The sequence below is a fragment of the Miscanthus floridulus genome, chromosome 6 (genome assembly GCF_019320115.1).
Source record: "Miscanthus floridulus cultivar M001 chromosome 6, ASM1932011v1, whole genome shotgun sequence".
NCBI classification, from domain to species: Eukaryota; Viridiplantae; Streptophyta; class Magnoliopsida; order Poales; family Poaceae; genus Miscanthus; species Miscanthus floridulus.
The window spans coordinates 99,955,857-100,016,804 of record NC_089585.1 but is presented as its reverse complement, the minus strand read 5'-3'; the positions used below and the strand labels follow the sequence as shown (position 1 = coordinate 100,016,804).

Sequence of the window (60,948 nt, the reverse complement as noted above, 5' to 3'; positions counted from 1 at the left end):
ACCACTTTGCCGAGTGTCAGGAGAAGACACTCGGCAAAGGGTTAACGGCGGCTGCCGGCCGTTAACGGCGGCGGCCCTTTGCCGAGTGTTCTGATTTGCCGAGTGCCCGACACTCGACAAATAGTCCATTTGCCGAGTGTTGTTGTTTGCTGAGTGCGCGGCACTCGGCAAACCAACTCTTTGCCGAGTGCCAATTATTTGCCGAGTGCTTTCTCTCTGGCACTCGGCAAATAGCCTCTTTGCTGAGTGCCCGATAAAAATCACTTGATAAAGTATGTGACATTCGACAAAGAAACCGTCTCTGGTAGTGTAGCACCGGGATGCCGTGTCGATGTGGTACTCTCGGGTCGCCAGGTCGCCGCGGACGGTGTTGGCAAAGAGGGCCGCAGCATGCTGTCGATGAGGGCAGCGGTGTGCCATCGACAAGCCGATGCAGAACAACAATGAGTCGTCAACGATGAAGGCCGGCACGAGCGACGATGACGAGAATGATTGCGACGACAAGTCGACGATGTGTGATGACAATGATTGCCGCTGCGAATAATCATGAAAGCGCAAGTAGATATACAGATATGCACATGCAGTATAATACTTAACTGGAAGAAAAAATAAGACAGCTTTTGATGTTGCAACTTGGCGTATTGGCCTTGCATCTTCCATACGTGTGCATGCATGTGGACATGCAAGCCCAGATACGCTGATTATTTTAGCTTGCATGGCCGATTGACTCTGTTGAGGCTTTGATGGTGGCCATACGACACGTAGATGGATTTCTTCTGGCTTCGCTGTGAGACTCGAGATCGCATCTGGCACTAGCTGCCGCGGTTTTCGCCAGGTGCTTCTTGTCTTGGAGTTGAGGCCGGGGATCGAAACCATCAGCCCGAGTCCGGTGAGGGGGTCCGATCTTGACGAGACCTCAGGTAGCTTCCGTACGTGAGACGCCAAGGATGTGGATGTCGCCGCCGCCGCTTTGACCAGAGCCTTCGGGTGTTGGTGTTTTGAGAGCAAAAATGGTATGATCGATCTTCGCGCGAGATGTTCCTACCTGGCGCGTCTCTATCGGTATTTTTTATCGTCAGATATTTAGTTTTTGGAGAACCACATTTGGTGCAAAGATTAATCATAGTAGAGACACGAGATTTATACTGGCTCGGACTCTCGAGAAGCAAGTAAAAGTCGTACGTCCAGTTGCTACTCTTGTATTACTTATATTCGGCGAGATTGTTGTTACAATATAGCTATGCCTATGAAAGAGTCGATATTGGATCTGAGATTCGATGATTACAACATGGGGTATTGCTAACTATTTATATCTGGGATCAACTTGCCCCCCAAGCTAAGTAGTCGTGCCCTAGTTGGAGTCTTGGCGTAATTCGGAGATATCCTTCCTCGAATAGGGTCGTCACGCCTGGTCGGGTCTCTTCTGATCCAGAGTCGGTGTTCAGCAAATCCTGTAGTCGGGATACCCGGGGTATGGCATCGACACTTACGATAAAAGCTTTTTCCTTTCTCTTTGAATGGAACAGCTAAACGTTGGTACAAGCTAACCATAGGGAGTAGACAAGGAGATTGGGAAGCTTTGTGTTCTAGCTTTTGCTTGCATTTTTTCCCATCTCTAAAGTAGTCAGCCTTTGTTCAAAGGTTCTAACTTTTAAACAAAAAGAACAAGAATCTCTAGGCATGGCATGGGATCGTTTTAATGCTTTTATTAATGCTGGCCCTGACCTTGCCATTCAGGACCCCATTTTTCTTCAACACTTTTATATGGGTCTTGATAGGAAAACCTCGAAGTATCTTGATACAGTTTCAAGAGGATCGTTCTTGCATGTCTCCGCTAATTCAGGGAGAAGCATTCTTACTAAAAATCCTAGAGAACACCCCTGAAGAAGTTACAAGAAGCCACTAGAGGAGGAATACCAGATAGCTGAACCAGAACTTTTGTCGAACCCATCACAAACTTCAGCTGTCCTAAATTCCGAACCACCGGAAAAGGAGGAAACTCCAATTTCGGATTTCATGCTTGAATTCGAGGATAAACTTTTTGATGAATACGGAAATACCTCGAATCACCATACTATGAGGAGACCCCAGAAGCCTAGAAAATCATCATCTCATGAAGAAATCGTAGACCCTTCTAAGGAACATTTCCTTAAAAAGACTACGAAAGAGCTAGTGTCTATTATAAGCAATGAGTGGTTAGAAGAATCAGAGCTTTCCTCTAATGTGATTCGTCTAGATTCACCTTCTATATCCATTCATTGCCAAATTAACAAAACTCCTTTCGATGCTCTTTATAATCCATTTGTGGGTGTTAATATCATGTCTGCATCTTTTACTCATGATTTATTGAAATACATGCAATTAACCCCAACAACAAAATTATTGAAAAGTCTTTCAGGACACATTCTCCTAAGTTTGGGAATTCTGTATGTCCTCCCTATCCAGGTACAAGGAACCATGGTTCATTTGAGCTTTTATATCTATGATATCATAGAGTTCGACCTGTTGATAGGACAATCAATTGAAAGACTTATTCAGGAAGGACAAACAGGAAAGTTGAAAATTAGTCTCGAAAAAAACTTTAAACTTTCTATACCCATTACTCATTCTCTAAATGCTGAGACTGAGCCGATTCCTGAGAAAGACCCAATGGAAGAGGTTAAGGTTGCATCTCTTGATGACTTGATCGAACCCAACTTTGAAGATGATGCCCAGTTCTTCATCGAAGAAGAAGACAAAAATCCTACAGAGCCTAAACCTCTAGATGAATTACTAGAACCACCTAAGACTACCATTGAGCTTAAACCCCTGCCTTCTGGTCTTAGGTATGCTTTTCTCAATAATGATCAGGATTCTCCTGTGATCATAAGTGATAAACTTTCTCAGGAAGAAACCCTCTGTTTGCTAATTGCCTTAGAAAAGCATCGTTTTGCTTTTGGCTACTCGCTCCAAGACCTTAAGGGAATTAGTCCTGCTCTTTATACCCATCGCATCCCTATAGATCCTGACCCTATACCTTCTAGGGAGCCACAGCCTAATGTTAACAATACGATGAGAGAGGTTGTTAAAAAAGAGGTTTTAAAACTCCTGCACGCTGGGATCATCTACCCCGTTCCATACAGTGAGTGGGTAAGCCCTGTACAGGTTGTGTCTAAAAAGGAAGGCATGACTATTGTTAAAAAGAATGAATTAATCCCCCAAAGAACCGTGACTGGATGGCGGATGTGCATTGACTACCGAAAACATAACAAGGCAACAAAGAAAGATTATTTTATGTTGCCCTTCATTGATGAAATGTTGGAGCGACTGGCAAATCACTCTTTCTTCTGCTTCCTTGATGGGTATTCAGGTTATCACCAGATACCGATCCATCCAGATGACCAAAGCAAAACCACCTTTACATGTCCATATGGAACGTATGCTTATCGTAGAATGTATTTTGGACTATATAATGCTCCAGCTTCTTTTCAAAGATGCATGATGTCTATATTTTTTGATATGATTGAAGAAATCACGGAAGTTTTCATGGATGATTTTTCTGTTTATGAAAAAACTTTCGATGATTGTCTTGAAAATTTAGACAAGTTTTTGCAAAGATGTGAAGAAAAGCACTTAGTCCTTAATTGAAAAAAAATATCATTTCATGGTTAGAGAAGGCATAGTGCTTGGACACTTGGTGTCCGAATGAGGGATTAAGGTAGATAGAGCTAAAATTGAAGTAAATGAACAGGTACCTCCTCCCGTAAATATCAGAGGGATCCATAGTTTTCTTGGTCATGCGGGGTTTTACCACTGCTTTATAAAAGATTTTTCACATATTGCTAGACCATTAACAAATCTTTTGGCCAAGGATGTTCCCTTTAAATTTGATGATACATGTTTAAAATCTTTTAAAATTCTTAAGAAAGCACTCATCTCTGCACCAATCATCCAACCCCCTGATTGGTCGCTACCTTATGAAATTATGTGTGATGCAAGTGATTATGCTGTGGGGGTAGTTTTGGGACAAACAAAAGATAAGAAGCATCATGCAATTGCTTGTGCTAGCAAAACTCTGACAGGATCTCAACTTAATTATGCAACAACTGAAAAAAAACTCCTAGCTATTGTTCTTGCTAATGATAAATTTAGATCTTACTTAGTAGGAGCTAAGGTGATTACTTACACTGATCATGCTGCTTTAAAATACCTACTCACTAAGAAAGATGCTAAACCATGACTTATAAGATGGATTTTGCTACTTCAAGAATTTGACTTAGAAATAAAAGATAAAAAGAGAGTAGAAAATTCTGTTGTCGATCATTTGTCCAGAATGCAGTTCGAAAATCCACAGGAATTGCCCATCAACGATTCGCTTTGAGATGACATGCTCTTGATGATCACAAAATCTGACCCCTGGTAGGCGAATATTGTTAATTTTATGGTTGCAGGTTATGTACCACCAGGGAAAAACAAAAGGAAGCTCATCTATGAAAGTCGTCTCCACATATGGGATGAGCCATACCTCTTCAGAGTCTGCTCTGATGGCCTACTCAGAAGGTGTGTTCTGGCAGAAGAAGGCATCAAGATCATAGAAAAATGCCACTCATCACCATATGAAGGGCATTATGGTGCATTCCGCACTCATTCGAAGATCTGGCAAAGTAGATTCTTTTGGCCAACCATGTATGAAAACACAAGGGACTTCGTCCAGAGGTGTGGATCATGTTAGAGGCATGAAAACATCAATGCAAGAGATACCATGCCACTCACCAACAACCTCCAGATCGATCTCTTCGATGTTTGGGGAATCGACTACATGGGACTATTTCCAAAGTCAAAGAACTATGAGTACATCTTGGTGGCAGTTGACTATGTCTCCAAGTGGGTTGAAGCCATGCCATGTAGATCTACTGATGCAAAGAACTCCAAGAAAATATTTGAAGAGACAATATTTCCACGATTCAGAGTTCTGAGAATGGTAATTAGTGATGGAGGCACTCACTTCACTAACAAGAACTTTCACAAGTACTTGTTAAGACATGAGATCCATCACAACATCGCTACTCCATATCACCCTCAAACAAGTGACCAAGCAGAAATATCAAACAAACAAATCAAGAATATTCTGCAGAAGACGGTCAATGAGATGGGGACTGTATGGAAGGATAGACTACCCGATGCACTATGGGCTTACAGAACAGCCTATAAAACACCACTTGGAATGTCACCGTATCAACTCATCTACGGAAAGACCTGTCATCTACCTATTGAGCTAGAATTCAATGCTCACTAGGCCATCAAACGATGGAACATGGACTTTGAAGCTGCAGAAACTAGGAGAAAGATGCAACTCTCTGAGCTCGATGATTGGCGTGAAAAAGCATATCACAACGCCAAGATATACAAAGAGAGAACAAAGAGATGACACGATAAGAGGATCAAGAAAAAGGAGTTCACCCTAGGAGATAAGGTATTACTTTTTAATTTCAGGATAAAATTATTCGGGCACGGAAAGCTTTGGACCAAATGGGAAGGACCATTCAAGGTTATAAGCACTTCGTCGCATGGAGCGGTAACACTTCAAAATGATGAAGGTATGTTATTCAAGGTAAATGGTCATTGTCTCAAGATCTTTCTAGAACCTAAAAAACTACCTAAGAATTTGGATGTGGTAGATTTTATTATTTTACCATAGATTTACACATCTGCCCTCCACCTTAAGATTCGTAATGCGGTAATATATTTTTTGGGATTAGATAAACATTAGAAACCATCGTACAAAAAATCTCCATGAGGTAATGACATGTGGGGCCGACCGGCTCCACCTATAGGCCGGTAGACCCACCTGTCTGTCACCCCACCATTGCTCGATTGTTTTGCGAACCTTTCACAGATTTCTCGCGAGAATATCCAATTTTCTGAGCCATACAGTTTTTCCTCATTACGAGATCTCTAATAGATAGATCTTGACCCATGCTGCAAGTTTTCTCCCCCTATATTAACAAGCCCCTGCCTGCCTCCATAGCCATTCCAACAAAGCCTTCCATCTCCAGCAGCACCAAGCTCTCCTCCTCTCAAGTTCCAATGGCCGGTAGAGAGATTGTCCCCTATGGAGTTGAAGAAGCCATACACCTAAGCATCATCCTACCGTGAGAAGTAGCTCTTGTTCCCTCCAACCAATCCTACTTCACCCAAGCCATCTATCGTCCAGTGATCGCTCCACTACCGCCGCGTCTACTTCTTCAAGACAAGCCACGCCAGCCGAAGGCACCGAAGATCAAGGTCCCAAAGGAGATCAACCTCCTTCCTCCAAGGGCGAATGAGACACTGACCGGGGTGAAGACCAACAAGTTTGGAGACATCACATGCGCCAAATACAAGTCGGTCACGCCTTGCTTGACCATATATGGTGTTCGTGCTGCTCCTGAGCAAGTCAAGGTCGTGTCGCCGAAGGACAAGAAGAAGAGGGCGCCACCTTCTACCCTAGAGAATGAGGAGAAATGTCAATGGCCAACTATTGCTATGCTGCAAGATAAGATCAAGACCCTCACCGAGTATACCCATGCTCGGCAGCATAGGATCGATAAAGAGCACATCCATCGTAGGAACCTAGAATATGAGCTTACAATGTTAAGCCGCTACGTTGTCAATTAGGACAAGTTTAAGAATTAAGAGTTAGGTTGTTGAACAATAGGGCACAAAATTAGGTCGAATGTTTAGGTCATTTGCTTAGCTCAGTTGTTAGGTCAATTGAAGTTTGTGCTAGCTAGTTGAAAGTTTGTGTTTAGGTTGGATTGTGTAATAAAGTGCCTTATCAATGGAATATTGTTATTACTACCTGCTCTCTATTTCTTTTGTATATGTGTTTGTCTCCACCTGTTGTGCATAAAGGTAAACATGAAACAAGTGTGGGGGAAGCACACCGCGACAACGAAATGAGTTCCGACCATGAAAATCATGAAATTAAGAAAGCAATGGACCAAATACCACGCTCACCAAAGTTGGACCAAAACAGGCCCGAGAGTGGGCCGCCCGGCCTCCTACATGGGTCGGCTAGCCCAGCCTAGTACCACCTCGCCTCGCGCTTCGTCCACAACCAGGTTTGAGTCCCGTATGATCTATTTTCACATGTTTTGCTTTCTGTTTCGAATCGAATTAAAAATCCTTTGATAAAACAACTTTAAAACCTAAGGAAAGATTATTTCAGTCATGACTTAAGGATAGACTCACATAATACTTTTTCTAGAAGTTGTGTTTCTGTTGAGAACTATTTTTAGGGACCCCATGTTACTTAAGTTGTTGTGGAATGAGATATAGTAGAATAATGAGAACTTGATTCTTGATGCCTTGTTATTGGAGAATTTTATTTTAAAAAGTAAAATGAATAGCTACACCTCTCCTTTGTGGTTAGCAACGTCCTACTAGAGCCAAATATGATAGACTAGAAAAATCTTCTACATATACTACTTGCTATTATATTGAGTTTGGTCAAACCATGTGACCCTTGTTGAGATATTTATCATGCTCCCAAGATCAAGATAACACTCCACGTATATCTGCTGCTCCTACACTGGGGGTACGCAAAAATATGTTTTCCATCCACCCAAAAATGCTCTACTCCTACACTGGGAATAGACACAAAAATATGTTTGTTAAGATAAATGCTCTAAGTTCTTGCAAATGTCTCTCTTGAAAAGTTTCAATTGCAGAAAAAAGAGACATGGGCTATGCAAGACTTATTCAAAAAAAGAAAAAGAATTAAAAAATGGACAAGTGTCCGAGACATAAAAAATAATGGGTACTCAGATGCTAGCCTGAAAAAAAAGAAAGATGAATAAGATAGCCCATGTTCTCTTGAAAGTGTTTCAAATTTCAAACAAGAGAGAATGTTTCAAGGAGCATAGTAGAATTAGGTTAGCCACCATATACATATCCACACTATTGACGGTAATTAATACCAATTTAAACCATCAACATAACCTGCATTTATACTTAATTCCATCACCAAACATAGGAATAGGGGTTTAAACTAATGGATTCCACAAGTTTTGGTACATATTTGTATGTAGGAGGATGTATCTAGAAAATAGCTCCCGGGACAACTATCATACACTCCAAACAAGCAAACCGACAACAACAAGTGATTCAACCCACGAAAACTGTGAAAGATAACTCTAGAAGGTTCCAGAGGACACCACGTCGAAGCTTGGGCCAAATGGCCACAATAGTGGGCCGACCGGCCCGCTAGGGAGGCCGCCTGGCCTGCCATGGAGCCCACTTGCCCTTCGCCGGCTCGTACTCCTTCCTACGATCTACACCATTGATTTTAAGGTGGTTTTAGGTCGGTTCATCCAACGGTGATCGGGGGAGTTGACGCGGATCAATGACGTGGCGATTCCTTGCCCCCTACTCCACCTCAGCCTATATAGCAGCCCCTACCCCCCTCCCTAGAGCCATCTGGGAAATCCTAATTCATATATCTCATTCAGATCAACACACACCAGAAGGATTAGGTCTAGAGCTCTCCAATGCAGTAGATTAGTAGCTCAGAAGTGAGGGTCGAGTTGGGCTCATGCTCAAGTTTCGGATCAAATCTTGGAGGCTCGACAAAGTCTTGTATCTTCACTTCTACATCTTGTAAGACTTACTATCAATTCATCATATTCTTATCTACATGGCTATATTAACTTTGAATATATATCTTGCTTAGTTGAGGTTATCATTACTTTTGTGTGCGGGTTCATAGAGCGCTTCACCTGCTATAGTTTATTGATTGGGCTAAGTAGCTGAGCCTCATATAAGCATGGTGCTTATACGACGCTATGCCTATGAGTACACCCTGTTCTCTTGTTGTGTGGTAGCAGCGGGTGGTGACAGTCTCGTCTATCCTTTGTAGTCCACGCTGAATTGAATAGGTTCTTAAATTATAGGACCGTAATTGCGTCAGTAGAGTTATCTATTGTGGCTGCTCTACTATCTAAGCGGCGTCCCAAAGTGCACAAGAATAGAGTTAGTCTTAGCTATAGTCGGGTATATATATACTTTGATCCTGTAATAAGAATATCATAGGAATCTACCTCACCCGTTGTTCTCCCGAGTTGACTAGTTATTTATCTTAGTGATCTATCCCCTAAGTGTTTTTATGCTTAAATCCTATCATTACCTTCACCTCTTACTCTAGCTATGCAGGTATGTTGACGGATAGATATTTCTTATTTACTAAATAAGTCTTCACTCCATTGTTTTCCTATGGTAAAATATAAATAACGATACCTGAAATACTCTCAGTAAAATGCTACAATGGTATTCTATGCACTTGCAGAATCCTTCATATTCTATTTGCACTTATAAATACCAACACACACACATGCACATCTTGATCTAAGAGTATGACATTTTTCTCCTTAGATCCTTGTTTTGACTTTACAATATATGCAATGCAAGTATGTTTCCATATTCATCCCTACCTGAGCTCCACATAAGCTTTTTAGAAGTAGGTAAAAAGAATATAATGAGTGATTTGAGAGAACCACAAAAGGAGAAGGTAAGCTATGTTTTGTTTTCAAAAAAAATCTTAAAACGTTTCTCCAATTGACTTGACTGAAGGAAGATGGTGATATGTTTTAAGCTATTTCGTTCTTCAACCTCCCAAAGTTTCATGGTAGACACTTTGAATACTACAGAGCATGTATGACTGGGAATGGTTTTATATTGATGTCTTGTCCCAAGGTTATGTCTTAAGTAATCCATCCTTTTATCGAGGACGAGTAAAATCCTAAGTGTGGGGGGGTTTGTTGACGGTAGTTAATGACAATTATAAACCATCAATATACCTTGCATAAATGATTAAAATGAATCACCAATATAGACTTAGAGGTTTAAACTGACAATTTCCACGAGTTTTGGTAAATCTGTGTTTTCAGTAGGATTTAATCAGAAAAACACCAAGGAGGACCTATTCATCAAAGGAAATCACGTAAATCCACGATGGTACCTATATCGAAAGACTCTAGAAGACTCTAGAAGGCAAATCACAGAAGCAGGCCATGTGTCCATGACATGTGGTGCCGGCCAGTCCCACTGTCAGGCCGGCCAGCCTGTGGGCCCCTCCTGTCGGTCTCTCCTTGCTACATCGGTTCTCCACCGCCTTAGGGTTTGCATCTACGCCATCCTTTTAAGTCAGTTTGATCCGAGGGTCCAGTATGCTTGAAGGCCCCTACATATACCTGCATGTACCCCCCTCTCCAGGGCATGCATTGATCCTGAGAGTCTGAAGTCCAGAAACCCTGATTCATATTTTCACTAGGATCAGAGCTAGCAATCAAGAGAAGATTAGTCATCAATAGGATCTAGTCTTGTATTAGAGATAGAGAGATAGAGTGTGAGGGAAGAGTTTGGAGGAGGTGCCGGCCTATCGGTGCTCTCTCTATGGCTTGTACCCTGGCAGAATCAAGTTCTTCTTGAGCTTGCTTCTAAGATTTCTCTGATAATCAACTTATAATTCAAGTAAGCATCTTGTTTATATTGTTCTTCAGGTTTGCGACTCTCTTTTGAGTATTTTAATCCTTATAGCTCCTAGGTTAAAGTAGTATTTGTAGTGTAAGCATGTTGCTTAGACTCGGTTACTCATGGATGTACCCTACTTTTTTGGATCGGTGGTAGCTCACGAGGGTGACTTTTATAGCCTCGTTGAATCCTTTGTAGTCCACCTCCCGTTTGTAGGCCTAGCAGGACCTTGTTAATATAGGAAATATACTATGCCTATGTTTTCTTTAGTAATATCCCCATAATTGAACAATAGAAGACATAGCTTACTGAAGTTAGAACTAGAAGACCTTTGCGATCTCCTTCATACTCCTATTATCTAAGCCTTATTGCGAAGTTGGGTTAAGTTAGATTTAGTTATTCTCACACATGTTTTCTTGAGTTCGATATAAAACTGGGATATTTCCAGTAATGTGTTACATCGGTATAATATCCGTGCGCTTGTGGATTACTCTGTGTGCGTTAATATATACCAACAAGCTCTTATTCCCGGGACCCTGGAGGAAGCCCCTACTTTTTTCAGTTTTGATGATTTATCGCCCCACCACGTCTGTAAACGCCTGAGCCGATGGCGTGCACCCTCAGCGCCTCTGAAAGGTCCTAATGGCTAGAGGGAGGTGAATAGCCTATTAAAAATTTCTACAACAACACTAAGACAAATGATTAGTCAATAAGATGGCGAAGCAAATTTTGCGCTAGCACTATACTTGGGGTTGCAAGCCACCTACCCAATTCTATTTTCTATGATCTCTAGTATATCACAACAAAGCTATGTCACTAATATACACCTAGGTGATCAACCTAGTGAGAGTAATACAATTAAATGATATACTATCTAGTCTTAACTACCACTGGCTCTATCCAAGTGAATGTATAATGAAATACAAGAGAGTGGTAGAGAGGTATACCGCCGTGGCAAGTGACCAATGAGTGAATACCAATGAATACCAAGGAGACAATCAAGACACAATGATTTTTCCTCTGAGGTTCACTTGCTTGGCGGCAAGCTAGTCCCCGTTGTGATGATTCACTCACTTGAAGGTTCACGTGCTAATTGGCATCACACGCCAAACCCTCAATAGGGTGACACACAACCAACACAAGATGAGGATCGCATAAGTCATGAGTAATTTACTAGAGTACCTTTTGGCTCTCCGCCGAGAAAAGGTCAAGAACCCCTCACAATCACCACAATCGGAGCCGAAGACAATCACCAACCTCCGCTCAACGATCCTCGCTGCTCCAAGCTGTCTAGGTGGCGACAACCACCAAGAGTAACAAGTCAAACCCACAGCGAAACACGAATACCAAGTGCCTCTAGATGCAAACACTCAAGCAATGCACTTGGATTCTCCCAAATCTAACAAAGATGATGAATCAAAGATGGAGATGAGTGGAAGAGCTTTGGCTAAGCTCACAAGGTTGTTATGTCAATGCAAATGGCCAAGAAAGTGAGCTAGAGTCAGCCAAACGATATTTATAGACATTCCCAAACAATAGAGTTGTTGGCTCAATTATTGGGCTGACTGCGGGACGATCGGACGCGTAGGTCGTGTGCACCGGACGCGTCCGATGTGGTCACCGAAAGCGTCCGGTCACTGCGTCCAGTCGCTGCCTGACCGCCACGTGTCCCTTTCAAATTATTTAGCCATTGGCGCCCAATGGCTATCTCTACGCACAGTAATACTACGTGATCGGACGCATTGTTAGAAAACAACTAGACTCGGGAGACGCAGCGTCAGGTCGAGTCCAGAGAGCTCCTAGAGCCGCTCTGGGCCGACCAGACGCGTCCAATCACACCAGACCGAAGGCGTCCATCGTCCGATGAATTATTGCGCTGAAAACGCGAGACTTGTTGGTTCACACCGGACGACCAGACACGTCCGGTCGCTCTCTGCAATCCTGCATCGGGCTATATCACTTTGACCTGACCCTGAACAAAAAACTCGTCAGCGTTCGGTCACTCCACTGAGCCAGAGTCCGGTCACTTTCACTTAGTCCCTCACCTCGGGTCCAAATATCGGACGCGTTCGGTCCTGATTCCGGACGTGTCCAGTCACTTCTGTCTGACTACCTCAAGACTGGATAAAATACCGGACGCGTCCGGTCCCAATTTCGGACGTGTCCGGTCACTCTGTGACCAGCGCGACTAACTCATTTTCAACTCTAGCTTCTTTACCCTTGCTTAAATGTGCCAACCACCAAGTGTATCATCTTGTGCACATGTGTTAGCATATTTTCACAAATGTTTTCAAGGGTGTTAGCACTCCACTAGATCCTAAATGCATATGCAATGAGTTAGAGCATCTAATGGCACTTTGATAACTGCATTTCGATACGAGTTTCACCCCTCTTAATAGTACGACTATCGATCTTAAATGTGATCACACTCACTAAGTGTCTCGATCACCAAAACGAAAAAGCTCCTATCAAGTTTCACCTTTGCCTTAAGCTTTTTGTTTTTCTCTTTCTTCTTTTCCAAGTCAAGCATTTGATCATCACCGTGCCATCACCATCATCATGATTTTCACCATTACTTCATCACTTGGAGTAGTGCTACCTATCTCATAATTATTTTGATAAACTAGATTAACACTTAGGGTTTCATCAATTCACCAAAACCAAACTAGAGCTTTCAGCCTCCCCGGCGGCTCTACCTTCTTTCGGCTTCCTCTCAACGCCTGGCCTCCTCGTCTGAGCAGAAGCGGCCTCCTCCCGGTGGCTCCACCTCTGTTTCGGTGGCCGACCTCCTGCCAGCGGCTCCGCCTCCGTCCGTCTAGCGCTCAACCTCCTCCCTGGTGGATCCGATGCCCAACTTCCTCCTCGGTCGGATTTGGCACCCTACCTCCTCCCTGCTCTATCACCGGCAGCTGACCTCCTCTTGGAGCCCGGTTTTCCTCTCCAATTCTCGACCTGCACCCCCTTCTCTCTAGCGTCCAAGCTCCTCCCAGCATCCGGTGTCAACCGATAAGAACGAGGAAGAGAGGAAAATGACCATAGGTCTCTCGTGTCGGTGTCTATTAAAATATATTTGAGGGCTTATACTGGAGTAGATGCTAGAAACAGACTCTCAAAAATAAGAAAATCCCTCAAGTAATCGATACCGATTTGAGGCCTCGCGCCGGAGTTGATTTAATTCTTCTAGAAACAGCATGAGTTACTAGTAATGGGAAATCATGTATATAATACTATATATTGGCTTGTACCACAAGTCGTGCAGGGCGGTAAACCACGACCTGCGACGCTTCTGCGCCTTCTGGGAAAAGAGGGCGTCGGAATCGGAAAGATATGCGGCCGGTTTGTTTGGCTGTGGTTTTAAATGATCGTAAATTTTTAATCGGAATAGTATTTTTCTTTCACACAAACCAGCTAGTAGTATTTCTTCACGAACCAGTAACAATATGAACTAGCCAACCGAACATACTCACGATGGAACGACTTCACCGTACCTATTATGTTCCGCCAATGAACTCTCTGCAAATAACCTTTCTACGACAGTGTCATTGTCTAAATTGACTGTATACAAGCAACGAAAGTATCATAACAAACAGAAAACACCAACTTATTACGCGAGCCTTTACTCTCCGGAAGTGAGAATAACAAGTACATATATGTTCAGACAACAAGAGAAGCGCTAGTGCGCTACTACAAGTAGACCGTTGATTAGAGTAGCACACGTCAGCTGATCACGCTGAAACTGCAAAAGAAAGGAAGCTGATACTGATGCTTCTCACATAGTACTTTATTCTGATTTATTGTGAGAGAAAAATATTGTTAGTTTGTTAAAAAGTATGCTGAAGTAGTGCTAAAGAATAGGACGAGTAAACCGAACCATATGACTGGTCGCTGTTTATCCGTGATTAATAATGGTTCCGGGTCGCTTCCAATCTCTACTCTCTAACCACTAGCTACAAGTTGAGCGCCGGCACCCTTGCACCAAAACTAAAGCTCATATATATATATACTAGCCACTGCTGCCCGCGCTTCGCTGCGGGTGATGTGCTTACTCATATGTCTAATATGTTTTCTCACCGTGGTGGTACGGAAGGTTGGTCTCAATATTGTAAACGAACATAGAGGTTGGTTGTCATTACATGGTGCCTATTCTAGGCCAGCAAATCAATGACATGTTAGTGAAAAGAAGTATTTGATGGAGTTGGGCTAAAGCAACTAACACACTTAGGTTTAAAGTACAACATTGGATAGGATTACATTATAGGTGAAAATAGCAAAAACTACAACACAAGTAATTCTCTTAACGCGAGGGTTTACAAAAAAGTGAATTAGGATCCACTCCCTTTAGGCGAAACTACAACACGCATCCAATAACTACGGATGACAACAACGACAAGAGTACAATACAAGAGGACAGCGGTGAAAAGCACTACTACTACGGGTACAGCATCCCAAGGCAACTAATCTACCTTGGAACCACGCATCTTTATTCCTGTGCTCGGCGGATTCTTCTATCGCCTTGGCTATGGATCTGCATCTTCTCGTGGCAATGGCTGAGTGAGAGGAACCTAGGGGTTCTGCTTCTAACACTTCCGAAGGTGGAGGTGCTGGCGGTTCTACATCACTGGTTCTCCTTTCAGGCGGGTGGATAGGGATCCCCTCCAAGATCGGGGCATCCTGCCTTTCATCAACCAGCGTCCTCCGCTTGGCCCTAGTAAACAGATAGGCCTCACCCAGCTGATGAACATGCCGATCTTCGGCCTCCTTCAGAGCTTCTGACATGGCAGTCTCTCCGGCTCTCAGCAGTTGCAGCACTGGCATGCGCTTCGGCGAAGCTGCACCTGGAGCATCCGAGTGAAGATCTCGGCTTCTTCGGCTGCGCCGGAGGCACGCCCTCAGCTCCAAGGCTTGCCGGTCATACTGCTCATCCAGAGCAAGCAGGTACGTGGTCAAGTGCACCACGGTAGGACTATCTTCTTGCGCATCCCTGCCCTTGCAAAGCCTCCATGCGAGCCCTCCATGCTCACCGATTCCTATCCAAGGGTGGAAAGAACCTCATGGGGGTACGGGCAACGGGCTCTTCATAGAGCTGGCAAAGGTACCGCAAGGCTTTGCGGGCCACAACCTGGTAGGTGTCGGTGAAGCTAAACCCAGTTGTGGTCACACTCCAGGCTTCGGTGATGTCGGGGAACTCTTCACTCTTCCTAATGTAGACAGTAACCTCACACCGATCAGTGCCATGCTTCTCATACTCATGGCTCTCATACTCGGGACGATCTTTGACTCCGAGCTTTTGCAGGGTGGCATGCAGGAATTCTAGGAAAACCCTCAACATTTAGGCAATAACTACTAACCCAGGCTCCTGCCATTTCTAGTGGTGGCTACAAAGAAGGGCTGAGCAAAAAGCTTGCTCAAAGGGAAAACCTAAGCGAGCTAAAGTGCGACGAGTGGCGGTACCAATGGCTAAGCCAGGCTCTGCTTATAAAGGCGGAGAGGTCTATGGTCCTGGCACGGTTCACTAGGGTTCCTGCGCGGGATCACTACTGAACGAATCGACCAAATTCCGCGCGTTCGAGGCGAGTGATGTGCGGTGCCATTACTGAGCAGTACGACTGTAGGGCAAGGGTCCGACAAGAGCGCAGAAAAGGGGTACGAGGAGACGTGAGTCACTACTGACGTGACTCATGGGCGAACGCAGAGCACAAAGCCATAGTGCAGACCTAACTCTGTAACAAGCACTGAGTAGGCCATGCACTGCTACGACACGCGTGACACCTATGGATGGTGTATCTACCCCTAATACGGCACAATAGTGCACAAACAAGCTATGCACTTAATGCACGTCCTATGCGTTCGAGGTGAGCGATGTCCGAGGCCATTAATGACTAATACGGCTGCAAGCCAAGGTTCCGACAAGAGCCCAAAAAAGAGTGCGGGGAGACTTGGGTCATGGTAGGCGTAACCATAGGCGACACAAAGCACAAAGCCATAAGGAACGAGCGCCTCTGCAAGCATAGATGCAGATGCAATTATGGTAGCTGTAGTAATGGCGACCAACCCCAACCACCGACCATCTCGGGAGCAACGTGCACATAACCCAAGCCGTGTCTTAGATGCATGGATGCATGTGTAAGTACAAATGGTCATGCATGGTCGGTTAATCATTTTTATCTGATGGTAAGGAGGAGAGGCATTAAATGTGCTCACATGCCCAACTTGTTTTTATCTGATGGTAACTATGAAGGAGAGGCATCAAATGTGTTCACCTGCTATCGACCCACCCTGCGTAGGTGAAGATGTCCAGTGCTTTCAAACTTACTTAGTGAATTTCTAGGATACCTTAGGGAATGGCTTTGCACACTGCTCGTTTCGTGCGCGTAAAAATCCTGCCGCTTTCCTTTTATTGGTCTCTGCGGCAGACTAAATAGTGGACTACGCTAGGACCAATGACCGCTCCACCATTACAAAAGACCAGTGGTGCTCAAAGGAAAAGCTAAGCGAGTTAAAGTGCGCCGAGTGGTGGTACCAATGGCTAAGCCAGGCTCTGCTTATAAAGGCGTAGCGGTCTGTGGTCCTAACACTGGTTCACTAGGGTTCCTACGCGGGATCACTATGAATGAATCGGCCAAATTCCGCGCAGTTCGAGGCGAGCGACGTGCGGTGCCACTACTGAGTAGTACGACTGTAGGGCAAGGGTCCGACAAGAGTGCAGAAAAAGGGGTACGAGGAGATGTGGGTCACTACAGGCGCGAACCACGGGCGAACGCGGAGGATAAAGCTACAGTGCAGAACTAACTCTGGAACAGGAACTGAGTAGGTCATGCACAACACGACACGCGTGACACCTATGGATGGCGTATCTGCCAGCAACGCGGCACTATAATGCAGAAACAAGATATGCATGAATGCACGTCCTATATGTCCTTTTCACTGTTGCCAACATATAGGGAAGCCGTTCTTAGCTCTTTGGCACATCGTTCTCTCCCTGTTGGCGACGAACCCCAGCCACCGACCACTTCGGAAGCAACGTGCACACAAACCAAGCCGTGTCTTAGATGCATGGATGTATGTGTAAGTACAAATGTTCCCGCATGGTCAATGAATCGCTTTTATCTGATGGTAAGGAGGAGAGGCATTAAATGTGTCCACCTGCCCGACTTGTTTCTATCTGATGGTAGCATGGAGGGGAGGCATTAAATGTGACCACCTGCTTTCGACCCACCCTGTGTAGGTGAAGATGTCAAGCGCTTTTAAATTTACTGAGTGAATTTCTGGATAGCTTAGGGAATGGCCTCGGACACTGCTCGTCTCGCGCGCGTAAAAATCCTGCTGCTTTCCTTTTATTGTTCTCTATGCCAGACTAAATGGTGGGCTGCGCCAGGCCCAATGATCGCTCCTCCATTACAAAAGTCCTAGCCTAGCCACTTGGTACCACCACTCGGTCCTTCCTTGTAACCATCATCCACCGAGGATGGCAAGAGCCTGGGTTAGCAGCTATTGCCTGAACACTGAGGGTTTTCCCAAAATTCCTAGTATGCCACCTTGCAAGAACTCGGAGTCAAGGATCGCCCCGAGTATGAGGGTCGTGAGTATGAGAAACATGGTATTGAGCGATGTGAGGTCACCGTCTACATTGGGAAGAGTGAGGAGTTCCTCGATATCACTGAAGCCTGGAATGTGACCGCAATCGGGTTTCGCTTCGTCGACACCTACCAAGTTGTGGCCCGCAAAGCCTTGCGGTATCTTTGCCAGATCTATGAAGAGCCAATTGCTCGTACCCCCATGAAGTTCTTTCCACCTTTGGAAAAGAATCGACGGGTATGGAGGGCTCGCATGGAGGCTTTGCAAGGGCAGGACGCGCAAGAAGACAAGCCCAACTGTGGTACATCTGGCCACGTATTTGATTGCTCTGGATGAGCAATATGACCGGCAGGCCCCAGAGCTGAGGAAGTGCCTCCTGCTGAGCCGAGGAAGCCTGAGATCTTCTCCAGGATGCTCGAAGTGCAACTCGCTGAGGCGCATGCCAATGTGGCAGCCACAAAAAGTCATGAGATTGCCATGGCGGAAGCCCTGAAGGAGGCTGAAGATCGGCACACCCAGCAGCTGGAGGATGCTTATCTGGTCACAAGGGCCAAGCGTAGGACGCTTGACACAGAAAGGCAGGAACCCTTGGTCTTAGAGGGAATCCCTGTTCACCCGTCGAAAAGAAGGAGAACTGGTGTTGTAGTACCATCAGCACCTCCACCCTCGAAGGTGTCAGAAGTAGAGTCCTTGCTCCCCCTCACTCAGCCACCACCACGAGAGGAGATAGATCCTTAGCCAATGTAGAAGAAGAACCAACCGAGGTCAGGGAATGAAGCCGTTTGGTCCGACGAAGTAGATGAGTTGTCCTAGGGGACATGTACCCGTAGTTAGTAGTGCTTTTCATCGCCATCCTCTAGTGTTATAATCTTGCCATTGTATTTCATCCGTAGATGTTAAGAAGCGTCGGGTCGTAGGAGCCAAACGATGTGTCGAGAATGGGAGAGGGAGTGCTTGTATGTTGTACTCGTATAAGGGCGTTTTGTCCGTGCATTTTGCTTTATCCGTTGTGTTTGTTATGTCGATTTACCCTTAGACCTCGTTAGACTTACTTAGGGTTCTCGAGGGCAAAAAAACAAACGGGTTACAAGAAAAACAATCATTCAGATGCAAGCAGACCAGCTATGATTGGAAATGAATCGCAAAGGAGGTAACAAATTAAAGCCGCCTTTTCACAAATTAAAGACCTCCCACTAACATAGTGTAGGCTTTCATTTTCAGGCTATATGTTTGACCTAAGACTGCATGGAAATTAAAGCCACGCGCACCGCCAGTGGCCACTCACCCACGCTCCTTTTCTCGCACACTGGTGCCGTCCTCTCAGCGTCACGCCGCTGTCTCTTTACTGACTCTTTAGGGGCGTCTAGAGGCGCGTTGTATTGAACTATTTCTCTACCTTAATACAAATACGCGCAAACATTTTGCGTGATCGAGAAAAACTATTGTGCAAAAAAGAGGGGGTGGGACCCGCACGGTTTCAGTCTACTACATACCGTAGTGTATTTGGCACTAGCTCCAAAACAAAAACAAAAGGCGCCATAGCCATACTTTCAGGCTCAGACGGTACAGTTGGCGATGGTTTTTCGTTTTTGATAACAAAAGAACAAAGAGTAGCTCGCAGCAATGCAAATTGCAAAATGCAAGAGGATGGATGGATGCATGGTTGATGATGTACTGGCGGAATTAATGAAGAAAGATACGGAATTGACGAAGCCGCTATGAATATGATCCAGCGCTAGCTAAGCTACTTACTGTATAATTTAGGCAGTACAGTACAACCAGATCGATCTCACACTGACAGTACGAATGCATGCATATGATGGTCACCTTAACTCTGCAGATGCTTCATGAAGATCACTGGTTATATAGATCAAATCTGCGCTACGACAAGGGATACATACTCCTGATGATCGAGCCAAAAAAAAAATCTTCCTCGTTGTTATTGCGATTGCCACTCTGCAGTCAAATTATACGATACATATTGCACTCTTTTTTTTTCTAAGGATAAGGATGCCATGCGTTGATGTGGATACTATTGGCTTGGCAGGGATCTCTCTGGATGCTATAGCCAGCGGTTGGTATATCATGATCAATCTGAGATGGCAGATTTATGAATGATTGTTGTCTTCCTGATGACAAAAGAAACAAGCCCATGCACCACTCTAGTTAATTTGCTCAATGTACCATTACCACCAATCTCGCTAAGACGCTTGGAAACTCTTTTTCATCTCATCGATCAAAAGAGAAAAAAAACCCCTCTTTTCTTTCATTTGCAATCACCTTGTCCTTCAATACACAATCACATGCATGCATGCATCTCCAAACGTAAGCTTAAGCTGGTGTGGTTATATATCTATGGAGCACTCAACATCATCCATATCAACTGGATGCATGGAACAATACAAGGGAGAGTAACTTTTGCTAGGACTCGACACAATTACGCAACACAACACAGGGATTAGATTTTCATTCGTCGATCGACCTCTGCAGCTCTACAACTGAGGATCGGAGAGGAGGGCAATCGATCAGTAGTAGGTGCAGGAGCCATAGCTGGGATCGGACTGCACCACGAGCGCCGAGCTGTTGAAGTAGCAGTTCCAGGGGTGCCTGCCATTGGCGGCGTAGTAGAGGTTCATGGCCACGGCGGCGCGCGACACCAGGTTGTCCGGGTAGTAGCATGGCCCGCCCTTCTGGATCACGGCGCAGCTCACCTGGGAGCACGTGTAGTTGAGGTTCAGAGACAGGATATCGTTGGACGCCGACGGCCTGGCCACGCACCACGTTTTCTGGGCATCAGCAACGCCAACACTGCTTCCTACAAAATCAAAACAGTTCCAATCAAGCAATTCCAAATACCAAGGCAGCACAAGCTACTGGTGGGTACTGGAGCACTACCAATCAACAGTTGACACACAGCACGGCAATCCCCAAAAAGGGAAACCTTTACTCTTATGAATGAAATGGAACAAGGAGAAGAGTAGAGGAAAAGGTGTGGCAGAAAAGCAAGCGGGGTTCAGAAATCAGAAGAAATTAAAACCAGTAACCGGCAGTGAAATTACCTGAGCTGAAGTAGAGGAGCACAAGCCCCAGGGAGAGGAGCAGGAGCCGCGCAGATGGCCGAGCACCTCTTGCCATCTTGCTCTTGCTCTTGATCTGTAGCAGGCTAGAGCTGGGCTGGGTGGACAGTGCACTCGTTGTCGTGGAGATAGGCCACTGAGATCAGACAGAGTGCTCTGCACTCAACAGGACGCCTGCCTGCAGCTTCTCTTCTGGTTTATAGAGAACAAGTCCTTGGACCTTTGGGTGGGGGGAGGTTGGGGAACGGAGGAAATGTACTCCCACACCGCACCCGCTGGACCTTGAGTGGAGCTGAGTAGGTGACACACTGCTCTGCTTTGCATTTGCATTTGCTTTACTTGCTGGACGGTCATGCTACACGCATGTGTACCACACAGGTAAGGTCTCTTAAACCCAAGCAACCTACCATGTGCTCCTGCTTCAGCTCCATAGCAAATATTGCTGCCGATTTTGTTCTGCTCTTTGCATCTCTCCCTCTCGGCTGTCTCTTAACTCTGCAGTGGCCTTTTCTTGGGTCCCTCACTTGTCACTTCACCTCACCTCATCACAAAGCTTGCCTTGGTGGATCCCGACTTCTACTGCTTTCCTTCCTCTGTCCCCATTCCTTGTTATGTAGTCAAAACAGCCAAACAGGTGTTATGCAATGGGGGATAGAGGCACCGCTCCTCCTGTTCATGACTCTTCCAGACGTGAGTTTACTTCCCTATCTTTTTACTGATGGCTCTACCAGAGATCATATGTGTTCACTTTAGTACCCACAGAGTTCCTCTGTATTTACTGATGGCTCTACATGCACAACATGCTCCATACCAAAACCAAACAAAAAGTCATGATGATTACCAAATCATACATTACTCTACCCATGTGGATGTTCCATAACCACCAATGAGGTAGATCCAGAAACCAATACCACCTGCTGCCCGTAAAAGATGTTGAATGCATATACCTTGCTTGCTCTGTTCCTCCTCCTTGTCTATACGCCTTTTCTATCTGCCTTTGCCCTTTGCTCTTCCTCTTATTCCCATCGACATTTGTCCCCTTGCCCTGCAACACCAATTTTGCCCATTCGCATGGAAAGATTGAATTGATTTCAGCCAGATATATATTTTCAACATTTGGAAACCTTGATTCTGAAAGGAAGAAAGAAAAAGCAGGTTATATAAAAACTCCATGTGAACACCAATCAAGATCAGTAGAGGCAAACACAAAAGAGGTCAATAATATTCTCATGTCACACGATACTTCTCAACTGGGAAAAAGAACAGTATGCCACAAGCAACACCAAACACATGATGGCTATCTATAGGTCAGGCCATCTAGTGCCAAACACATGCCCTGCCCTGTATATTTCATTATCCTTGGGCAGCTGGGCCTTACCACAATGGCAAATATCAAAAGCCTACCATTGCTTATTTGCTTACGTATTATGCAGGTTGCTTCTAAGTTCTAACAGAAATAGTTGGTTAACAAAGGCAATATAGTAGTCTCAGGCTCTTTGCCCACAAAAAGTGCCATCCAATCCCAAAGCAGCCAGCAGAAGCAATGTTAGATCCCGTATGCCAGGTAGCCTAAGTTCAGTGCTATCTCTGCCTGGATCAAGGAGAAATTAGACAAAATAAACTCACCGTTAGATGTCGTTACAAGACAAAGTGCATGCCTCCAGAACATCAGCTAAAGCTCACTTCGTGGAAATGATAGCAGAAGCAATGTTAGATCCCGTATGCCAGGTAGCCTAAGTTCAGTGCTATCTCTGCCTGGATCAAGGAGAAATTAGACAAAATAAACTCACCGTTAGATGCCATTACAAGACAAAGTGCATGCCTCCAGAACATCAGCTAAAGCTCACTTCGCGGAAATGATAACCATACATTGGAGATGCCCAAAGGAGGCAGCAAAGGTGGTTGTGATGTAAATTCTTCAGCCACACTAAAGTCAGTATTGCTTCCATATGTGAGCATAACAGGCAAATCAGTAACTAAACTACTAAAGCTTTATCCCTTTGACATCAAATCGTTAATGCACACTTTGCAAGATTCTTTCAGTCCTGTAATGTGGATAGCACTACAAAAGCGAATGCCAGGTAACAGATTAGCTTGCCATCCCTTTACACAAATGCTGTAATATAAGGATATCATGACATTACTGTAATACAGTAATGGATTTTTTTTGAAACAAAGTAATACAGTAATGGATGGCAAAGCTTCAGAGCCAGACATAAAAAAGTTTAAATCAATACACATAAACATCTTCTGCATGCTACAATGTGACTGTAGAGGGAAGAAAAAAACACCTTCCAAAATACATATCACACCAACAGTTAAACATAACACCTAACCGTATTACTTCTGCAAGCAACCAAGCAGTAAATCAAGCACTACACATGCTGTCTGCCTGAGACCTACATGCATTCGATTTTCATATGATCATATCAAATCGACAAATAAGGCGATTCTTACGCATAACCTCCTGTATCAATATGATGATGAGATAAATGTAGAATTGGCCACTGTTACAAAATCCAAAAAAAAATACAGCGCAAATAAAAGGTAAACCTACAGGTATAATTGTCTCACAGTTGCCTAAAACACATGGATTTGGAAACTATAACAACTTTTAGAAGCATAAACATTTCACAACCTACAGTTGAAGACGAGGGGCATGTTATCTGAAGAAAGAACGCTATTTCTTTCAGATTTACATCGATGGGTTTTCATATGGAAAAAAATGCAGAAAGAGATATATTAAGGGCAGGCAAACTCACTTGGATGTGTATTCGATGCTATATCCTCCATTGACCAAACACCATGGGTATGCTTATCTTCTCGATCCGTTCACTTTGAGTTTGAGGACATGCCGTCGTCGTCTGCACGTAGCTGGCCGCTGGCCTGGCGGAACACCCGGCCAGGTAGTCCCTGGCGGTGGGCAGCGCGGCGACGAGCTTGAAGGCATTCTCGGAGCGGGGAGCGGCGGGAGACGCGCCAGACGAGGACGCGGCCGTCCTGGTGCGCGGAGAAGACCCGCCCGCCCGCGGCCGCCAGCGCCTTGACGGAGCCGCCGTTCTCGCCGTGGCCGAACCTTCCCAGCTCACCACCGCAGCCGCGGGACGTGAGCGACGCGAGAGGGGCACAAGTGCTGCCCCACGGGCGCGAGCGTGCGCGGGCGCCTCCGGCCTCGCCGCCGCCGCTGCCGGGCCCGGCCACGGGTGCGCGCGAGCCCAGCCGGCCGCCGTAGATGACGCCCCGCCGCCGGCCAGGCGCCGCCGCAGCCATAGGCGCGGCCCTCGCAGGCCACCGCCATAAACGGCAAACGATTACTCACAAAGATATATAGGCATGAATTCTAGGGGAATGGAAAAATCTCACAAATCTCACCAACCGCTCGGGCGTGCTCGCGCCGGTGCGCCGCGCAGGGGGTCGGGTCCAGCCGTTGTACGTCGACGCCGACGGGGAGGAGTAAGAGTAAAAGTAGGCAGAGGGCGGTCGGAGACAGCTGAGGCGAGGCGGGGTGGATGTGGATGGAGGAGGCCTCCTCGTCGTCGTCCTCGACCTCGACGGCGAGAAAAGGGGTCGGGTCGCCGTCTCCCCACCGCAAGAGGGGGCGGAGCAGGCGCTGGAGAGGGCGCACCGCCGGTGCAGGCGATGGGGAGGGGGCGGCGTTGTGAGAGGCGGAGCAGCGGCGCAGGGGAAGGAAGAGGGCAGGGCGACAGCAACGACGAGAGAGCGTAGGAGACGAGACGAGATATTTTTTTGCGGGCAACCAGTTATCCCGTGAAGCGAAGTAGGCAAGCGTCGGCAGCTTTTGCATGCATGCAAGCAAGGCCCCAGTGGCATACGAGGATGCGTGCCGACCATCATGTTAGGCATCGACCATGCATGTCGACCGTCCTCTGCTACACGCCACCGCTATCGTTCATTTGCGTGCCACATATAATCAGCAGGAAGCTGTACTTCATTTAATGCGTGCAGTTGCTTCACCTATCTTATCTGAGCCGTGGAATTTCGATCTAACGCACAAAATAAAAAGAACCTACGTGGATACGCTGGAAGGCCGCCGATTCGGCGTGCCTTCATATCTTTAAATATAGAGAGAGAGAGAGTACCAACCTGCTCATTCTTATTATACTCATACTCCACAAGGACACACAGAGATTCGAGCACGCGCCAGCAAGCTGAGCTCCACGGACGCGACCATGAACGCGACCGATAGCAGAGCTGGTGATCAGAATGGCAGAGACGGGGAGGAGAAGAAGGATGCGGCCCCGGCAAAGGTGTCCCTGCTCGGCATGTTTAGGTACGCGGACCGCCTGGACATTCTGCTCATGGCGGTGGGCACGGTGGCGGCCGTGGCCAACGGCGTGGCGGAGCCCCTTGTGTCCCTCCTATTCGGCAAAGTCATCGACTCCTTCGGTGACAGCACCGTGCAGAACATCCTCCGCAGCGTCAGCAAGGTGAGCGCACCTCTGCTCTGCACCGGTCGATGATGAACTGGCCGCGGCCTGGAGTCACGCGTCAGACTGAACCGCCGAAATTTTTTTTAAGCCCACTGATGAACACCGGAATTTTATTTTGAGAGGACCATTGAGGAACACCCAATCTAAAGATAGGTTTTCTTCAGGTTGTTCTGGATTTCGTATATTTGGGCATCGGAGCAGCTGTTGTCTCATTCCTTCGTAAGTGGAACTTTAATTTGTTTGAGATTCGCTCAAAGTTACTATGAATGTGATGAAATGCTACAAGAGAAAAAAATAGTCATATGAACAGTATAACATACTTCCTTCACTTAAAAAAGAATACAATTCTATCGTAGTATCGAGTAAAACAATTTTGAGTTTAATTAAGATTATTGAAAAGTGTCAATATTTATGATACAAATTAGGTGTCACTAGATTCGTCTTGGAATATGTCTTATAGTATGTCTATTTTTTTCTACAAATTAGGTGTCACCGGATCCCCCGACCGTCGCCGTTGCTCTCTGACGAGTGGTGGCGGCGGCCGGCGGAGGCACTCAAAAAGGTTGCCCTTGCATTCCTCCTCCCTCTCCAACCCCCTTCCCATCTCCCCCAAACTGTTATTCCACTTCTATAGCGTCCGACAGGCCGGCGACGAGCCCCAACCCTCGCCCTCTGATGTCAGATCCGGCGCCCTCTGATGCCCGATCCGGCGCCCCCTGACCTGGATCTGGCGCAAGAGCAAGCCTTGAGCGAGATACCGTTGGAGCGGGCGTTGTCCTCGCATGGCGGCGTCATCGCAGCCACTGCTCCGTGCGACGCCGCCGCACATCCTCACGTCGCGGCGCCACTGCAGTCGATGCTCTGCACGATGTTGCACGTGTCTTTCCTACGTTGCCGCCTCCTACTGCATGCCGCTGGGCACCGACGAGGGCAAGTTGGCGGAGGTGTGGGCGAAGTTCGGTGGGCTGGTGGAGCAGCACACGCCCTTCTATCGGGCGCGTCGGGGCCCTGCCGCTTCGACCCGGCCCAGGCCACCGTCCTCCGTGATCATCTTCACTCGCGATGAGACCTAGATCCGTGCGGCGCTCGTTCGGCGCGGGCCCTCATGATGGGGCTCAACGCGACGCTCTCCAAACACACGTGGGCAGGGTGTCGTGCCCGCTCATCCGCGAGGGCCCATGGGTCAATCACGGCGTGCTCCTCGTCGGCTACGGCACGTGCAGCGGCTTTGCGGTCATCATGCACGGCTCCATGGCACTGGCGCCAGGATTAAACCCAATGATCCACGACCGTCAACTGCGCGGACGTTGCGGTGTTGCCGGTGTCTAGGTCTCCTTCGGGGTGACCTTTTGCCTGGCACAACTCCTCCGGCCGCGTGCAAGCGAGCTTCAGCGTCCCCCTACGTCGCTCTTCTCGGCCGATCCTGGCCAATGGGGGCCTGATATGCCTCAACGGGGAGGACAAAGCTCTACTGTGGCTCAGGCTAGCGTTGCTTCGCCTAAGAGGGTGCTATCGGCTTGCTACCTACTAGCGTGCTGCTGGTCGGCAACTCTGTGCTTGGCACCATGCCCTACTGCATTGTGCGAGCTATCAAGGGCTCAAGTCGTGGGGCGTGGTATGGTCATGCCGTGCCCTTGGAGTAGTCGTTGTCGACGTGCACTGGGAGGCTGCAGCGTGGACTCATGGCTCTGTTGCTGTGAACATTATGTGTCGTCTTGCCTTGGGCTCGTCCACTCAGCTCTAGGCTCGCGAGCTACAGTTCAAGGGTTTTGAGGGCTTAGGCGAAAGCTGTGCACAACCTAGTTGTGTGCCCCCGGTGCTGTTTACCTCCTTGGAGGCGTTGATGTAACCTCCCCACCCTATAGTTGTAGTATTGTCCCTCTCCTCCTAATGAAAACTTAGCTCTGTTTATCTGGAGCTGGTGGTGGCGGCGTCTCCGACATCACATCCTTCTTGAAGGCACCACCGTGGAGGGGCCAGCTCAGACCTACCACAACCTTCTTTCTTGCAGGGCCACCTTACTCTCCCTATACTAGGGCACAAGCTGTTAGCTAGATGGTGTCTGCTGCCAGTGTCCTTGCTCTGACGCCCTCCAGGTTCCTTAATTGCATCTTCTCATCATATGCCGAGTTAGCGAGACCATAATCCCCTCTTGGATCTCCTCGTTCTCCAATAGTCGGTCAACCCTGGAGGCTTCCCCCCTCTAGGGGCATAAGTGGAAGACGATTGGATCCCGGATGAAACCCATAGAAGACGTACTTCACAGCTATAGTCTATCAATCTTGACTCAATGCCTTACAGTCGCTTGTGGAATGAGCTCCAACTCATCAGAGTTTTGTCTATTAGCGGTGCATTAGTCAACGTTCATTGACATGCCTCTGTAGTGGGAGTTGTAGCTTTGTTAGTGCTCCTTGTGGTTGTTGGTTGTTTCTCCGTGTATGTGGTGTTGTTGGTGTTGTGCTAGTTGTCACCTCTCTCCCCTCTCTCCTTGTACCATGTTGGACCTTTCAAGGGCTGCCCATGCACCCTCCATTACCGACTTATCGGAATCTGTGGTAAATTATTCAGGTGGAGCCTCTCAGCTCCCCCGGTGTTTGACCTAAAAAAATTATCACCATGCTTATGACATTCAGTCTCAAAGGTGCATGTTGATTCTTTTTAGAAGAGTTCAAGGTTTTAAATCGCGGATATGACATTTAGTGGTAGCTTCCTCTAAAAGCTATAAAAAATCTATAGCGGGGTATAGCAGGAGCTATTTCCTTTAGTGGTTTTATAAAAAAACATAAAATTCTTAATTAATTATGTAGGAAAACATGTGCAATATTTCCAAAGCTAGCATACCACGTTTGCACCCTCACTTTTACGCCAATAGCTTCCACCGTTTCAAATTTCACCTGCGTGTCACATCCATGAGCAGTTGTGCACCCACGTGCCAAGTTAGTTCACATCCATATATCTAAATAAATGCACCCACACTAAGTTTGTGTACTCATTGTGCATTTAACTGTTGTTAGAATTTGCTTCTACACAGTTAACTAAAAGGCTTAACTTTCACTTGTCACAGAGGTGTCATGTTGGACGACGGCAGGAGAAAGGCAGTCAGCCCGAATCCGTTCTTTATACTTAAATGCAGTCCTGAGACAAGACATTGCATTCTTCGATACAGAGTTGACAACAGGCCAAGCGGTCTCTAGAATGTCAAGCGATACCCTAGTGATCCAGGATGCTCTCGGAGAGAAGGTATATTACATTGCATTCTCCGCAATTGGCTAATGCTAATGCTTATGTTGATTTGTTATGAGAGAAAAACACTATTCGTCCGCTGAAAAGTACTGTTGAAGTAGTGTTGCAGAACTGGGCGGATAGTAAACACAAAGACCTGCAAAAACATGGGACAATGCATACAATTTTATTATTTCTTTTATACCTTGAGCTGCCCTAGTTGAACTATTCATGAATCTATTAACTTGTCATTTACAGGCAGGAAAGATTCTACAACTCTCTTCTTCCTTTTTTGGTGGTTTTGTAATAGCATTCACAAGAGGCTGGCTCCTCACCCTTGTCATGCTAACATCGCTACCACTAATTGCTATCGCCGGTGCAGTTTCTGCTCAGTTTCTAACCAAGGTTTCCAGCAAGAAACTGACATCTTATGGAGATGCTGGGGACACAGTTGAACAGACCATAGGGGCTATTCAAACGGTGAGTTCAAATTATGCCAATAAGTTCAAAGTATATTACTTACTTTCCAAGATGTAATAAGTTTTCTTGTTTCAATAGGTAGTTTCCTTCAATGGAGAGAAAAAAGCCATCACAATGTACAGAAAATTTATAAAGAAGGCATACAGGACTGATATTTTGGAAGGCCTTATCAATGGTTTTGGCATGGGATCTGTATTTTGCATCATGTTCTCCAGCTATGGCCTAGCTTTCTGGTATGGTGGAAAGCTAATCGTAGACAAAGGCTATACTGGTGGGAAGATTATCACAGTTTTACTTGCTGTGTTAACCGGTGCAGCGTGAGTTTCTGAAACCCTAACATTACAAACATGAAACCACAGTTGAAGCCCACCAGATTTGAACTTAATTCTAACCTCGCGATCCCACTTTCATGATATCCATACTTAATTCTATCCTCAAGATTCCACTTTCATGATATCCTAAATAATGCACACATACATGAAGAACATGACACATGAGCAGTAGTTATGCAACTATCACTTCATATTCAAGCATTAAAATTTTATTAGATGATTGTATACAGTACAATAAAGTCCTAAACAGGCCACAATTCAATCACTTGCAACAGCTCTTTAGGAAATGCAACACCCTCTGTTTCTGCAATCGCGGAGGGTCAATCTGCAGCATACAGATTGTTTGAAACCATTAAGAGGAAGCGAGATAGATTCAGGTGACACCAGCGGTGTGGTTATAGAAGATATCAAGGGCGATGTTGAGCTAAAAGATGTTCACTTTCGCTACCCTGCAAGACCTGAGCAGTACTTATGCAACTATTACTTCATATTGAGAAACAAATAAATTTAACTTTATCGCATATCGTACAATAGTGTCCTGAACATGCTACAATTCAATTCTTTGCAACAGGTCTTTAGGTAGTGCAACACCCTCTGTTTCTTCAATTGCTCAGGGTCAATCTGCAGCGTACAGATTGTTTGAAACGATTGAGAGGAAGCCAGAGATAGATTCAGGTGATACCAGTGGTATCGTTTTAGAAGATATGAAGGGTGATGTTGAACTAAAAGATGTTCACTTTCGCTACCCTGCAAGACCTGATCAACTGATATTACATGGATTATCATTGCAAGTAGCCAGTGGGACGACAATGGCCATAGTTGGAGAGAGTGGAAGTGGCAAGTCAACTGTCATCAGCCTAGTTGAACGATTCTACGATCCACAGGCTGGAGAAGTTTTGATAGACGACATTAACATCAAGAATCTAAGGCTTAGTTGGATAAGACAGAAGATCGGTCTGGTCAGCCAAGAACCACTGCTCTTCATGACCTCCATTAAAGATAACATAATGTATGGTAAAGAAGACGCAACACTTGAAGAGATCAAGAGAGCAGCTGAGCTTGCAAATGCAGCAAATTTCGTAGATAAGTTACCAAATGTATGAGATTTTTTATGAATATTTACAATAATTTCTTGAAACTTTTAAGTTATGGTAATAAGAAGCTAATGATGTTTTCATGATATACTAGGGCTATGATACATTGGTTGGGCAACGTGGTGCACAGCTTTCTGGAGGACAAAAGCAAAGAATTGCAATTGCAAGAGCCATCCTTAAAGATCCAAAAATACTTTTGCTCGATGAAGCAACAAGTGCGTTGGACGTGGAATCTGAGAGGATAGTTCAGGAGGCACTGAATAGGATAATGGTGGAAAGGACCACACTCGTTGTCGCTCATCGTCTGAGCACCGTAAGGAATGTTGACTGCATAACTGTTGTTCACCAAGGGAAAATAGTTGAACAAGGTTTGACTCTCATAATTACTTATTTTTCCTTTCTGAAAAAAACTCCCTTCTCAAGCTAAGATAATTCATTTGTCCCACACACATTATATATACAGGTTCTCATGAAGCTTTGGTGAAGGATCCCCATGGGGCTTACTCCCAGCTTATTAGGCTACAGGAGACTCATGCTGATGAAAGGCATAACATAGCAGATTCTGGGGCGCCAGATTCTAGATCAAAAAGCACAAGTTTGTCACATAGACGGTCAATGAATAAAGATTCTTTTGGTAATAGCAATAGACAGTCCTTCAAGACCCCCTTAGGATTGTCAGTTGAGTTGCACGAGGATCAGACCACACGCGAACAGAAAACAGAAGAGCTCTCCGATGTTGTGGTGCTTAAGAAAGCACCCATTGGGCGTCTTTTTAAGCTTAATATGCCAGAACTGCCAGTTCTTCTATTAGGCTCTATAGCAGCATCAGTGCATGGAGTCATTTTTCCATTGTTTGGTATATTAATATCTAGTGCTCTGAAATCGTTCTATGAACCACCAGATAAGCTGCGAAAGGATACTAGCTTTTGGGCATTGATATCAGTTGTTTTGGGAGTTGGATGTTTTATTTCCATCCCAGCAGAATATTTTCTGTGTGCAGTTGCCGGGGGAAAGCTTATAGAGCGTATTCGTACATTGTCATTTCAAAGCATTGTGCACCAAGAAGTTGCTTGGTTCGATAATGCCTCAAATTCCAGGTATTATAACATTTGACTTTTTTTTTAAATCTTTTCTGAGCATATGTTAATTTACACCAATACTAAGAATCCTCCTTATCACTTGCAGTGGTGCACTTGGTACACGGCTTTCAGTCGATGCGTTAAATGTCCGGCGCTTAGTAGGAGATAACTTGGCCCTAATAGTGCAATCTATAGCTTCATTAACAACTGGATTTGTCATAGCTTTTGTCGCAGACTGGAGGCTTGCACTGATCATCACATGCTTGATTCCTTTGCTAGGTGCACAGGGTTATATTCAAGTAAAGTTCTTGAAGGGATTTAACAAACATGCTAAGGTGATCCATGAAAACTATGAAATTATTTTCCATTTTATTGAGAATGATATTCCCTAATGATACTTGAGTTGCATATCATGACAATGTGATCTTATTATGCAGGAAATGTATGAAGATGCAAATCAAGTTGCAACTGATGCTGTCGGTAGTATCAGAACTGTAGCATCTTTCTGTGCAGAGAAAAGAGTAGTTACAACATACAACCAGAAATGCGAAGCACTTAGGAAACAGGGAATTCGAAGTGGAATTGTTGGAGGCCTTGGTTATGGCTTCTCATTCTTAATTGTGTATCTCACATGTGGTCTTTGTTTCTATGTTGGTGCGCAGTTTGTACATCAAGGAAAAACTACATTTTCAGATGTTTTTAGGGTAAGAATACTACTAATTTCAAGATACCATTTGGCACACAAATATTGTCATTATCATTTATTAGCTGATGATGTTTTCCAGGTTATCTTTGCCTTGGTTATGGCAATTTTTGTGGTTTCACAGGCAAGTGCACTGGCCTCAGATGCAACCAAGGCAAGGGCTGCTGCTATTTCCATTTTCAGTATTCTGGATAAGAAGTCAAAAATTGACTCAAGTAGCGATGATGGGATGACACTGGAGAATGTCACTGGCATCATTGATTACAACAATATCAGTTTCAAGTACCCGTCACGCCCTGATGTCCAGATATTCAGTGACTTTACCTTGCACATTCCTTCTGGGAAGGTACATTGAACTTGAAATAACTTAGTCGCCTTCTATCCATTTTCATGCAGTAGTATTGCTCCAAATAATTGGATGCAATGTATCTAGTTCTTGGGCCATAATATATGCAACTTTCAGGTGCTCTAACACTGGAACAGTTGTGATGCAATATTTTCATTCCTTTTGCAGACAGTGGCACTCGTTGGAGAGAGCGGTAGTGGCAAGTCCACAGTAATTGCTTTACTGGAGCGATTCTATGATCCTGATTCCGGTAGAATCTCACTAGATGGCATTGAAATTAAGAGCTTAAAAGTAAGCTGGCTAAGGGATCAAATGGGGCTAGTAGGCCAGGAGCCACTGCTTTTCAATGACACAATTCGTGCCAACATAACATATGGGAAACATGGTGATGTAACAGAGGAAGAGGTCATGGCTGTAGCCAAGGCAGCCAATGCCCATGAGTTCATATCAAGCCTCCCTCAAGGATATGACACCGTGGTAGGCGAGAATGGAATTCAGCTGTCTGGTGGGCAGAAACAACGGGTAGCTATTGCAAGGGCCATAATCAAGGATCCTAAGATACTACTCCTTGATGAGGCAACGAGCGCCCTGGATGCTGAATCAGAGCACATTGTTCAAGACGCATTGGACAGAGTCATGGTCAGCCGCACCACCATTGTGGTGGCACACCGCCTCTCCACGATCAAAGGGGCTGACACGATTGCAGTCCTCAAGGAAGGCAAGATTGTAGAGAAAGGAAAGCATGAAGCCCTGATGCGCATCAACGGTGGAGCCTATGCTTCACTAGTAGAGCTCCACTCGAAATCTGAATAGAGTGATGTATCTTTATATCATTTGTACAAGTACTGTTTGGTCAGAATCCAATTGTTCATGATTTTAGAAATCAAAATGAAAATTGAGGTCAAGCACTTCTTCGAACACCTATATTCCTGCATATTATGTGGTAGGTGAAGGGACCATATTCAAATGCATCACTAACTGAATAAACCATTAAAATATGAAAACGAGCCTTTCAACAGTATATATTCTCTACTGAACTCAAATGCAAAACTACATTTCTACAGTGAAGATTGGATGTATAAGATTAAAAAAAAACTCAGGCAATGATTTACCAAACCTGGAGATCAGGGTAACATGAACTGGATGCAGGCATAGTTGCTAAATTCACCTGTAGATCCTCCACAAGGTCGTGTCGTCGTCGCCCGCATGCCACACCAGCAGTTATCTCCTCCCTCTTTCATTCTCTTTTTGTTTGGACCTTTGGGCCTCCTCTGGGCCGTAACCCGCCAAAGTCAAATATGGGACCAAGCAATATAGGCCGTTGGTTTTGTTTTCAGACGGCTGTCACTGGCAGACAACTATGCGGCACCGTTGCTATAAAACGGCAGCAGCAGCTTTGTCTTCGACGGTAAGAGCATGCCCCAGGAGACACTCCAAACTTCACCCTCTATATCATCATTTGGCTATCTAATCTAAAAGGTTCCTTCTCCATATAAATCAATACTCCAATAGACTAGCCAAATCTCACACTCCAAATCCTGTTTGCCTAATTGTATTGGTATTCAATTTTGTTGTAATTGTCTGAGACAAGTTAACATAGTGTAGTAAACTATCTAGTTAACTTTGGGCATCCATATGATATTTACACAGTGTCAAAAATTTATGATATATAAATCTCACCCTTCAAATTGCTTACCTCGATGATAGAAGCTCTACAATGCTACAAAAATTATGAATGTGATCATATTGAACTCCATCCCGATCTGGTCTCCCCTTTTCTCCAATTGCAAAAATGAACCATCCTGGACTCCAGCAGATACATTTGGTCAAGAAATATATTCCAAGGATCCAAGGCAACTGATTGCAAAAAATCAGATTGTTAAGTCTTCTACAGATTAATCCCCTGAGATTGCAAGTTCAATGTGGAAAATACATTGGTTGAGATATACAGATTTATCCCAGGTACACAGAAACGCAAACACCGCCCCCCCCCCCCCCCCCCCCCCCCCCCCCCCCCCCCCCCCCCCCCCCTAAGTGGCCAAATACAGCAAACACATCAGTAAAAAACAGAAACACTTCTCCCCTCTTCCCATCCAAATCTCGTTTTCCCCTTATCCCATCCCAAATCAATGCAAATCCCCATCTCAATCGCATTCCCATGCAATCCCTTCAGGCATATGTGGGCATCAGTTCAGGGCGGGCGGGAACGCATTGGCAGGGCTGCTGCGGCTAGGGAGCTAGAGTCTAGAGAGGCGACACAAAATGGAAGGAGGCAGAAGGATAAAGGAGCTCACCAGGGCCGAGGAGCACTGGCTCCATCGAAGGAGCGCTCCTGGTTGTCGGTCTTTCCTGCTGTAGTGCTGTGCCTCCGGGTGAACTGAAGATGACGATGATCTAACCAAGAACAAGTACTTACTAGCATCTCTGAGATTTTTTTATTGAACTTACTATCTAAATTATTATTAGAGAGTTATTTAAATAAAAATCTAGGCCTGGTTTAGTTGGCGAAATTTTTTGAAAAATGGTACTGTAGCACTTTCGTTGTTATTTGGCAATTAGTGTTCAATCATAGTTTAATTAGGCTTAAAAGATTCATCTCGGAAATTTCATCTAAACTGTATAATTAGTTTTATTTTTTATTTATATTTAATGCTTCATGCATGCATCAAAGATTCGATGTGACGGAAAATCTTAAAAAAATTTGCAAAATTTTGAGAACTAAACAGGCACCTAGATTATCATCTGCAGTGTCATTTAAATGAAAAATATTCTCTATATCTTTCTACGCTCTAAGATTATCTTTAGCTAGCAAAAAAATTAAAATAGAGAATAATAATATTTAAAGATTTAATCAAAAAAGTTATTAAAGTGTTTTTTATCCAAAATCTCTATTCTATTAAATGAAAAAATATAAAGATGCTCCTAAAGTTGCTCTAATATCTAAAACATTAAGTCTTAAAAATCTAGTTTCTAACAATTCGAAGAACCATTTTGCAAAAGAAGAAGAAGAAGAACCATTGGGTATGAAAAAAATAAGCTCTACCAACCGTTCTATTTTATTCATTCATAAAATCATGCACATCTTTGTCTACGTATCGAGCACTGATCATGGACGAAATAACTCCCTATAATAGCCGGCCATATTAATATTTTAGCTCACACCTACAACCTTCAAAAACGAAATATTTATTGCAGCTCATCTTCTATTATTCTCAGATTTAAAAATAGCGGCCAGACATCTAACTCCAACCAACTTTTCAGCGGCAACGGTCGAGCCGTGGCTGGTCATTTCGGCACAATAAAAGTCAGGATCTCTAAAATGAAATCTTAATTTTTTTTATGTACAAGGCAAACACTAATGTATACACATGCAACACCCCTATGAATGCACGTATACATACTGTACACTCTATGAGCACCTTCAAATAACTGAGACTTAATTGATATCTCGAGATGGACGAAATCATGGTAGGTACACTGTCTACCACTGAAAGAACAATGCTATTAAATTCTAGAAAAATGTGAGCACTCACTCCAAGTCGAGAACTTGAACCTGGTTGATAGGATCTAGATGACTATAGGGGGTGAATAACCTATAAAAATTTATCCTACAAACTCACAAACCACTAGAGCAAAGGTTGATTAGTATAAAAGACGACACTAATGTAACTACTTGCTCTAGCTTTATCTCACCAAAAGCAAGCCTCCTACACAATTTTTGTCGTTATGTGTCTAGATTGTATCACACAAACACACAAACTAGCAACTACACTAAGAGCTGATTACAACCGGTTACAACTACAAGCTACTCTAGATTACACTAGGCTGCAAAAGCAACTACCACACAAGATAAGTATATGTGAATGAAAATGCAAGTGTGATAGTGATCAAACCGAACCGGGCAAGAGAGATGAGCACAATGAATTATTCCGAGGTTCGGTTGCTGGACGACCTACATCCTCGTTGTGGCGAGTCCAAGCTAGATGGTTCGCGCGTAAATTGACATCACATGGCAAGCCCACCACACGGGCTCCGCAAGAACCACACTAAAGAGGCACTCCAACTAGCCACGATTCCACTATAGTTGCTCTTTGCAAATCTCCCGCAGGGAATGAGCACAAGAGCCCCTTACAATCAATCGATCGGAGTCGGCAACAATCACCAAAGCCGCTCAACGATCCTCCGCTGCCTCCAAGTTGTCTAGGTGTTGGCAACCACCAAGAGTAACAAGGATCCCACAGCGAACACGATCACTAGGACTGTTAGATATTGTTAGATATTATGGGCTTGGCCCATTTATTTAATATCTCTATTAAACTCTATGGTCCGTACATGTACATTAATGGTTTTGTACCATATGGGAATTTAATCGAGAGACGACTCTACTTAAATACTTGATCATTGATCGATCTATTTGAGAAGTAAAAGTGGGTCACCTGGATGCCACACGCGCGCGCGCGCGCGCCGCCGCCGCCGCCGCCCGGCCCGGCCCGAGCCCGTGGGCGTGGCGTGGCGGGCGGGCGAGGCCTTTATTTTTGAAACTGACGAATTGATTGGAATTGATTGGAGGAGTTTCTGGTAACTCCCGTGACTCCTGGCTCTCCGTCTCCGTCTCTTCCACCGCAGAAGGGAGGTGTGACCCCTCGGTGCCGTCGGCTTCTCGTCTTCTGGCCTCTGCCTATAAAACAAATCCTCCCCTCTCGGTTAAGCTCTCTTGGCGAAGTACACCACTCTCCAGCAGCGCAAGTTCTTCCCGTTCCACCTCCGGCGAGCACCAGAGATGGAAGAGTAGGCCTCCGAAACGCGTCTCCGTCGTGGGCTTCACCTGCTCGGGTGAAGACGGGCGATTACGTTTTTGGGGAGTGTCAGTGGTGACACGACTACTCGCTGGTGAACCAGTAGCGGTGCTTCTTCACGGCGTCCTTGTCTGCACTGCATCGAGCGGGACGACTACAACAACAAAGCACCACCATGGCCTTTCCTGGTGCGAGCGGCTCCGCCGCAGGGTATAATCTTCTTCACCCTCTTCTGAGTTTCATTATCAATATCATGATGTTTCTAGGCAATACTGCTTTCATATTCAACATGTTCTGTTTGGTTGATTTGGATGATTATGCTGGTTTTCTGATTCCTTTTATTTTTGTGATCATCATGGTCTTGATATTTGAGAACACATTTTTAATATTTATGATCATGTCTGTGATGCTTCAGCTATGTAAAACAATATTTCACATATGTTTCGGCTCTATAATTTGTCTTATCATCATGTTAACTTTTGTCATGAACTGTTTCTGTCTTTTCATTCATGACTTCACTCTCTTTTTTATTGCGTTATTTTTATGGATTAAAATAAATATGAAAATGCCTTATTTGTCAACATTCTAAAAACGTAATTTCAGGCCATTTTCATCTGTTGGCTTTGCGGGCATGCTAAAGCCTACGCCGTTTGAGGGCACTCACTACAAGAGGTGGCGTGAGAAAGCCCTTCTGTGGTTGTCGGCCATGCGCTGTGGTCATGTGCTCAATGAGCAGCCTGCTACTGTGAGATCTGATGAGGATGAGCAGGCTTGGGGACATGCTGAGACCATGTGCAAGGCTGCACTGTTGAGCATCATCAATGATTCTCTGGTTGATGCCTACATACCACTCCCGACTGGCAGAGCTGTGTGGGAAGCCCTTGAGGCCCGGTACGGTCTTTCCGACGCCGGTTCTGAGCTGTACATCATGGAGCAGTTCCATGACTACAAGATGGTGGATAACCGTCCTGTAGTCGAACAGGCTCATGAGATACAGGGACTGGTGAAGGAATTGGAGCTGTACGGCTGTCCTCTCCCTGACAGGTTCGTGGCAGGTTGCATTATTGCTAAGCTGCCACCTTCCTGGACTGATTTTGCTACTACCTTGAAACACAAGAGGCAGCAGTTTAGCATTGCTGAACTTGTTGGCACTCTTGATGTTGAGGACAAGGCAAGAGCAAAGGATGTTAAGGGAAAGAGCAAGGGCGGGAATGGTGAGGCGACTACTAGTGCACATGTGGTGCAAAAGTTTCGTCCTAAGCCACAAAAGAAGAAGCCCCAGCAGGAGCTTAAGCAGAAATCCACTACCTTCTTCAAGAAAGGTAATATTAAGAAGATGGGATTAGACAAGGCAAAGATGAACTGCTTCACTTGTGGGAACACTGGGCACTTTTCTAGAGAGTGTCCTGAGGCTAAGTGGAAGCCCCCACCAAAGGCGAAGACAGTCAACACCATTGAGACTGATGCAGACGCTGCTGGGTATGGTAATTTATCTGCATTTACAGTTTGTTCCTCACCTGATTGGTGGGTTGATACAGGTGCAAATATACATGTGTGTGCTGATAAGTCCTTGTTTTCTTTTTACCAGGTCGGGAGGAGTGGAGCCTTGCTGATGGGGAATGGCGCGCGTGCTGGTGTTCATGGTGTTGGTACGGTGGATCTGAAGCTTACTTCGGGGAAGACCGTGCAACTCAAGAACGTGCATCATGTCCCCTCAATAAGGAAAAATCTTATTAGTGGCTCTCTGCTATGTCGAGACGGTTTTAAACTTGTGTTTGAGTCGAATAAATGTGTTATGTCAAAAGTATGGAACCTTTGTTGGAAAAGGCTATGAGAGCGGAGGCTTGTTCCGCTTGTCTTTGGTTGATACTTTACCTCTTGCAGTGAATAATGTCGTTAATAACGTTAATGTTGAGATGAATGTTTGGCATTCTCGATTATGTCATGTTAATCTTGGTTGCATGTCCCGCTTAGCTGGTTTGAATTTAATTCCTAAATTTGACGTTGCCAAAAGCTCCAAATGTCATACATGCGTTGAGGCAAAACAACCTCGCAAGCCTCACAAGGCAGCTGTGGCGAGAGAGTTGGCACCACTTGATCTCATCCATTCCGATATTTGTGAAATGAACGGAATTTTGACAAAAGGTGGTAAGAGATACTTCATAACGTTCATAGATGATTGCACTCGATATTGCTATGTGTACCTAATTAAAACAAAAGATGAGGCATTACATTATTTTAAAACCTTTAAAGCCGAGGCTGAGAATCAACTTGAAAAGCATATCAAACGGTTGCGGTCCGATCGCGGGGGAGAATATTTCTCTAATGAATTTTCTGAGTTTTGCGCGGTGCACGGTATAATTCATGAGAGGACACCTCCATACTCACCACAATCCAATGGGATTGCTGAAAGAAAGAACCGCACTCTAACTGACTTGGTGAATGCCATGTTGGAGACAGCTGGTTTATCTAAGGAATGGTGGGGTGAGGCAATTTTAACTGCGAATCATGTCCTAAATAGAGTGCCCACAAAGAACAAAGAAATCACTCCATTTGAGGATTGGGAGAAAAAGAGATTAAATATTTCTTATCTTCGCGTTTGGGGTTGTTTGGCCAAAGTGAATGTGCCAATAAACAAAAAGCGAAAGCTTGGACCAAAAACTGTAGATTGTGTCTTCTTAGGCTATGCCATTCATAGTGTGGGCTATCGTTTTTTAATAATAAATTCTAGTGCTCCTGATATGGCTGTTGGAACGGTCATGGAGTCTAGAGATGCCACATTCTTTGAGAATGAATTTCCAATGAAAATAGGTGCATCTAGAATGTCTAGTCATGATTCTATTCCTGAACTTCATGAATCAAATATACACGCTGATGATAACACCTATGAGCTTGAGCAAAATCCTGAGAAGGATGATAATACTGTCACTCGAAGGAGTAAGAGGCAAAGAGTTGCAAAATCCTTTGGAGAAGACTTTATTATATATCTCGTGGATGACACTCCCACAACCATTTCTGAGGCATACTCTTCTCCTGATTCTGACATGTGGAAGGAGGCAGTGCAAAGTGAGATGAACTCCATTATGTCCAATGGGACGTGGGAAGTGGTTGATCGTCCATTTGGTTGCAAACCTGTGGGCTGTAAATGGGTGTTTAAAAAAAAGCTGAGGCCTGATGGTACAATTGAGAAGTACAAAGCTAGGCTTGTTGCTAAGGGTTATACACAGAAGGAAGGTGAAGATTACTTTGATACTTACTCACCTGTTGCTCGATTGACGACCATTCGTGTGTTGCTATCCCTGGCTGCCTCACATGGTCTTTTCATTCATCAGATGGATGTTAAGACAGCCTTCCTAAATGGAGAGCTTGAGGAAGAGATCTACATGGATCAGCCTGATGGGTTTATTGCAAATGGTCAAGAGGGTAAAGTCTGTAAGTTATTGAAGTCCCTGTACGGCCTAAAGCAAGCCCCCAAGCAGTGGCATGAGAAGTTTGATAAAACTTTAACATCAGCCGGCTTTGTTGTGAATGAAGCTGATAAATGTGTATATTATCGGTTTGGTGGTGGTGATGGTGTGATACTATGCTTATATGTGGATGATATATTAATATTTGGCAACAATCTAAATGTGATTAAAGAAGTAAAAGATTTTTTGTCGAGTAACTTTGAGATGAAAGACTTGGGAGAGGCTGATGTTATTCTCAACATTAAGCTTTCAAGGGAGGAAGGAAATGGTGGGGTAACTCTTATGCAGTCTCACTATGTGGAAAAGGTCTTGAACCGATTTGGGTACAATGAGTGTACGCCTGCTCCTACTCCGTACGATCCAAGTATTCATTTGAGGAAGAATCACAGAATTGCAAGAGACCAATTGAGATATTCACAGATAATTGGTTCTCTTATGTACCTAGCTAGCGCAACCAGGCCTGATATCTCGTTCGCTGTAAGCAAACTGAGCCGGTTTGTGTCAAATCCGGGAGATACTCACTGGAATGCTCTTGAGAGAGTGCTGCGCTATTTGAAAGGGACAATGAGTTACAGCATTCACTTTTCCGGGTATCCGAGGGTACTAGAGGGTTATTGTGATGCTAATTGGATTTCTGATGCGGATCAGCTGTATGCCACGAGTGGATACGTGTTTCTACTTGGAGGTGGTGCTGTTTCTTGGAAGTCTTGCAAGCAGACTATCTTAACGAAGTCTATAATGGAAGCAGAACTGACCGCATTGGATACCGCTAGTGCTGAGGCAGAGTGGCTCCGTGATCTCCTGATGGATTTGCCGATTGTTGAGAAACCAATCCCAGCAATTTCCATGAACTGTGATAATCAAACTGTGATCACTAAGGTAAACAGTTCTAAGGATAACATGAAGTCCACAAAGCATGTGAAGAGACGTTTGAAGACTGTCAGAAAACTAAGAAACTCCGGAGTAATTGCATTGGACTATGTCTATACATCAAATAATCTGGCAGATCAATTCACTAAGGGTCTGTCACGCAATGTGATAGAAGGTGCGTCGAGGGAACTGGGTTTGAGACCCACATAGAGCCATCAACAGTGGTAACCTATCCTATGTGATCGGAGATCCCGTGAATTAGGATGGCGAAACAAGCTGTTGATTGACTGAGGGAGAGACCCCTTAGATTATAGCTCAGTTCGTTGGAGATGCACCATCTCTCTAATACTGTTAGGCAGGATGATTAAGTTCTTAATGTGATCCGAGCGGCTTGGTATAGCGGGGATGTTGTCCTACAGAACATCCTATAAGGAACACACCTATATGAGCTCGATTGCTAGTCACAATCTATGAGATGTGGGTAATCTCTAGATGCTCATGAAAAGGCCTCGAAGTGTGACTTATATGCTTCAAAACAGAGGGAAGGCACTTGGCAGCCTAGTATCAGTTAAGAGGTTATGTGAAACTCATCTCGCACAAAACTGTCAATTCAAGGTTCTGTCCATTGTTCAGTTGTGGATGAGTGTAGCTAGCTTTCTAGATGGATGTTCAACTTAACAGTCTCCATCGAAACACTGGTATATAAAAGGAATGTGGTTCCGAGAATTTCAAACTGCGTACCCTAGAGTTTGGTGGGGATTGTTAGATATTGTTAGATATTATGGGCTTGGCCCATTTATTTAATATCTCTATTAAACTCTATGGTCCGTACATGTACATTAATGGTTTTGTACCATATGGGAATTTAATCGAGAGACGACTCTACTTAAATACTTGATCATTGATCGATCTATTTGAGAAGTAAAAGTGGGTCACCTGGATGCCACACGCGCGCGCGCGCGCGCCGCCGCCGCCGCCGCCCGGCCCGGCCCGAGCCCGTGCCCGTGCGCGTGGGCGTGGGCGTGGGCGTGGGCGTGGCGTGGGCGTGGCGTGGCGAGGCAGGCGGGCGGGCGGGCGGGCGGGCGGGCGGGCGGGCGGGCGGCGAGCGAGCGGACGGGCGGGCGAGGCCTTTATTTTGAAACTGACGAATTGATTGGAATTGATTGGAGGAGTTTCTGGTAACTCCCGTGACTCCTGGCTCTCCGTCTCCGTCTCTTCCACCGCAGAAGGGAGGTGTGACCCCTCGGTGCCGTCGGCTTCTCGTCTTCTGGCCTCTGCCTATAAAACAAATCCTCCCCTCTCGGTTAAGCTCTCTTGGCGAAGTACACCACTCTCCAGCAGCGCAAGTTCTTCCCGTTCCACCTCCGGCGAGCACCAGAGATGGAAGAGTAGGCCTCCGAAACGCGTCTCCGTCGTGGGCTTCACCTGCTCGGGTGAAGACGGGCGATTACGTTTTTGGGGAGTGTCAGTGGTGACACGACTACTCGCTGGTGAACCAGTAGCGGTGCTTCTTCACGGCGTCCTTGTCTGCACTGCATCGAGCGGGACGACTACAACAACAAAGCACCACCATGGCCTTTCCTGGTGCGAGCGGCTCCGCCGCAGGGTATAATCTTCTTCACCCTCTTCTGAGTTTCATTATCAATATCATGATGTTTCTAGGCAATACTGCTTTCATATTCAACATGTTCTGTTTGGTTGATTTGGATGATTATGCTGGTTTTCTGATTCCTTTTATTTTTGTGATCATCATGGTCTTGATATTTGAGAACACATTTTTAATATTTATGATCATGTCTGTGATGCTTCAGCTATGTAAAACAATGTTTCACATATGTTTCGGCTCTATAATTTGTCTTATCATCATGTTAACTTTTGTCATGAACTGTTTCTGTCTTTTCATTCATGACTTCACTCTCTTTTTTATTGCGTTATTTTTATGGATTAAAATAAATATGAAAATGCCTTATTTGTCAACAAGGACCACTAGATGCTTCAACTCAATGCAAATGCACTAGGATCACTCCCAATTTCACTAGTAGAGCTCCACTTGAAATCTAAATAGAGTGATGTATCTTTATATCATCTGTACAAGTACTGTTTGGTCAGAATCCAGTTGTTGTTCGAAACTTTAGAAATCAAAATAACAATTGAGGTCAAGCACTTTTTCAAACACCTATATTCCTGAATATTATGTGGTAGGTGAAGGGACCATATTCAAATGCGTCAGTAATTGAATAAACCATAAAAATATGAACTTTGGGCATTGGCTAGCCAAATCTCACACTCCGAATCCTATTTGCCTAATTGTACTGGTATTCAATTTTGTTGTAATTGTCTAAGACAAGTTAACAGTGTAGTAAACTGTCTAGTTAACTTTGGGCATTGATATGATATTAACACAGTGTCAAAAAAATTATAATATATAAATCTCACCCTTCAAATCACTTACCTATACGATAGAAGTTCTACAATGCTACAAAAATTATGAATGTGATCATACTGAACTCCATCCCAATCTGGTCTCCCCTTCTCTCCAATTGCAAAAAGGAACCATCCTGGACTCCAGCAGATACATTTGGACAAAAATTATGAATGTGATCATATTGAGCTGCATGTATTTTATTTTTCCATGTATGAAGTTTGAACTTTGAAATAAAGTATTATGAACTTGCTCAATGATATGGTAGTTTGGTAAAAGTGATAATTACATCATAAGTTAAGTCGGTATATATTTATATGCATATTTGTGTATAAGTATATTCATACACGGCAGTGCTATGGTGTAGAATATTATTCTACACAAGCCAAAACTGACCAGAAAAAATACTGAGTACTATTAAACCGCGTTCGGTATCATTCAGTGCTACACACAGGACCACAGAATACCGAATAATACTGAAACGTGACTACTAAAAAGTACTGAAATCAATATTCGAATGATTATGTATCCACTAAAACTTATAATATGAATATTCGTATTCGTATCTATTTCTAATGCGGATACTAAATTAATGTATCTGAATTCATTTTCAGTATTTTTCTCTATCCGATTTCAGATTTGTATTCGACAAAAAATGCGATATCTGATATTTATTCGTATCCGCGAAGAACAATGTATAATGAATCTATTTAAAAGTTTTCTCATCATGACTAGTGATTAATTGTTTAATTTTAATATTACTAATAATTGAAACTATTTAATAGTATATATCTATAAATAAATTTTAGTATTAGTTTAATATTAATAATGACACATAAAGATTTGTAAAAAATATTAGAAACATTTGTATCCTAAATAAGTTTATTATAAAAATAAATATTGATATTTTCTTGTATATATTTGGTTAAAGTTTTAAGACGTTTGACTCTCGTGAAGCGAGAATGAAATTTAGGGATGGAGCGAGTACTTCGTAGGTGGCAAACCAACAGCAGCGGACACCTCCGTTGGACACCTGTCCATATTCGATTTCATGCAGTCTCTCGTCACATATGCACCTGTGCTGCCAGGCTAGTGCATGCTTGCCTGCTTGGCATGCAAGGAACGTCAAATGCTCCTGTCCATCCGTCCAGCCAGAGAGAAGTCAAAGAAAGGCGCTCCACCAATCCGTTTCCCGTTCTTGAATTTCTCCTCTCCTCTGTGTAGTCAAGGTTGACAAGTGCAACCACCACTTGGTAGTCCTGCAGTACAGCTTCTTGGAGATGAAGGCACAGGAAAATTGTTGTAAAAAAAAGGCACAGGAAAACCAATCACCAACAGTCCAAATCCACATGGTTTCGTGATGTCGTGTGGTCGTTGACGATCATGTCTCCTAGTAGCTACAGGCTGCAGCATCAATGCTCACCCATTTTCTAGGTTTTTGCCTATTGGTTGGGTGATGCAAAGCCCAAAGAACTCAAATATTCAATTGACAAACCCTATTTTATTGACTAAGTTAATTTAATAGTCATCGCTTTGATAGACAGCAGAGATGCTTTTACACCTTACTTCAGCCTGTTCAGTTGGCTGGTTCGTATCGTTGCTGGTTCGTGAAAAATACTGCTGGCTAGTTTGTGTGAGAGAAAAATACTGTTCCGGCTGAAAATTTACGATCGTTTACGATGAGCCACAGCCAAACCAACAGGCTGATCAATAATTGACGGTGAGTATATGTATAAGTATTGACAGTATATGTATATATATGTATGTGCGTGTTTGATAGATGTGAGTATACGTGGGTCCGTCCAGCTGGCCTAAAGCGCAGTGCTGCTGCTGCTCCGTGAGTTGTGAGAGTAGAGTACTGTAATATGGCTGACAATCAGCGTTGTACTATAAGTATGTGAGTGTTTGTGTTTGTACTATATTTCAAAAACATTTTATAGATGATTTGATGCTAAAGCCTAGAAAAAGTTTAAAAATGACAGTATTCAGTTGACAATAATTCATGACTAATGGATCGCAATTGATTGTAAATTGGTTTCTTATTCCTCCCAACTACCACTGTTTTTCTGTTCTTTCACGGGCAACATCGTGTGGTTTCTCCATATATTCCACCTGCTGCCTATGGCCACACACTAACCTTTCTTTCTATTTTTGTAAATCCATCCCCGATCTTGTTTATTGGCGGCCCCAGGCTTGCTGAAACTTGGCTGAATTGGCTGAAAACACTGTTCTGGCTGAATTGTTGTGAGAGAAAAACATTGTTCCGGCTAAAAAAACAAGCTAAATAGTGCGGATTATAAGGTAAGCCGAACGGGGCTAGTGACGCGCAATTACATCCTGCCTCCTTTTGCTGGTCTGATAGTTCTAGAGACCTTTTTCTATCCATGGAAACCTCTAAATCCCTAGATCTTAACATTGATATCAATTTGTTTGTCACATTGCAACTTATAGTAGTCTCTCTGGGTAGTTGCAAATACGATGTGTTTTGTTGTTATCGCTATTTACTCTCTCTATTCTAAATTATAGTCTACTTTAGTTTCATCCTAAATCAATTTTTTCTAATTTTAACAATGTTTATAGGAGAAATATATTAGTATTTGTAGTATTAAATTAATTTTATTAAATCCTCCATAAAAATATCCTGAGTCTTGATGGTGCATTTCTTTAATTTATCTGTAAATGTTAATATACATATTTTTTTAAAAAAAATTGGTTAGAGTAGAAAAGTTTGACTTATGATAAAACTAAAGTAAACTATATTTTAAAACGGAGTGAGCACCTTGTTGCATGGGATTTGCACGTCCTCTCGACCCCCCAACCCCCCCCCCCCCCCCCAGCCTCACAAATCTCCTTTGTTGAAATTTGTTTTCCATGACTTTTCATTCCTTTGAAAAGTACAACTTATTACAATGTTATCAAGAGATCTTCTCGAGATATGGGAGACAAGGGCCCAAAAGCTACAAGAAATGATGTGCGTTCAATGATTATGCTGACTACCTGGGAACTATGGAAGGAGAGGAATAACCGAGCTTTCAACAGATCGTCAAGAACGCCGGAGCAACTTTTCAGAGTGATACAGGATGAAGCAAAGAACTGGCTGCATGCTGGAAATAGAGGTCTAGAGCTGGTGCTGCCGCAAACGGCTCAGCTAGTCGTCAATGATCATATCCATATGTAAGTGTTTCTTAGAAGGTTTTTAGGGGTGGCAAGGCAAACACTGTAAAGGTGTATACCAGGCAAAATGAGCACCTCTCGCGCTGAGACACTGTAATTTCACCCTTCACTTATTAATCAAAGCCGACAACGGATCTTTCAAAAAAAAAGAAGAAATAAGAAACTTTCAGGTTTTTTTGGAAATCTTCCACACAACTTATACACTTAAGTTTTTCTATGTTCAGCTTTTTCAAAAAGGAAAAAAATTCAGACAAGTTTCAGTACTAGCCATTCAATTAAGTTTTGTAAAAAATGTTTTCAAGTCAAGCTGATCAATTAATTTTGTATATAGGCTCCATCCGGAGAGAGAGAGAGGGTAGACACAAATGAATAAAAAAAGGAGAAATAAATCAGATAGCAAACGATGATAGGCCACTTTGAGTAGTTGGGATCGCAGTGGACTGTCACTCGAAGAGTGCAGGGAGTTAGTAGGATCAATTTGACAGAGCTCCTCTTTATGTTCTGATTCTATATAGAAATTAATTTTCTAAGAGAAGTGATTATGTATTCTCAAGATGAATTCTATGGGGAAAAAGATTATGCTCGGGTGATTCTGATTCTGAAAGCCTGAAACTGCAGAAGAAAGAAGCACGATTCTAGTTTGCTGTTTGGACCTGCGTTGTGGAATTGATACTGATGCTTCTCGCATAACAAACGGCACCTTGCGTTGCATGCTCTGTTGCCTTACCTGTGAGATTTTCACCTCATACGTGTTATGAACGACGTATAAGAATATGAAGTAAAGAATCAAGCCACAGAGAAGACACACGATTTAACGTGGAAAACTCCTCCGATGTAAAGGGGAAAAACCACGGGCACCAGCCAGCAACAATCTCACTATCTCAAGAGTTTTGTGTTACACGCCTATGGCGGCTTACAAGAGAATCAAGTCTCCACGAAACCCTAGCAAGGGTGTATATACCGTACCGTACCGCGGGGGACTCCGCCCCCCGCACCCCCCGAACACAGGGGCGAGACCCGATGGGCCGGCTTCAGACTCCGCTACGCTCCGCCCCAAGCCTCCGCTTCGCTCCGTCAGAAGCCCGGCCTATATCCTGGAGTGAATTTGGAACAACTCCAACAAACTCCATCTTGAGACAAATTCATCTTGTATCATAAATCAACCCTTCATCCTGAACATAACAAAGATAGAAAACCACTGGTGCCAACAATAGTCTCTTGGACTATCCAATTAAACCAATTAAGCTTGAGCACAGCTCAAACTTAGCAACAGGAACATGTTTTGTCATCATATCAGCAGGATTATCATGAGTACTAATCTTGCATACCTTCAGCTTACCTTCTTCAATCACATCACGCATAAAATGATACTTAATATCTATGTGTTTAGTTCTCTCATGGAACATCTGATCTTTAGTGAGGTAAATTGCACTTTGACTGTCACAGTGCAAACTTATGCAAGATTCCACTCCACAAAGCTCAGCGTACAAACCTTTCAGCCAAATTAATTCTTTGCACGCTTCACAAATAGCCATATATTCTGCTTCAGTAGTAGACAAAGCAACAACTGACTGTAAAGTAGCCCTCCAACTCACAGCACAACTACCAACAGTAAACACATAACCTATAAGTGATCTTCGTCTGTCCAGATCAGCAGCATAATCAGAATCCACATAGCCAATAAGACCCTTATCAGTTCTTCCAAACTTTAAATAGGAATCTGCTGTGCCTCTGAGGTACCTGAAAATCCACTGAACTGCCCTCCAATGTTCTTTGCCAGGATTAGACATATATCTACTAACAAGACTCATAGCATATGACAAATCTGGACAAGAGCAAACCATGGCATATATCAAAGACCCAACAGCACTAGAATAAGGAACCCTTGACATGTATTCAATCTCTGCATCTGTACTAGGACACTGAGCAGCTGACAACTTAAAGTGAGGTGCAATAGGGGTACTAACAACCTTAGCATTTTGCATGTTGAAACGCTGAAGAACTTTCTTGATATAATTTTGTTGACTAAGAAATAGCAAACCAGATTTTCTGTCTCTACTAATTTCCATACCAAGAATTTTCTTAGCACTACCAAGATCTTTCATATCAAAACCACTACTCAATAGCTTCTTTAACTTAGTGATTTCAATCTTACTCTTGGCAGCAATCAGCATATCATCAACATATAACAGCAAATATATAGGTGATCCATTAACATGCTTGATGTAAACACAGCTATCATACTTAGATCTTTTAAAACTGTGTGCTAACATAAATGAATCAAACCTCTTGTTTCACTGACGAGGGGACTGTTTCAAACCATACAAGGATCTCTTCAACTTGCACACATATTTTTCCTTGCCAGGCACTATGAACCCTTCTAGTTGGTCCATGTATATGTCCTCCTCAAGCTCTCCATGCAAAAACGCAGTCTTCACATCTAACTGCTCAAGCTCAAGATCATGTGAAGCAACAATACTAAGGAAAGTACGAATTGAACTGTGTTTTACCACTGGAGAGAACACATCATTGTAGTCAACACCTGGAATTTGACTGTAGCCTTTAGCAACTAACCTTGCCTTATACTTTGGAGGCTCGCTTGGAGATAAACCCTCCTTTCTCTTGAAGATCCATTTACAGCTGATGGTCTTCTTATTCTTAGGCAAAGGTACAATCTCCCATGTACTGTTCTTCTCAAGAGACTGCATCTCCTCATGTATAGCAGAAATCCAATTCTCAGTATCACCACAACGAATAGCTTCTTTATAGGTTGCTGGCTCATGAACATTCTCCACCTGTTCAGCACAACTCAAAGCATAGTAAGATAAATTACACTCTTCAATAAGACGCTTAGGAGGTGCAATTGTCCTTTTTAACTTGCGTTGAGCAATAGGTAAATCCTCCTCTAACTGTAAAATAGGAGGAGTTTGCTGAACATTATCATGAGCATCATCCTCAGCAACATCATTATCATGGTCACCATGCTCATCAACAGGCTCCACCTGCACACCTGTATCATCATCAACATGCTCCACCTGCATGCGCATACGCTGCAGCTCTTTTTCTGGAACATGATCTGAGGGCAAACTGTCAGTAAACATCACAGATTCATTGAAAATAACACTCCTGCTCATAAAAGTCTTTCCTGTTTCAGGATTCCACAATTTATAGCCTTTGACTCCCGAACTATAACCAAGGAAAAGACACTTAACAGCTCTAGGCTCTAATTTTTCATTATCAACATGAGCATAAGCAGTGCATCTAAAAACTTTCAACTGTGAATAATCAGCAGGCGTACCAGACCATACCTTAATGGGAGTTCTTTTATTTAGTGGAATAGAAGGCGACCTGTTTATCAAGTAACAGGCAGTATTAGCAGCTTCAGCCCAAAAATGCTTGCTCATCCTGGCATTAGACAGCATGCAACGGGCCTTGGACATGATGGTTCTGTTCATGCGTTCGGCCACACCATTCTGTTATGGAGTATGGGGTATGGTGTGATGCCTAACAATGCCTTCCGATCTACAATAATCATTAAATTCACGCGAACAAAATTCTCCACCATTATCAGTACGAAGCAATTTTACCTTCCTTTCAGTTTGCCTTTCTATCATTACTTTCCAGTCCTTAAAAGCAACAAAAGTATCATCTTTCTGTTTCAGAAAATAAGGCCAAACCCTTATAGAGTAATCATCAATAATTGTAAGCATGTAACGAGCACCACCAAGTGAGGACTTACGGGAAGGACCCCATAAATCAGCATGGACATAATCAAGAGTACCTTTAGTGGTGTGAACAGAAGTGTTGAAATGTACCCTTTTATGCTTCCCGAAAATACAATGCTCACAAAACTTTATTTTACTCGAAGTGCAGCCATCCAGCAGGTTTCTCTTCATCAATTCTGCCATACCATGGTGACTCATATGTCCCAAACACATATGCCAAAGGTTAGTTTTACTAGGTTCATCATTAGTAACAGCAGCAACAACGGAATCAGAACCAGATAAAGTACACCCTCTAAGGACATATAACTTTGCAGAATTAAGATCACCTTTCAAGCAAACAAGAGAACCTTTTGATACCTTCAGAACGCCATCTGAACCGGAATATTTGTAACCTTCTGCATCAAGCGTGCTCAATGAGATAAGATTTCTGGACATCCCTGGTATATACCTGACGTTTTTCAGTGTGCGTGTCATGCCATCATCAGTCTTGATCTGAACTGATCTAATCCCCACAATGTCACATGGGTTATCATCTTCCATCCGCATAACATCCCCTTTCTGCACAGACTTATACGAGCTAAACCAATTTTTGTTAGTGCAAATATAAAATGAACATGCGGAATCGAGAATCCATTCATCATGACCAGCAACACAACCAGCAAATACTACCAGACAATCTCCAGAATCATCATCAGACGCAGCAGCAGCAACAGAGACCTTACCAGCCGACTTGTTTTTCCTCTTCTCCTTATTCTGTACTTTTCTGCAATCCTTAATATTATGATTTGTCAGCTTGCAATAAACACAGAACTTTTTATTACCATGCGGCTTGAACTTTGAACGGCCTCTCCTTTCGTAGTTCTTTCTACCATCATTGCCATTATTGGAGGATCTGTTTTCAGTTCTGCCTCTCACATGCAAAGCATCGCCCTTGGAGGACGACGTTCCGTCATTCTGCACCATGCCTCTCATCTTCTCCCTAGACTGGAGAGCCTCATAAACTTCCTTTAGGGTTAGTTCATCACGGCTCAAAAGTATGGTGTCACGAAAATTTGCATACGAATTTGGCAAAGAACATAGCAGCAAAAGACCTAAGTCCTCATCATCATACTTCACCTCCATCGACACTAGGTCGGCGACGATCTTCTTGAATTCAGCGATGTGGCTCATCACTGAATCCTCCTCCTTCATCTTTAGGGTGAACAGCTTCATCTTCATCTGTATCTTACTGGTTAGATCCTTGGACATACAGATCGATTCCAGTTTCAGCCATAGTTCTGCAGCAGTTTTCTCTTTTAGACACTCCTGCAAAATATCATTATGAAGATGCAACTGAATTAGGGCGAGCGCCTTCTGATCCTTGCGGATCTCTTCTGGAGTCCACTCGGCCTTCCTCTTTCCAAAATTATCCAGCGCCTCATCATAGTCATGAGTCTGCGCCAGAATCCCCCGCATCTTGACTTGCCATAGCGAGAACCGCGTGTCGTAGTTCAGCAGCGGAAGATCGAACTTCATCGATGTCGTCATGAACCCTAACAGCAACCAAAGCTCCGGTACCACTTGTTATGAACGACGTATAAGAATATGAAGTAAAGAATCAAGCCACAGAGGAGACACACGATTTAACGTGGAAAACCCCTCCGATGTGAAGGGGAAAAACCACGGGCACCAGCCAGCAACAATCTCACTATCTCAAGAGTTTTGGGTTACACGCCTATGGCGGCTTACAAGAGAATCAAGTCTCCACGAAACCCTAGCAAGGGTGTATATACCGTACCGTACCGCGGGGGACTCCGCCCCCCGCACCCCCCGAACACAGGGGCGAGACCCGATGGGCCGGCTTCAGACTCCGCTACGCTCCGCCCCAAGCCTCCGCTTCGCTCCGCCCTAAGCCTCCGCTTCGCTCCGTCAGAAGCCCGGAGTGAATTTGGAACAACTCCAACAATACGGCTCCTCGTTCAATTCTTTCGAAGGGATCATTTTCCTAGTTCGAGAGTCTCCGCCCTTCTTCCACTCCGTCCTGAAGACTAACTAAGAACAATTGAATTGAGTCATGTTTTCATGTTCTAATCGAACACTTTCCATTTATGATTAAAGGAGCTGTATGACCGGTCTCTGTTTCTTTCCCCGTCGCTATCTATCCGTGATCAATGATCGTTCCGGCCTACCGGGTCGCTCCCTCGCACCAAAACTAATGCGCATATATAGCGCCCCCCACTAGGCCGTGGCTGGGGGGCACCGAACCTGTGCATTATTTGTGAGTCGACTCCACACACAAATTCCAGCACGCACCAGCAAGCTGAGCTTCATGGACGCGACGGGTAGCAGAGCCGGTGGCAGCAGCGGTGATCAGAATGGCAAAGAAAATGACGAGGACAAGAAGCAGGGTGCAGCGCCGGCCAAGAAGGTGTCTTTGTCTAAGCTGATTCTGACTCTGTATATACAACAAACAAAGGAAGTATCATGAGTTCATGACAAAAAGAAAACAAGTTATTACCCGAGCCTTTAATTACTCTTCGGAAGTGAGAACAATAAATAAAGCATATATATGTTCATACAACAAGAGTACCACACGTCAGCTGAAATACCAAATAGTCCGAAACCGCAGAAGAAAGAAGCACGATTCTAGTTTGCAGCTTGCGCCTGTGTTGTGGAACTGATGCTGATGCTTCTCGCAAAACAAACCGCACCTTGCGTTGCATGCCTGTTGCCTGACTGACCTGTATGACCGGTCTCTGTTTTTCCTCCGTCGCTATCTATCCGTGATCGATGATCGTTCCGGGTCGCTTCCGACCTCTAATCACCCGGCGACAAGTCGAGCGCCTGCACCCTCGCACCAAAACTAATGCGCATATATAGCGCCCCCCACTAGGCCGCTGGAGAGCACTTGAACCTGTTCAGTATTTGTGTACTCCACAAGCGCGCGCACAGAGATTTCAGCACGCGCGCACCAGCAAGCTGAGCTTCATGGACGCGACGGCTAGCAGAGCCGGTGATCAGAATGGCAGAGACGGGGAGGAGAAGAAGGATGCGGCCCAGGTGAAGAAGGTGTCGCTGCTCGGTATGTTCAGGTACGCGGACCGCCTGGACGTGCTGCTGATGGTGGTGGGCGCGGTGGCGGCCGTGGGCAACGGCGTGGCGGAGCCCCTCGTGACCCTCCTATTCGGCGCAGTCATCGACTCCTTCGGCGACAGCACCGCGCAGAGCATCCTCCGCAGCGTCAGCAAGGTGAGTGCACCACTGCGGCTCTGTTCTGCACCGGGGAGTCACGCTCACACGTCAGCCTGAACCGCCGAAATCCTATTTTTTTAGAAGACCACTGATGAACACTCGTTGTTATTTTCAAAATACCATTGACGATCAACCAAATCTAACAGTAATTTTTCTTCAGGTTGTTCTGGACTTCGTATATTTGGGCATCGGAGCAGCTGTTGTTTCATTCCTTCGTAAGTGGAGTTTTTACTCTGTTTTCGGATTCACTCAAAGCTTTGTCACTGAAACTACAAATGTGGGGAAATGAATGCTGCATGGAAAGAGTAGTCATATGAACAATAGAACAGTAATAATTATTCATATGAAATACTCCCTCCGTTCCAAATTGCAAAACGTTTTGGCTTTCTAGATACAGTACATGTTTTATCCTATGCACCTAGATACGCAGTGCATCTAGATACATAGTTAAAACAATGTATCTAGAGAAACCAAAACATCTTCTGAACGGAGAGAGTATATAACATTTGTAAATGAAACTGAACTTTACAACATTCAAATATATTAATGCTTATGATATTTTCAGTCTCAAGAGGAATTCGCTGCACGTCCCTTCAACTATGTTTTTTTTAGAATCTGCTTCTACACAGTTGAATTAAAAGGCTCAAATTTCGCTTGTCCCAGAGGTGTCATGTTGGACAATGGCAGGACAAAGGCAGTCAGCCCGAATCCGTTCCTTATACCTTAATGCAGTCCTGAGACAAGACATTGCATTCTTCGATACAGAGTTGACAACAGGCCAAGCAGTTTCTAGGATGTCCAGCGATACCCTTGTGATCCAGGATGCCCTTGGAGAGAAGGTATTACATGACATCTCTGTCCCCATCACATATTGCAAACAAAAATGCCCAGATCTGCAAAAGCATGAGATGCAGCAGGCAATTTTATTATGTATGTTACAATTTTAGCAAAAATGGACGAAGGACATTAGTTTTTGTTGTGTTAGCTAACAGTCTATTTTCATACTCTGCATCAAGTCTCACAAAAAAAAAGTCTCACCTTGTGCTACCAATGATTCATGAATAAATTAACTCATCATTTACAGGCAGGAAAGCTTGTACAACTCTCTTCTGCCTTTTTTGGTGGTTTTGTAATAGCATTCACAAGAGGCTGGCTCCTCACCCTTGTCATGCTAACATCACTACCACTAATTGCTATCGCCGGTGCAGTTTCTGCTCAGTTTCTAACAAAGGTTTCCAGCAAGAAACTGACATCCTACGGAGATGCTGGGGACTTAGTTGAACAGACCATCGGGGCTATACGAACAGTGAGTCCAAATTATTCCAACTACTTCAAAGTATATCAGTTACTTTCCAAGAAATTAAGTTAGTAAGTTGTCTTGTTTTAATAGGTAGTTTCCTTCAACGGAGAGAACAAAGCCATTGCAATGTACAAAAAATTCATAAAGAAAGCATACAGGACTGATATTTTGGAAGGCCTTATCAATGGTTTTGGCATGGGATCTGTCTTCTGCATCTTGTTCTCTAGCTATGGCCTAGCTTTTTGGTACGGTGGAAAGCTAATTGTTGACAAAGGCTACACTGGTGGGAAAATTATCACAGTTTTGTTCGCAGTGTTAACCGGTGCAACGTGAGTGTCTGAAACCCTAACATAACGAACACAAACAACTAGATCTGTACTTAATTCTTCACGCAAATTCTACTTTCATGATATCCTCAAGAATGCACACATACCGAGATACATTTAATTTAAGTTGATCATTGTATATTGTGTAATAAGCCATGAACATTCCACAATTAAATTCTTGCAACAGTTCTTTAGGTAATGCAACACCCTCTGTTTCTGCAATTGCGGAGGGTCAATCTGCAGCATACAGATTGTTTGAAACAATTGAGAGGAAGCCAGTGATAGATTCAGGTGATACCAGTGGTGTGGTTTTAGAAGATATGAAGGGTGATGTTGAACTAAAAGATGTTCACTTTCGCTACCCTGCAAGACCTGATCAATTGATATTAGATGGATTGTCATTGCAAGTAGCCAGTGGGACCACAATGGCCATAGTTGGAGAGAGTGGAAGTGGCAAGTCAACTGTCATCAGCCTAGTTGAACGATTCTACGATCCACAGGCTGGTGAAGTTTTGATAGACGGCATTAATATCAAGAATCTAAGGCTTAGTTGGATAAGAGAAAAGATCGGTCTCGTCAGTCAAGAACCATTGCTCTTCATGACCTCCATTAAAGATAACATAATGTATGGTAAAGAAGACGCAACACTTGAAGAAATCAAGCGAGCAGCTGAACTTGCAAATGCAGCAAATTTCGTTGATAAGTTACCAAATGTATGGGAAACTTTTTTATGAATATTTGCAATAATTTCTTGACACTTTAAGTTATGGTAATAGGCAGCTAACGATGTTTTCATGACATACCAGGGATATGATACATTGGTTGGGCAACGTGGTGCACAGCTTTCTGGAGGACAAAAGCAAAGAATTGCAATTGCAAGAGCCATCCTTAAAGGTCCAAAAATACTATTGCTTGATGAAGCAACAAGTGCACTGGACACGGAATCTGAGCAGATAGTTCAAGAGGCACTGAATAGGATAATGGTGGAAAGAACCACACTCGTTGTCGCTCATCGTCTGAGCACCGTAAGGAATGTTGACTGCATAACTGTCGTTCGACATGGGAAAATAGTTGAACAAGGTTTGATTCTTGTAATTACTATTTTTCCTTTCTGAACGTCTCCTTTCTCAATTTCAGATAATTCATTTGTCTCACAAACATATTATATCTTCAGGTCCTCATGATGCACTGGTGAAGGATCCTAATGGGGCTTACTCCCAGCTTATAAGGTTACAAGAGACTCGTGCCGATGGAAGGAATAAAATAGCAGACTCTGGGGTGTCAGATTCTAGATCAAAAAGCACCAGTTTGTCACTTAGACGGTCAATCAATAAAGATTCTTTTGGTAATAGCAACAGATATTCCTTCAAGAACCCCATAGGATTGTCAGTTGAGTTGCATGAAGATCAGATCACAGGTGAACAGAAAACAGAAGAGCTCTCTGATGTTGTCGTGCTTAAGAAAGCACCAATTGGGCGTCTTTTTAAGCTTAATGTGCCAGAAGTGCCAATTCTTCTGTTAGGCTCTATAGCAGCAACAGTGCATGGAGTTATTTTCCCATTATTCGGTATATTAATGTCTGGTGTTATAAAATCGTTCTATGAACCACCAGATAAGCTCAGAAAGGATACTAGCTTTTGGGCATTGATATCTGTCGTTCTGGGAGTTGCAAATTTGATTTCAATTCCAGCAGAATATTTTTTGTTCGCGGTTGCTGGAGGAAAGCTTATAGAGCGTATTCGTACTTTGTCATTTCAAAGCATTGTGCACCAAGAAGTTGCTTGGTTTGATAATGCCTCTAATTCCAGGTATTTTAACATTTGATTTTTATTCTTATCTTTTCTAAAGCATATATAGTCTACACCAATACTAATGTTTATCAATTGCAGTGGGGCACTTGGTACAAGGCTCTCAGTTGACGCATTAAATGTCCGGCGCTTAGCAGGAGATAACTTGGCCCTTATAGTGCAGTCTATAGCTTCATTAACAACTGGATTTGTCATAGCTTTTGCGGCAGACTGGAGGCTTGCACTGATCATCACATGTGTGATTCCTTTGGTGGGTGCACAGGGTTATGCTCAAGTGAAGTTCTTGAAGGGGTTTAGTGAAGATGCTAAGGTGATGAATGACAACTGTAGAAATAATTTTCTGTTTTTATCGAGTATTATATTTCCTAATGATACTTGAGTTGCTTATCATGACAATGTGATCTTATTATGCAGGAGATGTATGAAGATGCAAGTCAAGTTGCAACAGATGCTGTCGGTAGTATCAGAACTGTAGCATCTTTCTGTGCCGAGAAAAGAGTAGTCACAACATACAATGAGAAATGTGAAGCTCTTAGGAAACAGGGAATTCGAAGTGGAATTGTTGGAGGACTTGGCTATGGCTTCTCGTTCTTAATTTTGTATTTCACGTATGGCCTTTGTTTCTATGTTGGTGCACAGTTTGTACGTCAAGGAAAAACTACATTCCCAGATGTTTTTAGGGTAAAAATTCTACTAATTTCAAGTCACCATTTGGTGCAAAAAAATATTGTTATTATCAATTATTCACACACTGATGATGTTTTCCAGGTTTTCTTTGCCTTGGTTTTGGCAGCTGTTGGGGTTTCACAGGCGAGTGCACTGGCCTCAGATGCAACCAAGGCAAGGGATTCAGCTATTTCCATTTTCAGTATTCTGGATAGGAAGTCAAAAATTGACTCAAGCAGTGACGATGGGATGACACTGGAGAATGTCACTGGCAACATCAATTTCAACAATGTCAGTTTCAAATACCCTTCACGCCCTGATGTCCAGATATTCAGTGACTTTACCTTGCAGATTTCTTCCGGAAAGGTATAGTTGAACTTGCAACCACTCATAGTCCCCTGTTCATTTCCTTGAAGTAGTATTGCCCCAAATAATTGGATGCAATCTATCTAGTTCTAGTGACGTAATATATGCAACATTCAGGTTCTTTATTTCACACCTAACGTTACCCCAGCACTGGAACAGTTGTAATGCAATATTTTCCTTCCTTTTGCAGACAGTGGCACTTGTTGGAGAGAGTGGTAGTGGCAAGTCCACAATAATTGCTTTACTGGAGCGTTTCTATGACCCTGATTCTGGTAGAATCTCACTAGATGGTGTTGAAACTAAGAGTTTAAAAGTAAGCTGGCTAAGGGATCAAATGGGGCTAGTAGGCCAGGAGCCACTGCTTTTCAACGACACAATTCGTGCCAACATAACATATGGGAAACATGGTGATGTAACAGAGGAAGAGGTCATGGCTGTAGCCAAGGCAGCCAAGGCCCATGAGTTCATATCAAGCCTGCCTGAAGGATATGACACAGTGGTAGGCGAGAAAGGAATTCAGCTGTCTGGTGGGCAGAAACAACGGGTAGCTATTGCAAGGGCCATAATCAAGGATCCTAAGATACTACTCCTTGATGAGGCAACCAGTGCCCTTGATGCTGAATCAGAGCGCATTGTTCAAGACGCATTGGACAGAGTCATGGTCAGCCGCACCACCATTGTGGTAGCACACCGCCTTTCCACGATCAAAGGGGCTGACATGATTGCAGTCCTCAAGGAAGGCAAGGTTGTACAGAAGGGGAGGCATGAAGCACTAATGCGCATCAAGGGTGGAGCCTATGCTTCACTAGTAGAGCTCCGCTCGAAATCTGAATAGAATGATGTATCTTTATATCGTTTGTGCATTTATACAAGTACACGATTTGGTCAGAATTCAATTGTTGAAATTTTAGAAGTCGAAACGAAAATTATGTTGCTAAGTGAATAATAAACCATAAAATTATGTTGCTAAGTCGAAACGAAAATTTTACCCTGTTCGCTGGTCTGAAACTGGCTGAAAAACACTGTTCCGGCTGAATTGTTGTGAGAGAAAAATACTGTTCCGGCTAAAAAAAGAAGCCGAATAAGTCATTTTTAAGACAAGTGAACGGGGTAAAAACGAGCCTCAACAGTATATATTCTCTCCTGAACTCAAATGTAAAACCTCATTGCTACAGTGAGGACTGGATGCACATGATTAAAAAGCACACCAGATCCGGGCAATATACTACTCCATATAGCTCCTGGAATCCGCGTTACGAGAGCGCTCTTGTTACTGTTCACGAATCCTGTGTAGCCACGTGGGGTCGTGCGTGTGTGAGCGTCGATTTCGCGCGACGAGACTGCTCGGCGGTGAGACCATCCGCGTGGCCACTGCGAGTGGCGTTTTGACGTCCGGCAGTTTTTACCGTCTACCGGCAGTTGCCTTCACTGGCTTATCCAGTTCTGTGTACGCCGCTCCATACATATCCTGTCGCCCGCCCACGCGGTTGGTTTACGCACGCTGGGACTGGGACAGTGGGACCACCAGTCCGCCATAAACAAATCGACCAGCTCATACTTCTCCACGTCCTCATCTCTCCCTCGCTCCCTCCGTCACCTCTTCCTCGCTCCCTCCGTCGCCTTGCCCTGGATCCGCGCCAACGCCGCCCGCCTCCACCGCTCTAACCCGCTGGTGCGGGAGCGTGGCCCCTTCCTTCCTAATGCAACCGCAGGCCCTACCGGTGCTTGTGCGCGCGGATGCTGCGGCTGTCCTTGACGGGGGCTGCGCGCGCGGATCGAGTATGGAGACGCGGCCATGGCGTCCTCTCCCCCGGCGGCAGCACCGGCGGATGCGGTGGCCGGCTTTGCTGGCGGCTGCGTGCACGGATCGAGTATGGAGACGCGTCCATGGCGTCCTCTCCCCCGGCGGCTGCGTGCACAAAATGGAGACACAGCCACAGTTCTGAGCTG

At 44.2% G+C, this 60,948-nt stretch overlaps 4 protein-coding genes across 7 annotated transcripts in view; 3 read left to right on the top strand and 1 right to left on the bottom strand.

Annotated features, from left to right (window-relative positions):
• Window positions 1-20,309: 20,309 nt before the first annotated feature.
• On the bottom strand, window positions 20,310-24,930 carry LOC136456427 (glucan endo-1,3-beta-D-glucosidase-like). 2 transcript variants are annotated; one of them, XM_066456292.1, is made up of 4 exons: window positions 23,903-24,918; window positions 22,767-22,895; window positions 21,123-22,271; window positions 20,310-20,878 (listed from the first exon to the last, which is right to left on the bottom strand). In XM_066456292.1, exons 3-4 carry the CDS (start codon window positions 21,196-21,198, stop codon window positions 20,589-20,591), a joined length of 366 nt encoding a protein of 121 aa, XP_066312389.1. In that variant the 5' UTR covers window positions 21,199-22,271; window positions 22,767-22,895; window positions 23,903-24,918; the 3' UTR covers window positions 20,310-20,588. The 2 variants fall into 2 exon arrangements, 1 of the variants encoding a protein (XP_066312389.1); XR_010759432.1 differs by having other exon boundaries at window positions 20,736-20,871; window positions 23,903-24,930.
• A 400-nt stretch (window positions 24,931-25,330) lies between these two features.
• On the top strand, window positions 25,331-33,660 carry LOC136458774 (ABC transporter B family member 4-like). Its single transcript, XM_066458703.1, has 12 exons — window positions 25,331-25,588; window positions 25,756-25,810; window positions 28,656-28,831; window positions 29,072-29,293; window positions 29,372-29,610; window positions 30,197-30,722; window positions 30,814-31,087; window positions 31,183-31,816; window positions 31,905-32,133; window positions 32,236-32,502; window positions 32,584-32,847; window positions 33,016-33,660. Exons 1-12 carry the CDS (start codon window positions 25,331-25,333, stop codon window positions 33,658-33,660), a joined length of 3,789 nt encoding a protein of 1,262 aa, XP_066314800.1.
• A 20,547-nt stretch (window positions 33,661-54,207) lies between these two features.
• On the top strand, window positions 54,208-59,889 carry LOC136456424 (ABC transporter B family member 4-like). 3 transcript variants are annotated; one of them, XM_066456289.1, is made up of 12 exons: window positions 54,208-54,529; window positions 54,693-54,747; window positions 55,196-55,371; window positions 55,617-55,838; window positions 55,923-56,161; window positions 56,346-56,871; window positions 56,965-57,238; window positions 57,333-57,966; window positions 58,048-58,276; window positions 58,381-58,647; window positions 58,735-58,998; window positions 59,189-59,889. In XM_066456289.1, exons 1-12 carry the CDS (start codon window positions 54,269-54,271, stop codon window positions 59,831-59,833), a joined length of 3,792 nt encoding a protein of 1,263 aa, XP_066312386.1. In that variant the 5' UTR covers window positions 54,208-54,268; the 3' UTR covers window positions 59,834-59,889. The 3 variants fall into 3 exon arrangements, with proteins under 3 accessions (XP_066312386.1, XP_066312385.1, XP_066312387.1); XM_066456288.1 differs by having other exon boundaries at window positions 58,381-58,998; XM_066456290.1 differs by lacking the exons at window positions 54,208-54,529; window positions 54,693-54,747; window positions 55,196-55,371 and having other exon boundaries at window positions 55,757-55,838; window positions 55,927-56,161.
• A 963-nt stretch (window positions 59,890-60,852) lies between these two features.
• LOC136456425 (uncharacterized) overlaps window positions 60,853-60,948 on the top strand; it is a 2,543-nt gene continuing 2,447 nt past the window's right edge. Inside the window, exon 1 of the transcript XR_010759431.1 lies at window positions 60,853-60,948. This exon is cut by the window's right edge and continues 43 nt beyond it. The gene's annotated coding sequence lies outside the window, so the exon portion shown is untranslated.

Excerpts from the sequence above, each read along its gene's own strand:
- LOC136456427 (XM_066456292.1), bottom strand. The coding sequence starts at position 21,198 with ATGGCAAGAGGTGCTCGGCCATCTGCGCGGCTCCTGCTCCTCTCCCTG. Across the intron at positions 20,879-21,122 it reads GCTCCTCTACTTCAGCTCAG|GAAGCAGTGTTGGCGTTGCT; the intron begins GTAATTTCACTG and ends TTGATTTTGTAG.
- LOC136458774 (XM_066458703.1), top strand. The coding sequence starts at position 25,331 with ATGAACGCGACCGATAGCAGAGCTGGTGATCAGAATGGCAGAGACGGG. Across the intron at positions 29,294-29,371 it reads CCATAGGGGCTATTCAAACG|GTAGTTTCCTTCAATGGAGA; the intron begins GTGAGTTCAAAT and ends TTGTTTCAATAG. Across the intron at positions 31,088-31,182 it reads AGGGAAAATAGTTGAACAAG|GTTCTCATGAAGCTTTGGTG; the intron begins GTTTGACTCTCA and ends TTATATATACAG.
- LOC136456424 (XM_066456288.1), top strand. The coding sequence starts at position 54,269 with ATGGACGCGACGGCTAGCAGAGCCGGTGATCAGAATGGCAGAGACGGG. Across the intron at positions 54,748-55,195 it reads AGCTGTTGTTTCATTCCTTC|AGGTGTCATGTTGGACAATG; the intron begins GTAAGTGGAGTT and ends CGCTTGTCCCAG. Across the intron at positions 57,967-58,047 it reads GATAATGCCTCTAATTCCAG|TGGGGCACTTGGTACAAGGC; the intron begins GTATTTTAACAT and ends TATCAATTGCAG.